This window comes from Berghia stephanieae, chromosome 14 (assembly GCF_034508935.2).
Source record: "Berghia stephanieae isolate SIO BIC M18660-M18661 chromosome 14, UCSD_Bste_1.3, whole genome shotgun sequence".
NCBI lineage: Eukaryota > Metazoa > Mollusca > Gastropoda > Nudibranchia > Aeolidiidae > Berghia > Berghia stephanieae.
In genome coordinates this window covers 24,908,312-24,980,400 of record NC_088373.1, presented here as the reverse complement: position 1 = coordinate 24,980,400, position 72,089 = coordinate 24,908,312, and the positions used below count along the sequence as shown (strand labels likewise).

At 37.3% G+C, this 72,089-nt stretch overlaps 1 protein-coding gene and 1 pseudogene across 1 annotated transcript; both read right to left on the bottom strand.

The window, feature by feature from the left end:
* Positions 1 to 27,469: 27,469 nt before the first annotated feature.
* LOC144960215 (5.8S ribosomal RNA) lies at positions 27,470 to 27,625 on the bottom strand (annotated as a pseudogene).
* A 2,415-nt stretch (positions 27,626 to 30,040) lies between these two features.
* LOC144960089 (procathepsin L-like) lies at positions 30,041 to 63,840 on the bottom strand. Its single transcript, XM_078893039.1, has 9 exons — positions 63,731 to 63,840; positions 61,792 to 61,919; positions 60,208 to 60,313; positions 58,806 to 58,967; positions 58,063 to 58,189; positions 47,150 to 47,247; positions 35,342 to 35,494; positions 32,360 to 32,478; positions 30,041 to 30,184 (listed from the first exon to the last, which is right to left on the bottom strand). Exons 2-9 carry the CDS (start codon positions 61,917 to 61,919, stop codon positions 30,085 to 30,087), a joined length of 993 nt encoding a protein of 330 aa, XP_078749165.1. The 5' UTR covers positions 63,731 to 63,840; the 3' UTR covers positions 30,041 to 30,084.
* Positions 63,841 to 72,089: the final 8,249 nt, after the last annotated feature.

Genomic DNA, 72,089 nt, shown 5'->3' with positions numbered 1-72,089 from the left:
ATCTGTAAACTCCTAAATTATTATTTTTGAACATTGTGAAACTCGAATCACGTTCAAAATCGACTCTTTCGTGCAAAAATTGAAGATTTCATCAGATTGTCGAAAACTCGGAAATTGAAAAAATCGTCAAAATTTCACCATAAAACGTGGAAAAATCGAAAATTTCAAAATCCAAAATTTTAATTTTTGATCATTGTAAAACTCTGAAGATGCTCAAAGTCGACTATTTCAAGCAAAAACTTGAAGATTTCATAGGATTGTCGAAAACTCGGAAATTTGAAAAAATCGTCAAAATCCCCCCCCCCTCCCAAAAAAAAAAAACGTGAGAAAAATGAAAAATCTGAAAACTCCAAAATTCTACTTTCTGAACATTGTAAATCTCGAAAGATGCTCAAAATTGACTCTTTCATGCAAAAGTGCGATGATTTATCATTCTGTTGAAACTCGGAAATTTGAAAAAATCGTCAAATTTCAACCAAATAAAACGTGAAAAAATCGAAAATTGTAAAATCCAAAATTTTAATTTTTGACATTGTAAAACTCGAAGATCTCAAATCGACTTTTCAAGCAAAAATTGAAGATTTCATCAGATTGTCGAAAACTCGAAATTTGAAAAATCGTCAAATTCCCACCCCCAAAAAACGTGGAAAAATCAAAATCAAATCCAAATTTTATTTTGATCATTGTAAACTCGAAGATGCTCAAATGACTCATTTCATGCAAAAGTTTGAGATTTTATCATACTGTGAAAACTCGGAAATTTGAAAAAAATCGTCAAATTTCACCCCAAAAAAAACGTGAAAAAATAAAAATCTGAAACTCTAAATTATATTTTGAACATTGTGAACTCGAAGAGTTCAAAATGGACTCTTCATGCAAAAATTGATAGATTTCATCATATGTTGAAAATTCGGAAATTTGAAAAAATCGTCAAAATTTCACCATAAAACGTGGAAAAATCGAAAATTTCAAAATCCAAAATTTTAATTTTTGATCATTGTAAAACTCTGAAGATGCTCAAAGTATTTCAAAGCAAAATTTGAAGATTTTATCAGATTGTTCGAAAACTCGGAAATTTGAAAAAATCGTCAAATTCCCCCCCCCCCCCCCCCCCCCAAAAAAAAAAAAACGTGAAAAAAAATGAAAAATCTGGAAACTCCAAAATTCTACTTTCTGAACATTGTGAATCTCGAAAGATGCTCAAAATGGACTCTTCATGCAAAAGTTCGATGATTTTAATCATACTGTTGAAAACTGGGAAATTTGAAAAAATCGTCAAATTTCACCCAAATAAAACGTGAAAAAAATCAAAAATCTGTAAAGTCCTAATTATTATTTTTGAACATTGTGAAACTCGAATGACGTTCAAAATCGAATCTTTCATGCAAAAAAAATGAAGATTTCATCAGATTGTCGAAAATTCGGAATTTGAAAAAATCGTCAAAATTTCACCATAAAACGTGGAAAAATCGAAAATTTCAAAAATCCAAAATTTTAATTTTTGATCATTGTAAAACTCTGAAGATGCTCAAAGTCGACTATTTCAAGCAAAAATTTGAAGATTTCATCAGATTGTCGAATACTCGGAAATTTGAAAAAATCGTCAAAATTCCCCCCCCCCCCCCCCCAAAAAAAAAAACGTGAAAAAAATGAAAAATCTGGAAACTCCAAAATTCTACTTTCTGAACATTGTGAACTCGAAAGAGCTCAAAATGGACTCTTCATGCAAAAATTCGATGATTTTATCAGACTGTTGAAAACTTCGGAAATTTGAAAAAATCGTCAAATTTCACACCAAAAAACGTGAAAAAAATCAAAAATCAAAAATCCTAAATTTTATTTTTGACATTGTAAACTCTGACGTTCAAATCGACTTTCAGCAAAAATTGAAGATTTCATCAGATTGTGAAATCGGAATTTGAAAAATCGTCAAATTTCACCAAAAAACGTGGAAAAATCGAAAATTTAAAATCCAAAATTTAATTTTGATCATTGTAAACTCGAGATGCTCAAAATCGACTCTTCAGCAAAATTGAAGATTTCATCAATTGTCGAAAACTCGGAAATTTGAAAAAATCGTCAAAATTTCACCCCAAAATAAAACGTGAAAAATCAAAAATCTGAAATCCAAAATTTCATTTTGAACATTGTGAAACTCGAAACGTTCAAAATCGATCTTTCATGCAAAAATGAAGATTTTCATCAATGTCGAAAATTCGAAATTTGAAAAAATCGTCAAAATTTCACCATAAAACGTGAAAAATCGAAAATTCAAAATCCAAAATTTTAATTTTGAATCATTGTAAAATCCTGAAGATGCTCAAAGTCGACTATTTCAAGCAAAAATTTGAAGAATTTCATCAATTGTCGAAAACTCGGAAATTTGAAAAAATCGTCAAAATTTCCACCCAAAAAAACGTGAAAAAAATAAAAATCTGAAATCCAAATTTTTTTGAACATTGTGAAACTCGAATGAGTCAAAATGGACTCTTCATGCAAAAATGATGATTTTATCAATGTCGAAAATCGGAAATTTGAAAAAATCGTCAAATTTCACCCAAATAAAACGTGAAAAAAATCAAAATCTGTAAATCCAAAATTTTATTTTTGAACATTGTAAACTCGAAGACTTCAAAATGGACTCTTTCATGCAAAAATATGAAGATTTCATCAGATTGTTGAAAATTCGGAAATTTGAAAAAATCGTCAAATTTCACCATAAAAACGTGAAAAATCGAAAATTAAAATCCAAAATTTTAATTTTTGACATTGTAAAACTCTGAAGATGCTCAAAGTCGACTTTTCAGCAAAATTGAAGTTTTCATCAATTGTCGAAAACTCGGAAATTTGAAAAAATCGTCAAAATTTCACCCCATAAAACGTGAAAAAATGAAAATCTGAAACTCCAAAATTTAATTTTTGAACATTGTGAAACTCGAAAGATGCTCAAATGACTATTCAAGCAAAATTGATGATTTATCAACTGTGAAAACTCGGAATTTGAAAAAATCGTCAAATTCCCCAAATAAAACGTGAAAAAAATAAAAATCTGAAACTCCTAAATTTATTTTTGAACATTGTGAAACTCGAAAGTTCAAAATGACTCTTTCATGCAAAATTGAAGATTTATCAGATGTTGAAAATTCGGAAATTTGAAAAAATCGTCAAAATTTCACCATAAAACGTGAAAAATCGAAAATTTCAAAATCCAAAATTTAATTTTTGATCATTGTAAACTCTGAAGAGCTCAAATCGACTATTTCAAGCAAAAATTTGAAGATTTCATCAGATTGTCGAAAATCGAAAATTTGAAAAAATCGCCAAAATTCCCCCCCCCCCCCCAAAAAAAACGTGAAAAAATGAAAATCTGGAAATCCAAAATTTACTTTCTGAACATTGTGAATCTCGAAAGATGCTCAAATGACTCTTTCAGCAAAAGTTATGATTTATCAACTGTTGAAACTCGGAATTTGAAAAAATCGTCAAATTTCACCCAAATAAAACGTGAAAAAAATCAAAAATCTGTAAAGTCCTAAATTATTATTTTTGAACATTGTGAAACTCGAATGACGTTCAAAATCGACTCTTTCATGCAAAAATATGAAGATTTCATCAGATTGTCGAAAATTCGGAATTTGAAAAATCGTCAAAATTTCACCATAAAACGAGGAAAAATTGAAAATTTCAAAAATCAAATTTACATTTTGATCATTGTAAAACTCTGGGAATGACTCAAATCGAACTTTCAATGCAAAAAATTTGAAGATTTCATCAGATTGTCGAAAACTCGGAAATTTGAAAAAATCGTCAAAATTTCCACCAAAAAAAAAACGTGAAAAATAAAATCTAAATCCAAAATTTTAATTTTTGACATTGTGAAACTCGAAGATGCTCAAATGACTCTTCATGCAAAAATTGATGATTACATCAATTGTGAAAATCGGAAATTGAAAAAATCGTCAAATTTCACCCAAATAAAACGTGAAAAAAATCAAAAATCTGTAAAGTCCTAAATATTATTTTTGAACATTGTGAAACTCGAATGACGTTCAAAATCGACTCTTTCATGCAAAAATATGAAGATTCATCAGATTGTCGAAAATTCGGAAATTTGAAAAAATCTCAAATTTCACCAAAAAACGTGGAAAAATCGAAAATTTCAAAAAGAAACTCCAAATTCTACTTTGAACATTGAAATGAAAGATGCTCAAAGGCTCTTCAATGCAAAATATGAAGATTTATCATTGGAAAACTCGGAAATTGAAAAATCGTCAAATTTCACCCAACACTGACAAAAAAAAAAAAGTTGAATAATTTAGACTGAAACTCGGAATATCAAAACTCGAAAATTATCCAATAAAACTGTGAAAAATCAAATTGTAAATCTAAATTATCTGAAACTGTAAACATCAAATCATTAGTGACTCTTTCATGCAAATAAAGATGTCGATTTTGAAAATTGAATTTATAGATGTGAAAACTCAGAAATTTGAAAAAATCGATCAAAATCCCATCTATTAAATTAAAAACTGAAAATAAATCAATTTTCAAAGAAAAATCGAAATTCATTATTTTGAAATCTGAAATCGAAAAATCGTCAAAATCCCCCTCTTTCAGCAAAATCCGAGATTATCAATGTGAATCGGATTTGAAAAAAACGAAATATCATCAAATAAAAATCTGGAAAAAAATAAAATTTCTGAACATTAATCTCAAAGATGCTAATTGATCTCATGTAAAATCGAATGTTCAAAATCGACTTTTGAAAACGAATTGAAAATTCAAATGTCCAAAACTCGGAAAATTAAAAAAATCTAAATCCCTAAATTCCCATCTCTGACCATCAAACTAAAAATACGTAAAATCGATCTTATGAAAAAATATGAAATTCATCAAATTTCAAATCTGAAATTTGAAAAATCGTCAAAATCTCAATCGACCTTAAATGAAAATCGATAATTTAAATCAAACTGTTGAAAATCTTGAATATTTAAAAAACTCGAAATTTCAACCAATTAAAAGAAAAAATTCAAAATTGTACAATCTAAATATTTTTAAATTTGAAAAACGTCAATGACTTCAAATCGACTCTTCATAAAAAAATGAAGATATCAATCAAATTTGAAATTCGGAAATTTAAAAATTCGACATATAATCCAAAAACGTGGAATCTTTCATGACAAACAAAATCCATAAATTTATCTTTTGAAAATTGAAAACTTGAAAATCGTCATTCACATAAAAGTGACATTCAAGCAAAATTTAAAATCTTCATCAGTTGTCGAAAACTCGAAATTGAAAAAATCGTCAAAATCCCCCCCCCCCCCCCCCCCCTAAAAAAAAAACGTGAATAAAAATGAAAAATCTGGAAACTCCAAAATTCTACTTACTGAACATTGTGAATCTCGAAAGATGCTCAAAATGGACTCTTTCATGCAAAAGTTCGATGATTTTATCATACTGTTGAAAACTCGGAAATTTGAAAAAATCGTCAAATTTCACCCAAATAAAACGTGAAAAAAATCACAAATCTGTAAAGTCCTAAATTATTATTTTTGAACATTGTGAAACTCGAATGACGTTCAAAATCGACTCTTTCATGCAAAAAAATGAAGATTTCATCAGATTGTCGAAAACTCGGAAATTTGAAAAAATAGTCAAAATTTCACCATAAAACGTGGAAATATCGAAAATTTCAAAAATCCAAAATATTAGTTTTTGATCATTGTAAAACTCTGAAGATGCTCAAAGTCGACTTTTTCAAGCAAAAATTTGAAGATTTCATCAGATTGTCGAAAACTCGGAAATTTGAAAAAATCGTCAAAATCCCCCCCCCCCCCCCCCCCCCCCCCCCCCCTAAAAAAAAAAAACGTGAATAAAATGAAATATCTGGAAACTCCAAAATTCTACTTTCTGAACATTGTGAATCTCGAAAGATGCTCAAAATGGACTCTTTCATGCAAAAATGCGATGATTTTATCATACTGTTGAAAACTCGGAAATTTGAAAAAATCATCAAATTTCACCCAAATAAAACGTGAAAAAAAATCAAAAATCTGTAAAGTCCTAAATTATTATTTTTGAACATTGTGAAACTCGAATGACGTTCAAAATCGAATCTTTCATGCAAAAAAATGAAGATTTCATCAGATTGTCGAAAACTCGGAAATTTGAAAAAATCGTCAAAATCCCCCCCCCCCCCCAAGAAAAAAAAAAACGTGAGGAAAATGAAAAATATGGAAACTCCAAAATTTACTTTCTGAACATTGTGAATCTCGAAAGATGCTCAAAATGGACTCTTTCATGCAAAAGTTCGATGATTTTATCATACTGTTGAAAACTCGGAAATTTGAAAAAATCGTCAAATTTCACCCAAATAAAACGTGAAAAAAATCAAAAATCTGTAAAGTCCTAAATTATTATTTTTGAACATTGCGAAACTCGAATGACGTTCAAAATCGAATCTTTCATGCAAAAAAATGAAGATTTCATCAGATTGTCGAAAATTCGGAAATTTGAAAAAATCGTCAAAATTTCACCATAAAACGTGGAAAAATCGAAAATTTCAAAAATCCAAAATTTTAATTTTTGATCATTGTAAAACTCTGAAGATGCTCAAAGTCGACTATTTCAAGCAAAAACTTGAAGATTTCATCAGATTGTCGAAAACTCGGAAATTAGAAAAAATCGTCAAAATTCCCCCCCCCCCCCCCCCCAAGAAAAAAAAAAACGTGAGGAAAAGTAAAAATCTGGAAACTCCAAAATTTTACTTTCTGAACATTGTGAATCTCGAAAATGCTCAAAATGGACTCTTTCATGCAAAAGTTCGATGATTTTGTCATACTGTTGAAAACTCGGAAATTTGATGAAATCTTCATATTTTTGCATGAAAGAGTCGATTTTGAACGTCATTCGAGTTTCACAATGTTCGAAAATAATAATTTAGGAGTTTACAGATTTTTGATTTTTTTCACATTTTATTTGGGTGAAATTTGACGTTTTTCAAATTTCCGAGTTTTCAACAGTATGATAATATCATCGCACTTTTGCATGAAAGAGTCCATTTTGAGCATTTTTCGAGATTCACAATTTTCAGAAAGTAGAATTTTGGAGTTTCCAGATTTTTCATTTTTTTCACGTTTTTTTTAATGGGGGGGGGGGGGGGGGAATTTTGGCGATTTTTTCAAATTTCCGAGTTTTCGACAATCTGATAAAATCTTCAAATTTTTGCTTGAAATAGTCGACTTTGAGCATCTTCAGAGTTTTACAATGATCAAAAAGTCAAATTTTGGATTTTTGAAATTTTCGATTTTTCCACGTTTTATGGTGAAATTTGACGATTTTTTCAAATTTCCGAGTTATCAACAGTATGATAAAATCATCGAACTTTTGCATGAAAGAGTCCATTTTGAGCATCTTTCGAGATTCACAATGTTCAGAAAGTAGAATTTTGGAGTTTCCAGATTTTTCATTTTCTTCACGTTTTTTTTTTTGGGGGGGGGGGGGGAGGATATTTGACGATTTTTTCAAATTTCCAGTTTTCGACAATCTGATGAAATCTTCAAATTTTGCTTGAAATAGCCGACTTTGAGCATCCTCAGTTTTACAATGATCAAAAATTAAAATTTTGGATTTTTGAAATTTTCGATTTTTCCACGTTTTATGGTGAAATTTGACGATTTTTTCAAATTGCCGAATTTTCAACAATCTGATGAAATCTTCATATTTTTGCATGAAAGAGTCGATTTTGAACGTCATTCGAGTTTCACAATGTTCAAAAATAATAAGGAGTTTACAGATTTTTGATTTTTTTCACGTTTTATTTGGGTTGAAATTTGACGATTTTTTCAAATTTCCGAGTTTTCAACAGTATGATAAAATCATCGAACTTTTGCATGAAAGAGTCCATTTTGAGCATCTTTCGAGATTCACAATGTTCAGAAAGTAGAATTTTGGAGTTTCCAGATTTTTCATTTTTATTCACGTTTTTTTTTTTAGGGGGGGGGGGGATTTTGACGATTTTTTCAAATTTCCGAGTTTTCGACAATCTGATGAAATCTTCAAATTTTTGCTTGAAATAGTCGACTTTGAGCCTTCAGAGTTTTACAATGATCAAAAATATAAATTTTGGATTTTTGAAATTTTTATTTTTTCCACGTTTTTTGGTGATTGAAATTTGACGATTTTTTCAAATTTCCGAGTTTTCAACAGTTGATAAAATCATCGAATTTTGCATGAAAGAGTCCATTTTGAGCATCTTTCGAGATTCACAATGTTCAGAAAGTAGAATTTTGGAGTTTCCAGATTTTTCATTTTTTTTCAGGTTTTTTTTTTGGGGGGGGGGGGGAATTTGACGATTTTTTCAAATTTCCGAGTTTTCGACAGTTAATCTCATTTTGCTGAAAAGTCCTTTGAGCATCTTGGTTACAATGTCAAATAATTTTGGATTTGATTTCATTTTTCACGTTTTTGGAATTTGACGTTTTTTAATTCGATTTCACATCTGATGAAATCTCATTTTGCTGAAGCATTGAGTCTTCGAGTTTACATGTCAAATAATTTGGATTTAAATTTTGATTTTTCACGTTTTGGTGAATTTGACGTTTTTTTCAATTTCCGTTTTCAACATTGATAAATCTCAATTTGCATGAAAGAGTCATTTTGAATCTTCGAGTTCACAATGTTAAATAAATTTTGGATTAGATTTTTATTTTTTTCACGTTTTTTTGGGGGGGAATTTGCGATTTTTCAAATTTCGATTTTCACATTGATAAATCTCAATTTTTGCTGAAAGCTTGAGTCTCGAGTTACAATGTCAAAAATAAATTTGGATTTAATTTTATTTTCACGTTTTTGGGAATTTGACGATTTTTTCAATTCGATTTTCACAATGATGAAATCTTCAATTTTGCTGAAAAGTCGATTGAGCATTCGAGTTTACAATGTCAAAATAATATTTGATTTTTGATTTTTTTCACGTTTTTGGGAAATTTGAGGATTTTTCAATTTCGAGTTTCACAGTATGATAAATCATCGAATTTTGCATGAAAGTCCATTTGAGCATCTTCGAGTTAATGTCAGAAAGTAGAATTTTGGAGTTTCAGATTTTCATTTTTTATTTTTTTTTGGGATTGACGATTTTTCAAATTTCCGAGTTTCGACAATCTGATGAAATCTTAATTTTGCTTGAAATAGTCGCTTTGAGCATCTTCGAGTTTTACAATGATCAAATTAAATTTGGATTTTTAAATTTTCATTTTTCACGTTTTGGGAAATTTTGACGATTTTCAAATTCCGAATTTTCACAATCTGATGAATCTTTATTTTGCTGAAAGAGTCGATTTGACGTCATTCGGTTTCACAATGTTCAAAATAATAATTGGATTTACAGATTTTGATTTTTTTCGTTTTATTTGGGTGAAATTTGACGATTTTTTCAAATTTCGAGTTTTCAACAGTTGATAAAATCATCGAACTTTTGCATGAAAGAGTCCATTTTGAGATCTTTCGAGATTCACATGTTAGAAAGTAGAATTTTGGAGTTTCCAGATTTTTTTTTTCACGTTTTTTTTGGGGGGGGGGGATTTGACGATTTTTTCAAATTTCGAGTTTTCGACAATCTGATGAAATCTTCAAATTTTGCTTGAAATAGTCGATTTGAGCATCTTCAGAGTTTACAAGATCAAATTAAAATTTTGGATTTTGAAATTTCGATTTTCCACGTTTTATGGTGAAATTTGGATTTTTTCAAATTCGATTTCAACAATTGATGAAATTTCATATTTTGCATGAAAGAGTCGATTTTGAATCATTCGAGTTTCACAATGTTCAAAAATAATTAGGAGATTTATCAGATTTTTGATTTTTTTGTTTTATTTGGGTTGAATTTTGACGATTTTTTCAAATTTCCGAGTTTTCAACAGTAGATTATACATCATGCATAAATATGAGCTTTGACATGTAAAGTTGATTTCCATTTTTTAGTTTATTTGAATGACGATTTTCAAATTTCCGATTTCGAACTATGAATTCAATTTCGAAAAGTCATTTGATTTTCAGAAATGTAAAGAATTTGGATGTTTCAGATTTTCATTTTTTCACGTTTTTTTTTTGGGTGGGGGGGAATTTTGGACGATTTTTTCAAATTTCCGAATTTTCGACAATCTGAAAATCTTCAAAATTTTGCTTGAATAAGTCGACTTTGAGCATCTCAGAGTTTTACAATGTCAAAAATTAAAATTTTGGATTTTGAAATTTTCGATTTTTTTTCCGTTTTATTGGTGAAATTTTGCAATATTTTTTCAAATTTCCGAGTTTTCAACAGTATGATAAAATCATCAACTTTTGCATGAAAGAGTCATTTTGAGCATCTTTCGAGATTCACAATGTGAAATAGATTTGGAGTTTCCAGATTTTTCATTTTTATCACGTTTTTTATTTAGGGGGGGTTTGCGATTTTTTCATTTTATTTCACAATTTATGTTAAATTTGAGTTTTAAATTGAGTTTCAGATGTTACAATGATCAAAAACTTATTTGGATTTTAAAATTTTCGATTTTCAGTTTTATGGTGAATTTTGAGATTTTTAATTCCAGATTTTTCCAATTTTTAATTTTCTTTTTTTTGGGGGGGGGGGAAATTTCACGATTTTTTCAAATTTCCGATTTTCGACAATCTGATTAAATCAAATATTTGCTTGAAATATTCGACTTTGAGCATCTTCAGAGTTTAAAAATGATCAAAAATTAAGATTTTGAATTTTTGAAATTTTCGATTTTTCCACGTTTTACTGTGAAATTTTGACGATTATTTCAAATTTCTGAATTTTCGACAGTCTGATGAAATCTTCGAACTTTTTCATGAAAGAGTCGATTTTAAACGTCTTTCGAATTTCACAATGTTCTTAAAGTATAATTTGGGAGTTTACAGTTTTTTTATTTTTTTCACGTTTTTTTTGGGGGGGAAATTTGACGATTTTTTCAAATTTCCGAGTTTTTGACAATCTGATTAAATCTTCAAATTTTTGCTTGAAATAGTCGACCTTGAGCATCTTCAGAGTTTTATAATCATCAAAAATTAAAATTTTGGATTTTTGAAATTTTCGATTCTTCCACGTTTTATGGTGAAATATTGACGATTTTTTTCAAATTTCCAATTTTTCGACAATCTGATGAAATCTTCAAACTTTTTCATGAAAGAGTCGATTTTAAACGTCTTTCGATTTTCACAATGTTTAAAAAGTATAATTTAGGAGTTTACAGATTTTTAATTTTTTTCACGTTTTTTTTGGGGGTGAAATTTGAAGATTTTTTCAAATTTCCGAGTTTTCAACAGTATGATAAATTCATCAAACTTTTGCATGAAAAAGTCCATTTTGAGCATCTTTCGAGATTCACAATGTTCAGAAAGTAGAATTTTGGAGTTTCCTGATTTTTTAATTATGTTCAGTTTTTTTTTGGGGGGGGGGGGGGGAATTGACGTTTTTTTCTAATTTCCGAGTTTTCAACAGTATGATAAAATCATCGAACTTTTGCATGAAAGAGTCCATTTTGAGCATCTTTCGAGATTCACAATGTTCATAAAGTAAAATTTTTAATTTCCAGATTATTTTTTTTCACGTTTTTTTGAGGAAGGGGACGATTATTTCAACATTCCTAGATTTCGACAGTTTGATGAAAATCTTCGAACTTTTTCATGAAAGTGTCGATTTTGAACGTATTTCGAGTTTCACAATGTTCAAAAAGTATAATTTAGGAGTTTGCAGATTTTTTATTTTTTCCACGTTTTTTATTTTTGGTCAAATTTGAGGATTTTTTCAAATTTCCAAGTTTTCAACAGTCTGATAAAATCATCGAATTTTTGCATGAAAGACTCTATTTTGAACATCTTTCGAGATTCATAATGTTCAAATATTAGAATTCTGGAGTTTCCAGATTTTTCATTTTTTTCACTTTTTTATTTTTTTGGGGGGGGGGGATTTGTTGATTTTTTCAAATTTCCGAGTTTTCAACAGTATGATAAAATCATCGAACTTTTGCATGAAAGCGTCCATTTTGAGCATCTTTCGAGATTCACAATGTTCAGAAAGTAGAATTTTGGATTTTCCATATTTTTCATTTTTTTCACTTTTTTTTTGGGGGGGGGGGGGGGGGGGGGGGGGGGTGATTTTGACGTTTTTTTCTAATTTCCGAGTATTCAACTTTGATAAAATCATAGAACTTTTGCATGAAAGAGTCCATTTTGAGCATCTTTTGAGATTCACAATGTTCAAAAAGTATAATTTAGGAGTTTACAGATGTATGATTTTTTTCACGTTATTGGGGGGAGTGAAATTTGACGATTTTTTTCCGAGTTTTCGACAATCTGATGAAATCTTCAAATTTTCTTTTGAAATAGTCGACTTTAAGCATATTCAGGGTTTTACAATGATCAAAAATTAAAATTTTGGATTTTTAAAATTTTTGACTTTTCCACGTTTTATGGTGAAATTTTGACGATTTTTTTCAAATTTCCGAATTTTCGACAATCTGATGAAATCTTCGAACTTTTTCATGAAAGAGTCGATTTTAAACGTCTTTCGATTTTCACAATGTTTAAAAAGTATGATTTAGAAGTTTACAGATTTTTAATTTTTTTCACGTTTTTTTTTGGGGTGAAATTTGAAGATTTTTTCAAATTTCCGAGTTTTCAACAGTATGATAAATTCATCAAACTTTTGCATGAAAGAGTCCATTTTGAGCATCTTTCGAGATTCACAATGTTCAGAAAGTAGAATTTTGGAGTTTCCTGATTTTTCATTTTGTTCACTTTTTTTTTTGGGGGGGGGGGGGGGGAATTGACGTTTTTTTCTAATTTCCGAGTTTTCAACAGTATGATAAAATCATCGAACTTTTGCATGAAAGAGTCCATTTTGAGCATCTTTCGAGATTCACAATGTTCATAAAATAAATTTTTAATTTCAGATTTTTTTTTTCACGTTTTTTTGAGGAAGGGGACGATTATTTCAACATTCCTAGTTTTCGACAGTTTGATGAAAATCTTCGAACTTTTTCATGAAAGTGTCGATTTTGACGTATTTCGAGTTTCACAATGTTCAAAAAGTATAATTTAGGAGTTTGCAGATTTTTTATTTTTTCCACGTTTTTTATTTTTGGTCAAATTTGAGGATTTTTTCAAATTTCCAAGTTTTCAACAGTTGATAAATCATCGAATTTTTGCATGAAAGACTCATTTTGACATCTTTCGAGATTCATAATGTTCAAATATTAGAATTTTGGAGTTTCAGATTTTTCATTTTTTCACTTTTTTATTTTGTGGGGGGGGGGGGGGATTTGTGATTTTTTTCAAATTTCCGAGTTTTCAACAGTATGATAAAATCATCGAACTTTTGCATGAAAGCGTCCATTTTGAGCATCTTTCGAGATTCACAATGTTCAGAAAGTAGAATTTTGGATTTTCCATATTTTTCATTTTTTTCACTTTTTTTGGGGGGGGGGGGGGGGGGGGGGGGGGATTTTGAGGTTTTTTTCAAATTTCCGAGTATTCAACTTTGATAAAATCATAGAACTTTTGCATGAAAGAGTCCATTTTGAGCATCTTTTGAGATTCACAATGTTCAAAAAGTATAATTTAGGAGTTTACAGATGTATGATTTTTTTCACGTTATTGGGGGGAGTGAAATTTGACGATTTTTTTCCGAGTTTTCGACAATCTGATGAAATCTTCAAATTTTCTTTTGAAATAGTCGACTTTAAGCATATTCAGGGTTTTACAATGATCAAAAATTAAAATTTTGGATTTTTAAAATTTTTGACTTTTCCACGTTTTATGGTGAAATTTTGACGATTTTTTTCAAATTTCCGAATTTTCGACAATCTGATGAAATCTTCGAACTTTTTCATGAAAGAGTCGATTTTAAACGTCTTTCGATTTTCACAATGTTTAAAAAGTATGATTTAGGAGTTTACAGATTTGTAATTTTTTTCACGTTTTTTTTTGGGGTGAAATTTGAAGATTTTTTCAAATTTCCGAGTTTTCAACAGTAGATAAATTCATCAAACTTTTGCATGAAAGAGTCCATTTTGAGCATCTTTCGAGATTCACAATGTTCAGAAAGTAGAATTTTGGAGTTTCCAGATTTTTCATTTTTTCATTTTTTTTTTGGGGGGGGGGGGGAGGGGGGAATTTGACGTTTTTTCAATTTCCGAGTTTCAACAGTTTGATAAAATCATCTCGAATTTTGCATGAAAGAGTCGATTTTGAACGTTTTCGAGTTTCACAATGTTTAAAAATTATAATTTAAAATTTTACAGATTTTCGATTTTTTTTTTCACGTTTTTGGGGGGAGGGGAGGTTTTAAATGTCGTATTTTTCAAATTTCTCGTTTTCGACATTGATAATAATTTCTGCTTGAAATGTCGATTTTGACATTTTCGAGTTTTACTAATGATCAAAATTATAAATTTTGAATTTTTGAAATTTTCGATTTTTCCACGTTTTTTACACTGTAAATTTGACGATTTTTTCAAATTTCCGAGTTTTCAACAGTTGATAAATTCATCGAATTTTGCATGAAAGAATCCATTTTGAGCATCTTTCGAGATTCAAATGTTCAGAAAGTAGAATTTTTGAATTTCAGATTTTTCATTTTGTTCATTTTTTTTTTGGTGGGGGGGGGGGATTTGAGTTTTTTTCAAATTTCGAGTATTCAACGTGATAAAATCATCGAATTTTTGCATGAAAGGTCTATTTTGAGCATCTTTCGAGATTCACAATGTTCAGAAACTAGATTTTGGAGTTTCCAGATTTTTTATTTTTTTCACTCTTTTTTTGTGGGGGGGGGGGGGGATTTGATGTTTTTTCAAATTTCCGAGTATTCAACTTTGATAAAATCATAGAACTTTTGCATGAAAGAGTCCATTTTGAGCATCTTTTGAGATTCACAATGTTCAAAAAGTATAATTTAGGAGTTTACAGATGTATGATTTTTTTCACGTTATTGGGGGGAGTGAAATTTGACGATTTTTTTCCGAGTTTTCGACAATCTGATGAAATCTTCAAATTTTCTTTTGAAATAGTCGACTTTAAGCATATTCAGGGTTTTACAATGATCAAAAATTAAAATTTTGGATTTTTAAAATTTTTGACTTTTCCACGTTTTATGGTGAAATTTTGACGATTTTTTCAAATTTCCGAATTTTCGACAATCTGATGAAATCTTCGAACTTTTTCATGAAAGAGTCGATTTTAAACGTCTTTCGATTTTCACAATGTTTAAAAAGTATGATTTAGGAGTTTACAGATTTTTAATTTTTTTCACGTTTTTTTTTGGGGTGAAATTTGAAGATTTTTTCAAATTTCCGAGTTTTCAACAGTATGATAAATTCATCAAACTTTTGCATGAAAGAGTCCATTTTGAGCATCTTTCGAGATTCACAATGTTCAGAAAGTAGAACTTTGGAGTTTCCAGATTTTTCATTTTATTCATTTTTTTTTTTGGGGGGGGGGGGGGGAGGGGGAATTTGACGTTTTTTCAAATTTCCGAGTTTCAACAGTTTGATAAAAATCTTCGAATTTTTGCATGAAAGAGTCGATTTTGAACGTTTTTCGAGTTTCACAATGTTTAAAAATTATAATTTAAAAGTTTACAGATTTTGAATTTTTTTTCACGTTTTGGGGGGGGGGGAGGGGTTAAATTGTCGATTTTTTCAAATTTCCTCGTTTTCGATAATCTGATAAAATCAAATTTCTGCTTGAAATAGTCGACTTTGACCATCTTCAGAGTTTTATAATGATCAAAAATTAAAATTTTGAATTTTTGAAATTTTCGATTTTTCCACGTTTTACACTGAAATTTTGACGATTTTTTCAAATTTCCGAGTTTTCAACAGTATGATAAATTCATCGAACTTTTGCATGAACGAATCCATTTTGAGCATCTTTCGAGATTCACAATGTTCAGAAAGTAGAATTTTTGAATTTCAAGATTTTTCATTTTGTTCATTTTTTTTTTGGTGGGGGGGGGGGGATTTGACGTTTTTTTCAAATTTCCGAGTATTCAACCGTGATAAAATCATCGAATTTTTGCATGAAAGAGTCTATTTTGAGCATCTTTCGAGATTCACAATGTTCAGAAACTAGAATTTTGGAGTTTCCAGATTTTTTATTTTTTTTCACTCTTTTTTTGTTGGGGGGGGGGGGGGAGGGATTTGATGTTTTTTCAAATTTCCGAGTTGTGAACAGTATGATAAAATCATAGAACTTTTGCATGAAAGAGTCCATTTTGAGCATCGTTCGAGATTCACAATGTTCAGAAAGTAGAATTATGGAATTTTCAGATTTTACATTTTTTTCACGTTTATTTTTTTTGGGGGGGGGGGGGGAATTTGACGATTTTTTCAAATTTCCGAATTTTCGACAGTCGGATGAAATCTTCGAACTTTTTCATGAAAGAGTCGATTTTAAACGTCTTTCGAGTTTCACAATGTTCAAAAAGTATAATTTAGGAGTTTACAGATTTTGATTTTTTTTCACTTTTTTTTTTGGGTGAAATTCTACGATTTTTTTCGAATTTCCGAGTTTTCAACAGTATGATAAATTCATCGAACTCTTGCATGAAAGACTCTATTTTGAGCATCATCACAATGTTTAGAAAGTATAATTTTGGCGTTTCCAGATTTTACATTTTTTAAAAGTTTTTTTTTTTTTTTTTTTTTTGTGGGGGGGGGGTGGGAAATTTGACAATTTCATCAAATTTCCGATTTTCGACATTCTGATTAAATCAAATATTTGCTTGAAATATTCGACTTTGAGCATTTTCAGAGTTTAATAATGATCAAAAATTAACATTTTGAATTTTTGAAATTTTCGATTTTTCCACGTTTTACTGTGAAATTTTGACTATTTTTCAAATTTCCGAATATTCGATAATCTGATGAAATCCTCAAATTTTTGCTGGAAATAGTTGACTATCGGAGAGTTTTATAATTATCAAAAATTAAAATTTTGGATTTTCAAAATTTTCGATTTCTCCATGTTTTATGGTGAAATTTTGACGATTTTTTCATATTTTTGAATTTTCGACAATCTGATGAAATCTTCGAACTTTTTCATGAAAGAGTCGATTTTTAAAGTTTTTGAGATTACACAATGTTCAAAAGTATAATTTAGGAGTTTACAGATTTTTTGTTTTTTTTCACGTTTTTTTTTTGGGTGAAATTTGAAGATTTTATTCAAATTTCCGAGTTTCAACGTTTGATAAAATCATCGAACTTTTGCATGCAAGAGTCCATTTTGAGCATCTTTCGAGATTCACAATGTTCAGAAAGTAGAATTTTGGAGTTTCATACTTTGTATTTTTCTGTTTTCTTTTTTGGGAGGGGGGGGGGGGTGGGGGAGGGAATTTGACAATTATTCAATTCCGAGTTTTCGACAATCTGATGAAATCTTCAAATTTTTGCTTGAAATAGTCGACTTTTAGCATCTTCAGAGTTTTACAATGATCAAAAATTAAAATTTTGGATTTTTGAAATTTTCGATTTTTCCACGTTTTATGGTGAAATTTTGACGATTTTTTCAAATTTCGAATTTTCGACAATCTGATGAAATTATCGAACTTTTTCATGAAAGAGTCGATTTTAAACGTCTTTTGAGTTACACAATGTTCAAAAAGTATAATTTAGGAGTTTACAGATTTTTGTTTTTTTTTCACGTTTTTTTTGGGTGAAATTTGAAGATTTTTTCAAATTTCCGAGTTTTCAACAGTATGATAAAATCATCGAACTTTTGCATGAAAGAGTCCATTTTGAGCATCTTTCGAGATTCACAATGTTCAGAAAGTAGAATTTTGGAGTTTCCAAATTTTTCATTTTTTTCACTTTTTTTTGGGGGGGGGGGGGCGGGGGGGGGGGGGGATTTTGACGTTTTTTTTCAAATTTCCGAGTATTCAACTTTGATAAAATCATAGAACTTTTGCATGAAAGAGTCCATTTTGAGCATCTTTTGAGATTCACAATGTTCAAAAAGTATAATTTAGGAGTTTACAGATGTTTGATTTTTTTCACGTTATTGGGGGGAGTGAAATTTGACGATTTTTTCCGAGTTTTCGACAATCTGATGAAATCTTCAAATTTTCTTTTGAAATAGTCGACTTTGAGCATATTCAGGGTTTTACAATGATCAATAATTAAAATTTTGGATTTTTAAAATTTTTGACTTTTCCACGTTTTTTGGTGAAATTTTGACGATTTTTTTCAAATTTCCGAATTTTCGACAATCTGATGAAATCATCGAACTTTTGCATGAAAAAGTCCATTTTGAGCATCTTTCGAGATTCACAATGTTCAGAAAGTAGAATTTTGGAGTTTCCAGATTTTTCATTTTATTAATTTTATTTTATTTTTTTTTTTGGGGGGGGGGGGAAATTTGACGTTTTTTCAAATTTCCGAGTTTCAACAGTATGATAAAATCATCGAACTTTTGCATGAAAGAGTCCATTTTGAGCATCTTTCGAGATTCACAATGTTCATAAAGTAGAATTTCTGAGTTTCCAGATTTTTCATTTTTTTCACGTTTTTTTTTAGGGGGGGAGGGGGAAATTTGACGATTTTTTCCAAATTCCGAGTTTTCGACAGTTTGATACAAATCTTCGAATTTTTGCATGAAAGCGTCGATTTTGAACGTTTTTCGAGATTCACAATGTCTAAAAATTATAATTTAAGAGTTTACAGATTTTGAATTTTTTTTCACGTCTTTTTTTTTGGGGGGGGGGGGGTTAAATTGTCGATTTTTTCAAATTTCCTCGTTTTCGATAATCTGATAAAATCAAATTTCTGCTTGAAATAGTCGACTTTGACCATCTTCAGAGTTTTATAATGATCAAAAAATTAAAATTTTGAATTTTTGAAATTTTCGATTTTTCCACGTTTTACTGTGAAATTTTGACGATTTTTTCAAATTTCCGAATTTTCGACAATCTCATGAAATCTTCGAACTTTTTCATGAACGAGTCGATTTTGAACGTCTTTCGAGATTCACAATGTTCAGAAATTAGAATTTTGGAGTTTCCAGATTTTTCATTTTTTTCACTTTTTTTAATTTGGTGGGGGGGGGGGGGGGGGGGGGAATTTGACGTTTTTTCAAATTTCCGAGTTTTCAACAGTACGATAAAATCATCGAACTTTTGCATGAAAGAGTCCATTTTGAGCATCTTTCGAGATTCACAATGTTCAGAAAGTAGAATTTTGGAGTTTCCATATTTTTCATTTTTTTCCTGTTTTTTTTTCGGGAGGGGGGTGGGGGGGGGGAATTTGACAATTTATTCAAATTTCCGAGTTTTCGACAATCTGATGAAATCTTCAAATTTTTGCTTGAAATAGTCGACTTTGAGCATCTTCAGAGTTTTACAATGATCAAAAATTAAAATTTTGGATTTTTGAAATTTTCGATTTTTCCACGTTTTATGGTGAAATTTTGACGATTTTTTCAAATTTCCGAATTTTCGACAATCTGATGAACTCTTCGAAGTTTTTCATGAAAGAGTCGATTTTGAACTTCTTTCGAGTTTCACAATGTTCGAAAAGTATAATTTAGGAGTTTACAGATTTTTTTTTTCACGTTTTTTTTGGGGTGAAATATGACGATTTTTTCAAATTTCCGAGTTTTCAACATTATGATAAAATCATCGAACTTTTGCATGAAAGAGTCCATTTTGAGCATCTTTCGAGATTCACAATGTTCATAAAGTAGAATTTTGGAGTTTCTATATTTTTCATTTTTTTCATCGCGCCTTTCGTAACGAGGTTGAGATCTGGAGTATACTTCTTATGGCGGGTACCCCTGAAGGTACCCTTGGCTGTAGGATCGTACACTAGGTGTAGATTGTTAGAGTCCATCCATGAGCGGAGTTGTCTTCCTGCCTCGTTGCAGTCGGTAGCCCCATTCGTGATGGTGGCTGTCTCCCAGACAGATGGAAGGATGGCTGACCACCGGTACCGGTGGTGTAGTCCAAGACGCTACAGGTGGTTTGTAAATATTATGCAAACACACAGTCCACCTACTTCCACGGAAATTCGGTTCACCCCATTGCTGTCCGTTACGCTCTCAATGACCCTTACCTTCGATGGCTCTTTAGCGTAAACGCTAGCCCCTCCATTGAGCCTCGAAGTGTCCTCGCGTTGGACCACCGTATAGCCTGGGATCTGGAATCGGGAAGATTGCGCGCCTGAATAAAGGTGGGTCTCCTTTTTCAAATTTCCGAGACCGACTTTTTGCATGAAATTATCGATTTTGAGTATTTTCCTGGTTTTATAATATTCAAAAAGTTTAATTTGGGTCACGAAATTTTCGAGTTTTCCCAGGTGTTTTACAGTCCATCCATGAGCGGAGTTGTCTTCCTGCCTCGTTGCAGTCTCGGTAGCCCCATTCGTGATGGTGGCTATTAAAGTCTCCCAGACAGATGGAAGGATGGCTGACCACCGGTACCGGTGGTGTAGTCAAAGTTGCTCCAGGTGGTTTGTAGATATTATGCAAACACTGTCCACCTACTTCCACGGAAATTAGGTTCAACCCATTGCTGTCCGTTACGCTCTCAATGAACCTTACCTTCGATGGCTCTTTAGCGTAAACGCTAAACCCTCCTTTGAGCCTCGTCCTCGCGTTGGACCACCGTATAGCCTGGGATCTGAAATCGGGATGATTACGCGCCTTGTAACAGTCTGCGCTATGGGCGGCCATTAGCTTTGGTAAAAGCTCATTTTTCGCTCTTGATATTCAGTAACAATATGTGCGACATCGCATATTTCGATCGGCAGGCCGCAAATCGATTGGGTAGAGGGACGCTTGCTTTTTTTCTCGAACGTGCCGACGACCCTGGCGACACGAACGCGGTATTATTTGTCAAGGCGGCAGACCGCTTCGCCACTGACTGAACTGATTTGGTATCTTCACGAAAATAGTATTGTGGCGCCAGGGATAGGGCTTTTCAGAGGCCTATTAAGGAACAAAATAAAATGCAGTTGGCGAATCCCACCGCAGATGCCTATTAAGGGACAAAATAAAATGCACTTGGTAATCTCGATTATATTTTTTGGAACAGTACTGCATTTTTAGTGGGTGACATTATAAGATGATTTCAAATTCTCCCAGTTTTTACAAAATTTGAGTTATCTAATGAAATCTTAAAATTTTTTCTTGAAACTGTCGATATTTTGTATTTTCCGAGATTTATAATGTATAAAAGCTAAAATTTGGTATTTGCGAAATTTTGGATTTTTTCACGGTTTTCTGTATGTTGACGATTTTTTTTAAATTTTCCGAACTTTCGAGAACTTGATGAAATCAAATTTTTGCATTGAAATTGTCAACATTTTGCATTTTCCGAGTTTTACAATGATCAAAATGTAAAATTTGAGATTTTCAAAAACTTCGATTTATTCTCGGTTTTGTGTAAAATTTGACAATGTTTTACAAACTTCCGAGAATCTGATGAAATATCTTACAGTTTCCGTGTTTTACAATGTTCAAAAAGTACAATTTGGGATTTTAGAAATTTTCGATTTTTTCCCTTTTTTTGTTGGTGAAATTTGACATTTCATTAAAATTTCCGGCTTTTCGAGAATTTGAAGAAATTTTAAATTTTTGCATGATTTTTATCATTATCACGTTTTTCGGGCTGAAATTCTATTTTTTTAACATTCCACGTTGATGAATTCTTCGACTTTTTGATTGAAATTGTCGAAATATTGCATTTTCCGAGTTTTATAAATTTGGGATTTTCAAAATTTTTACATTTTCTCACATTTATTTGTGAAATTTAAAGATTTAAAAAAATTTCCAAGTATTCGAGATTTTGATGAAATCTTCAAATTTTTGCCTGCAATTTTTTTGGGAAAATTACGAGATTTCGAGTATTTGTTATTTTCTAATTTTTGCATGAAATAGTAGATTTTGAGCTTTTAAAGTTTTACTATGTTAAAAGGTTAAAACTTGGGATTTTCGATATTTTCGATTTTTTCATCTTTTGTGGGTCAAATGTGACAATTCCGAGTAAAATTTGGGATATTCGAAATTTTACATTTTTTCCGCTTTTTGGTGAAATCGAACCTAATGAAATTTCAAAGTTTTGTTCATACAATTATTTGCATTTTCCGAGTTTAACAAAGAGGAATATTATTGATTTTATAAATTTTCCAATTTTTCCCGTTTTCTTGGTGAATATTGAAGATTTTTTCAAAGTTCCCAGTTTCCGATAGTTTGACGCATTCTCCGATTTTTTTTTTTTTTGCATGAATTATTCGATTTTAATCATTTTTCGAGTTTTAAAATGTTCAAAAAGAAATAATTGGGACTTTCGATATTTTCGAATTTTCCCATCTTTAGGGTGACATTTGACGATGTTTTTCAATTTTCAGCGTTTTCGAGATTTTGATGATATCTAATTGTTACACGATATTGTCGTCATTTTGCCTTTTTCGAGTTATACAATGTTCAAAAAAGTAAAATTTGGGATTTTCGAAATTTTTCATTTTATCCGTTATTTTTGTGAAACTACGTTTTCTTAAAATTTCCGAGATTTCGAGAATTTGATGAAATCTTCAAATTTTTGCCTGCATCTGTTTATATTTAGCATGTTCCGAAGCTTAAAATGTTCCAAAAAAAACAAAATTTTTGACTTTCTAAATTTTTTTTAAATTTTACTTCTCGGATAATTTGATGAAATCTTCAAATATTTGCATGAAATTTTCCATTTCGCATTTTCCGAGTTATTACAATGATCAAAATGTAAAATTTGGGATTTTCGAAAATTTCGATTTTTTCATGTGTTGTGGGTGAGATTTGAGTTTTTAAAATAAATTTCCAAGTATTCAGAAATCTGATGAAATCATCAAATTTTTGCATTTTCCCTGGTTTACAATGTTCAAAACATACAATTTTAGATTTTCGAAAGTTTTGATTTTTTCCCATTTATGTGGTGAAATTTGACGATTTTTTACAAAATTTCGAGTTTTCGAGATTCTAATGAAATCTTAAAATTTTTGCATCAAATTGTCGATATTTTCTATTTTCCGAAAAGTAGATTTTTGGGATTTTCGAAATTTTCGATCTTTTCAGAGCTTTTTTTTAACAGTACTACTTAATTAGTGGGTGACATTTTAAGATTTTTTCAAATTCTCTCTGATTTCGAGAATTTGATGAAATCTACAAATATTTGCATTGAAATTGTCCACATTTTGCATTTTCCGAGTTTCACAATGTTCAGAATATAAAATTTGGGATTTTCGACAATTTTTTATTATTTAGTGTTTAGTGAAATTTGACGATTTCTTTTCACATTTAGAGGGTGACATTTGACAATTTTTTTCAAAAATTTCCGAGTCTTCGAATTTTTGCGTGAAATTACCGATTTTGAGCATTTTCCTGATATTACAATATCCAAATAGTAAATTTGGGACCCCAAATTTTCGAAGTTTTTCCGTATTTTGGAGTGAAATTTCATGATTTCTTTTCACGTCTAGAGTGTGACATTGAACAATTCTGTCAAATTTCTCAGTCTTCAAATTTTTTTGCATTAAATTAAGGATTTTGAGCATTTTCCTAGTTATAAAATATTGAAAAAGTAAATTTGGGTTTTCCGAAATTTTTGAAGTTTCTCGTGATTTGGAGTGAAATTTAACGATTTTTACAAAATTTTAGTTTTCTAGATTCTGATATAATCTTTTAAAGTTCTCCCATGTTCAAAAAAGGTTAAACTTGCGATTTTTTTTCACGTTTTGTGGGTGAAATTTGACAATTTCGAGCATTACAATACTCAAATAGTAAAATTTGGGGTTTTCGAAATTTTCCATTTTTTCCCGCTTTTCGCTGAAATTTTAAAAATATTTCACGTTCGTCTGATGGTGACATTTGACAACTTTTTTAAATTTCCGAGTTTTCGACAGATTTAAAATTGTCGATTTTGATCATTTTCAGAGTATTACAATTTCAAATAAAATACTTCGATTTTTTCATGTTCTGTGGGTGAGATTTGACAGTTTTTAAAAGAAATTTCCAAGTATCCGAAAATCTGATGAAATCATCAAATTTTTGCATTTTCCCTGGTTTATAATGTTCAAAACATACAATTTTAGATTTTCGAAAGTTTTGATTTATTCCGTTTTTGTGGTGAAATTTAACGATTTTTCACAAAATTCCGAGTTTTCGAGATTCTGATGAAATCTTAAAATTTTTGCATGAAAATGTCGATATTTTGTATTTTCCGAATTTTACAATGTTCAAAAAGTAGATTTTTGGGACTTTCGGAATTTTTGATTTTTTCAGGCTTTTTTTTAACAGTCATACTTAATTAGTGGGTGACATTTGAAGATTTTTTAAAATTCTCCCTGATTTCGAGAATTTGATGAAATCTACAAATATTTGCATTGAAATTGTCCACATTTTGCATTTCCCGAGTTTCAAAATATAAAAATTTGGGAATTTCGACATTTTTTTATTATTTAGTGTTTAGTGAAATTTGACGATTTCTTTTCACGTTTAAAGGGTGACATTTGACAATTTTTCAAATTTCCGAGTCTTCGAATTTTTGCATGAAATTACCGATTTTGAGCATTTTCCTAATTTTATAATATTCAAAAAGTATATTTGGGACAGGAAATTTTCGGTTTTTCCGTATTTTGGAGTGAAATTTCACGATTTCTTTTTACGTCTAGGGTGACATTTGACTTTTTTATTCAAATTTCCCAGTCTTCAAATTTTTGCATTAAATTAAGGATTTTGAGCATTATCCTAGTTTTACAATATTCAAAAAGTAAATTTGAGACCCGAAATTTTCGAAGTTTTTCCGTGTTTTGGAGTGAAATTTGACGATGTTTACAAAATTTGAGTTTTCTAGATTCTGACACAATCTTAAAATTTTTGCATATTTTGTATTTTCCGATGTTCAAAACTAAAATTTGTTATTATATAAATTTTGGATTTTTTCACGGTCTTGTGTAGTGAAAAATGACGATTTTTTTTCAATTTTCCGAATTTTCGAGAATTTCATGAAATCTTCAAATTTTTGCATTGAAACCTGTCGACATTTTTGCATGGTCCGAGTTTTCTAGAATCTGATGAAATCTTAATTTATTTTGCATGAAATTGTTGATATTTCCCAGTTTCTCAGTTTTACAATGTTCAATTTGGGATTTTCGAAATTTTCGATTTTTTCCCGGTTTTGTGGTGAAATTTAAGGATTCTTCAAAATTTCTGTTTTCGAGAATTTGATAAATTTTTCGAAGCTTACAATGGTCAAATTGTCAGATGACGAATGTTTCACATTGTTTTGGGCTGAAAATTTACTTTCCCAGTTGTCGACGTTGATGAACTCTTCGTGTTTTTGCATGATATTGTCGATATTCCCAATTTTACTATGTTCAAAAAGTAACATTTGGAACTTTCGAGTAAAATTTGACGATTTTTTTCAAAGTTACGAGTATTTGTTAACATTTTCACAATTTGCATATAATAGCCGATTTTGAGCTTTTAACGTTTTACTATATTCAAAGGGTAAAATGGGATTTTCGAAATTTTCGATTTTTTCACATTTTCTGGGTGAAATTTGACAATTCAGAGCAATACAATGTTCAAAAAGTAAAATTTGGGGTTTTCGAAATTTTCCATTTTTTCCCGCTTTTTGGTAAAATTTAATAATTTTTTTTCACTCTGATGTCTGATGGTGACATTTGACAACTTTTTAAATTTCCGAGTTTTTGACAGATTTGAAATTTTTTGAGCATTTCAAGAGTATTACAATTTCAAACAAAACAATTTTGGGGATTTCGAAATTTTCGAATTTTCCCGTTTTTAAGGTAAAATTTAACAATTGCTACACATTTATTGACTGACATTTTACGATTTTTTTCAAATTTCCTGGTTTTTGGGAATACCTGGGACTTTCGAAATTTTCGAATTTTACCATTTTTAGGGTGACATTTGACGATGTTTTTCAATTTTCAGCGTTTTCGAGAATGTTATGATTTCTAATTTATACACGATATTGTCGACATTTTTCAAATTTTACTATGTTCAAAAAGTAAAATTATAAAATTTTCGAAATTTTCCATTTTCTCCCGTATTTTTGTCAAATTTTACGTTTTCTTAAAATTAGCGAGATTTCGAGAATTTGAATTTGGGATCTCATAAATTTTCCACTTTGTTCCCCGGTTTCTGGGTGACATTTGACAATTTATTCAAAGTTCCCAGTTTTCGACAGTTTGACGATTTCTTCGATTTTTTTTTTTTTTTTTTTTGCATGAAATAGTCAATTTTAATCATTTTCCGAGTTTTAAATTGTTCAAAAAGAAATACGATGTTTTTCAATTTTCATGGTTTTCGAGAATTCGACATCAAATTTTTACACGATATTGTTGGCATGTTTCGACTTTTACAATGTTCAAAAAATAAAATTTGGGATTTTCGAAATTTTCTTCCGTTTTTGTTTTTTTTTTGTGTGTGAAATTTTACGTTTTCCTAAAGTTTTCGAGATTTTGAGAATTGATGAAATCTTCAAATTTTTGCCTGCAATTGTCGACTTTTAGCATTTTTCGAAGTTTAAAATGGTGAAAAAGCAAAATTTGTGACTTTCGACAATTTCGATTATTTCAGGTGTTTAGGGTGACATTTGACGATTGCTATATATTAAAAATTTGACAATTTTTTTCAAATTTTCCGATTTCGATAATTTATATTTCTCACGTTTAGAGGTTGAAATTTGACTATTTTTTCAAATTTCCCATTTTTCGAGAATTTTCTAAGTTTACAATGTTCAAAAAGTAAAATTTGAGACTTTCGGAACTTTCGAATTTTCCCAATTTGACGATTTTTTCAAATTTCTGGGATTTATCGAGCCTGATGAAATTTCAATTTTGTGTATGAAATTGTCGATATTTTCAATTTGGGATTTTTATGAATTTTACATTTCTTTCTGGGTGAAATTTGATGATTTATTCAATGTTCCCAGTTTTCGACAGTTTGACGAATTCTTCGACTTTTTTTAGCATGAATTAGTCCATTTTAATCATTATTCGAGTTTTACAATGTTCAATAAGAAATAATTGGGACATTCGAAATTTTCGAATTTTACCATTTTTACGGTGACATTTGACGATGTTTTTCAATTTTCCTCCGTTTTCGGGTATTTGCTGAAATTTAATTTTTACACGATATTGTCGAAATTTTGCATTTTTCGACTTTTACAATATTCAAAAAATAAAATTTGGGATTTTCAAAATTTTCCATTTTCTCCCGTATTTTTTGTGAAATATTATGTTTTCTTAAAATTTCCGAGATTTCGAAAATTTGATGACATGTTCAAAATTTTGCCTGGAATTGTGGGGGGGGGGGCGTCTCCCGTGGTCAGGCAGGAGCCCTCGATATACGGCGCCAGTCGGGCCGAGACCCGACCGGTGCGGCACGTCGCGCCGCTCAGTCCGAGAAGACCTCATACGGACGTGGCCGGTGACTTACGCCCACGGCGCAATTTGCGTTCAAGGCGTCGATATTCAATGATGCAGCTGCAGTTCACACGACTCAATACGGCTGGCCGCACTCTTCATCGACGCGCGAGCCGAGTGATCCACGGCCAAAGGTTGTATTTTGTCGATTTTCAGCATTTTTTGGGCAAGCTCTGGGCAAGCCACGCTCCAGAAGACTCGCGCGGCGCTCCCGATCCCGCTCGACACCGAACGGAACGCTACAGGTCCCCGAGGGCACGGCCAAGGGGGTTTCAGCGCTGGGCTCTTCCCTCTTTACTCGCTGTTAGTGGGGGAGTCCCTGTTGGTTTCTTTTCCTCGGCTTACTGAAATGCTTTTAGTTGGGCGGGTACCCTCGTCCGATATGAGGTCGGCAGATCGCCCCATCCGTCGGGTTCGCCGCGTCAGCCTTGGATTATACTTCCCCGCACACCCACGAAGCCTGGCTCGCGTGTACATCGAAGAAACCGGTGCGCGTCCCCCCATCCCTGTCCGAGAATAGAGGCGGGGGGGGGGGGATGGACGTCTCCCGTGGTCAGACAGGAGCCCTCGATATACGGCCGCCAGTCGGGCCAAGACCCGACCGGTAGGGCACGTCGCGCCGCTCAGTCCGAGAAGACCACATACGGACGTGGCCGGTGATTACGCCCACGGCCGCAATTTGCGTTCAAGACGTCGATATTCAATGATGCAGCTGCAGTTCACACGACTCAATACGGCTGGCCGACGCGCAAGCCGAGTGATCCACCGCTAAAGGTTATATTTGCTTTTCTCTCAAATAGTCACTAGTATGTTGTTGGCGAGTTGGCGAAAGACAGTGGAGTTAAAATTTCTCAGTTTTATTTTTAATCAAATTATGCTGTTAATGATTTTTAAAAGATTGGTACGGTGCCTGGCACCATTCGATCCAATGGCCCCACGCCACTGGTCTGAGACAATTATTGAGTTATTCTCACTAAACTTTGTTAACCAGACTAAAAACGTTCAATGGTTACACATAGTTTTTGTGTTGATTCGGATGACAATGCCAAGCGCACAGCATCTATAGGGTGGTTATATGTGTATACTTCATCATATATTCAGTAAAGCAAAAAAGAAAATTAAAAAATTAAACATCCTGTTTCAAGTACAAAAGAATAAAATACAAGAAAAGATCAATCGAAATCTGTCGAGGAATGCGAAACTCTTATTTATATTTCTAATTTCATTCTACTCTGTCTGATGTTTTTGTTTGTTTGTTTTTAAGGGTTTGGCGGCGCTAAAAAAACAAACAAACAAAAACATCAGACAGATGTATTTTATTCTTTTGTACTTGAAACTGGATGTTTAATTTTTCTACTCTGTCTGATATTGAATTATGCGCATTTTATTTCATATTATTTCATTATTTCATATACGAATCAAGGCGTTTTTGTTTCCAATGATTATTGGTCTGTCTCATATTCTTCCTTTACACTGGCCCTGAAATGACCTAATAGTGTCACAATCGCCGTAAAACGCTTATAAACGAAAACAAAAACTAAATACGCCTCATATGTCTGTCTATAAATTACCTTTTCAGTGAAAATCATGACGACAAAATACCATCTTTTGGTTACATATGTCCATTTGCAATTGTGTGGATTGAAAAAGAATTTTACTAGTGGGGTTCCTGACCTCCCAAAGTGGGCAGGGATGCATATACTGTGTCCTGTATCCCCCTATATAACTTTTCCAACTTGCTTTCTGTCTTTGTCTTGGAATGATATTTCTTGGCGGATTCCCAAGCTGGGAGGGAAGATATATTTTTCTTGTAAATCTGTTATGTAATGCATTATGTTTTTTTAATATATTATATATGATTTGTAAATATTTGAGTGTATTCCTCTTAGTGGCGACCTGTCCTTGTGTCTGGATTAAACTTTTAGGTGATCTCAAACCAAGTACACTGACAGTGTGCTCTTGGAATCTACATCTGTTTCCTATTCGAACCGACTTCCCTTTCGTCTTACCTTTTCCTAGGTTGCTTTAATTGTAATTCTAGAATTTTTTACCTACTCATTTTCTTACTTTTACTGGCGCTGATCTGACCTTAATATATTGCAAACGTCTTAAAACCCTTAAAACTACGCTTCATATTTCTGTCTATGAATTACCTTTTCAGTGAAAATCATTCTGACCAAATACTCTTTTGAGGTCCATTTGCATTTTTTAGCTTTTATATAGTGCAATGTTAACTGAACGTGTTCAAAGCGCTTTATAACGGTCCCTGTCCAACAGCAACACTTAACATGTATGACGCCTGTCTGTTAGACGATATTACTTTTCTTTCGAAAAGAAATAACGCTCTGCCAACAGACGCGTAATCATTTTACACCCTAGTACGGTGAGAGAATGTGAGTAAAGAGGCTTTACCAAAGACACAACACCGAGCGAGTGTCTCACCACAAGACCACATTAGCCGCATAATTTTATGGGTTGAAAAAGAATATTAGACGAGAACTTGATAGTAATCAATTTGGTTTTTCTTTAATGAACCTGTTATCGTCCAACATTTTACGAGACGCAAAATTGTTCGTGCACAAAAGTGGCTTTCTGGTTAGACAATTGGATAGCTGGCCTGAGTGGCGATACCACAGTTGTTGTGTTTGTTCCTAGACATCATAATGTAGCCTTGAATACCCCAACTCGTGCCCCAGCTGCGGATAGAAAATCAGAGTACGTAAAAGACATAATTAATGAGACAAACCATATGAAAACTTCTCTACAAACATCTCATAATATGGAGAAAATCCAGCATTTATATAGAAAAGTCCTTCAGAGCCATTAGGCCGGAGATTATCCTGGTTTCCATATCGTGAAATGGACAATAGCAATGACTTGTTAGTCTTTGGTCTATAGCAAAGTACTTTCCGTCAGATCTAAGAGGCCCAGCAGCTACCCGATCACTTGATGGGTGAGTGGACAGGAGGTCAGAAAAAAATCTCGACCGCACCCGGGATCGATCTCGGCCCCTGTTTCGTGTGAAGCAAGTGCTCTACCAACTGAGCTACTGGAACCCTTTCATCTAGAGGGTTATCTTCTAAACGTGCTTTAAGTGCGGCTAGGTGGTCTTGTGGTATGGCACTCGCTTTAGGATCGGAAGGTCCTGGGTTCGAGCTTCGCTCGGCGCATAGTTGAGTCCTTGGAGAACGCTCTTTACTCACATTCTCTCACCGTACTCAGGTGAAAAATGACTACCTGGCCGTTAACAGTGTTAACAGAGAATCCGAAAAAATTGTAATATCACCTAACAGGCGTCATGTCTCGTTCCACATGTCATGTGTTGCTGTTCGCCAGGGACCCCTCGTAAAGCGCTTTCAGCACGTTTAGTGGATATTACTCTATACAAAAGCTCAATTTTTTAAAAAGTGCTTCACAAGGAGTCCTTGGCAAACATCAATCGTTAACATGTAAGACATGGAGAAATGGAGACAGAGACAACGCTGTTTATGCCAGGTACTTATTTTACACATGGGTGCCGTGAGAATATAATCTGTGTAACAAATCCGTTTCCAAGAACTCAACGACGCGCCGAACAGAATAGGACTCAAACATTGTTTCTTCCATTCCGAAAAGAGTCATACTTTATGACCACATAGCCATATGCATGGACAACTAGGTAGGGAGTGAATAGAGGAAACTGATTCCAACAGCATGAAATGAACAAGGCAGAAAAATCAGACTTTCGGAGAGCGCAATTTTATCAGTCGTCAAATGTGCTCAAAACGCTTTATGAGGTGTATGCGTGACTCTACCGTATGAGCTATCCACGAATCCGTGGATTCGTGGATTCGTGGATAGCTCACACGGTAGAGTCACGCTCTCACCGGCCAGGCGGAGTTGTCGTACCAATAAGGTCGCAGGTTCAAACCCCATCACCGCCGCCAAAATTGTTTATTCTCTATTGTCTTTCAGCACTTTTCTACTCACTTCATCTCTTGTTGTTACAAACATAAGAGCCTGCTCTACCCACTTTTCTGAATTAAAAATTTATGAGGCGTGCAGCTTTACTTGTAGAACGAAATAAATCGCCTTTGATAGAGACAACGCTTGTGACAAGATACTCATTCTACACCCGAGAACGGTGAAAGTATGTGAGCGAAGAGCCTTTATACAATAAATCAACATTTCACCCACAGTAGAATTAACTCGAACCCAGAAACTGAACTGAGTTTTACAACGATTAAACAATGAAGTCGCAAATACAATAAAAAATAGAAAATAAAAATAAAATTCCCTAAATTCATACCACAGGGGAAATTTTACTCTAGGGTCTATTCAAGCGAAGACTCGAAAATCGAGGCGTTAGCCGCAGTGCAGCGCCGCAACTTGAGTTAGGGCGAGGTGACTTGCTCAAGGCCACACAGCGCAGCGGCGGGTGATCGAACAGTACTTTCCGGGTACGAAGACCGTACCGCTGAGCCACCCTGCTCCTATGTGTATGTTTACTGACTTACTAACTAAATCCTCATGGAGCCATGGGGTGCATTAGGGCATCTACCAAGGACATCCATCTGACTGTCCACTTCATGGACACGGACGTTATCCCAGGAAAGATCGGTCTCTTTTAAGCTCTTTATCCTCTTTATCTCCTCCAGGCTTCTTTTGGTCTGACCTTTCGTATTTACTAGCGCATCATGATAGCCGAACGTATAAGTGTGAGAAAAGAAAACGCGGCAGACCCAAAACTCCCTGGCGGCGTAGTGCACTGTTGAAAGAGAAAGAAATGCCGCAGGTTGGACAATTTAGGTCCAGGAGAGGAATGAAAACGGCAAATCGAAGCCTTGTCAGGCACGAACAGATGTAAGAAGTAAATACAAGTAATATTTTACCTGTTCTTAACAAGCCAGTAGTCCTTGCCACTTTCATTGCCGTAACCGACAGCCAGCACACCGTGGTCCAACCTCTCCTCATTACAGAAGAAACTGTGGTAAACACCGCCACTGTACAACTGTACAAATATAAAGAATACATTTTCATCATCATCATTCATCGTGGCTTGTACTCTTGAGCACCTTGCCGGTCAACTGTTGTCTCCACGTATAACGATCCTCTGCGGTACGCATGGAGTCTGCGTTGCTTTTAAAATCACTATTGGCCATTCTTAGGTTTTATTCAAATATTATGTCATTCTCTGTCTTCCTCTACCTCTTTTTCCTTCGATCCTCCCGGATGTTACTAACATTTCTTTCCCACCTCTTCTCCACACAGGTCCCAGACACCGTTGCGGTTCTCTCTTTTTGATGGTTTCTCCCAATCTTCTTCCTTTTAACACATTCGCCTCGTTCGTATACTTCTCTGTCCGTGATAACCTCACCATGTGCGGCTATGTGGTCTAGGGGTATGACACTCGCATTCGGATCAGAAGGTCTTGGGTTCGAGCCTCGCGCTCGGCGCATAATTAAATCCTTGGAAAAGGCTCTTTACTCACATTCTCTCACCGTACTCAGGTGTAAATTGAGTGCCTGACCGTGAACAGCGGTGTCTTTGTCCGATAAATTGTAATATCGCCTAACAGGCGCATGTCCCGTCCGACATGTTAAATGTTGCTGTTGCTTGTAAAGCGCTTTCAGAACATCTAGTGAATATTGCGCTATATAAAGCTAAACGTAATTTATATTTCATTCTTTTATACATCCACATCTCAAATGCGTCTCATCTCCTATAACCAATATTAAGTTAAATGGAAAAAAAAAACAAGAAAAACATATTTTCGTCAGTTTCTCAGGGTTGAATTAAGAAAAACAAACCAAAAATAAGAATGATATAGCAACAAAAGAATTTTCAGACATGGTTTCTAAACAGTGTTCTTAAAAAAGGTGGAAAAAGTTGCTACTGTCGACACTTTTTTAAAATAGAAACTGAAGCGAGTAGAAAAGTGCCAGAAGACAATAGAGAATAAAAAATATATCGAGGTGATGGGTAATAACGGGAAATGTCACTTTGTGTCCCGGACTACCCCGGACTGCTCCAAAAATGTTGCTCATGTTCTGTTTATCATTGTTCTGGCTAGGGTTAGGACACCCTTAACTCTAATTTTCTTGCTATTGTAATGTTGATTGACCATTATTTTTAATATTGGCACAAAAGTATGTTGTAAACATCGGCTCTTCGCTCAGTCTATCCGTAGCAGACTAAACTCTACCTTTATTTCATGTTAAAATTTTCTCATTGTTCTGTTATTCAACTTGATTTTTCCTTGTCAGTTTGTGAACAAAATGAAGAACACACGGACAGCGAGGATTATGATCAGGAAATCAGGAAGAAAAACAGAACAATGAGCAACATTTTTGGAGCAGTCCAGGATAGTTCGGGGCAGTCCGAGGGCCGGTCCGGGTAGTAAGGGGCAGTCCAGGGCAGTCCTGGGCACAAAGTGACCTTTCCGGGCTCTAACCCACGACATTACTGATTAAAGGGACGCTATGCAGTTAACGCCATCCACCACTCTAAAACAAAAAGTCGTTTCAAACGTAATGTCAATCCTGGGTTCCTCTCCCTACATCTTGAGGTCACGGGTCCAAGACACACAACTCCGAAGTTTGTTTACAAGCCAGCAGTTCTAATGCTCTATTCTCAACACTAACATATAACATAGAGACGACAGTTTAAATAAAACTTTTGAGGAACCATTTCTTCCATTTTATTGGTGTTTTCACTTTCCAAACAGCAATAGCCATACACTCTTTCAAATTAATATTTTCTTCGATCGCTAAGAGTTACAACGACATATTAAACCGGAAACTATGAAGCGTGTTGCCAGTATTGTTTTCTTTTCAAGGGTTTTACGGCGCTTGCAACAACAGTAAGGTCATATCAGCGCCAGTAAAAAGGAAGAAAATGGGATAGTCAAAAGTTTGAGATTTAAAGCAGTCAAGAAAAGTCAGACAAAAGGGGAACTGGTTCAAATAGGAAACACGTAGATTCCAGGAGAATATATATATATATATATATATATATATATATATATATATATATAGCCACACTCTATATTGGCGTTTTGTTTCAGGGCCATACATAAAAATCCATGTGTCATCACTAGTCACGATGTTATTCACATTTCTAGATCGACCTCCATCGAACCGTTGAAGCGCAGTGGTGTAAAATTGAAGTATTTTATTTTATCAGTGAGTTTGTGAGGCACCATCGAGCGTCCGAATGTGGACATCAAGGCATTCGTGCAGACACTTCCAGACACTAGGGGATGAAATACTCAAAGAATGCTCTATCTCACGATATGCAATACGTGTATCATTGCCTTTAAGACAGACACTGACTTTTCCGGTACAACACATGCAGGTCGACCTTCACGGTCATCAACTTTGAACGCTTGCCTATCTCTTTTATATTCGTCAATCCAGAAATAAATTTGAGATTTTAACCCAAAAAGAGATGTGCAAGTTGTCATAATAAACTGATAAATTTAACCTCTTCAAAAACTCCTTATTAAATCATGGTGCAATTTATAGAGCTGCCATCTATTATGACTCGAAAATCACCTCCATTGAGCTCCATTGTTGTTTACACATTTAATTAGTAATGACGTCACATATTTGTTTATTGTCTTTAAATTGTGAATATAAATTAATGTTAATTTGCGGGAATTTCCACGAAAGGATGCCTTATGGTCTGCACAATCAATTATTGATCTTTCTTTACTGCTTCTACCCGTACCGGAAACGTATCTCGTGACCATCGTAGAAAGAGGGGAATATTTTGCATGTCTATTGCATTGATACCAAACAAGATAGTGATAATGATTAGTTTTACATCGAATATGTACTTGGTTTGCTAGTATATATGTAATGTTCTCATACCTGAAACGTGATATGGTTGGCGTCTATAGCAACGGAAATAGGTCCAACCGTAGCAACAGCAGATTGTAAGGCTGCCTCGTCCTTGGATTTGACGTCAACAAAGCCTGTGTCGTTAGCCCCAACATTGGCTGGATTGAATCGGCACTTGTCGTTCTGTATAAGAAAGGTTGTTGGTTTACGTCTATTTTCACCATCATCATCATCATCATCATCATCATCATCATCATCATCATCATCATCATCATCATCATCATCATCATCATTATCATTGTAATCATCATTATCACTATCATCATCATCATCATCATCATCATCATCATCATCATCATCATCATCATCATCATCATCATCATCATCATGATCATCATCATCATCATCATGATCATCATCATCATCATCATGATCATCATCATCATCATCATCATCATCATCATCGTCGTCGTCATTGTAATCATCATTATCACTGTCATCATGATAATGATCATCATCATCATGATCATCATCATCATCATCATCATCATCATCATCATCATCATCATCATCATCATCATCATCATCATCATCATTATCATCATCATCATCATCGCCATTAAATTATAGATTTACAATTGAAGGTTGATTTGCCAAAACTCGGGAAGTCAATTTTTTTCTACGTTTTCATCCATGAGATAAATTGAAACATAAAATTCATTATAAGCATCAAATGCCGCAAGAATTTTCTTAGATTTGTGTGATGTTGTAGTTTGAATTTGATAATATAATAGACCGAATAAGACTTTTCAAGGGTAATAATCCTCAATATCTTAAAATGGGAAAATCGGAGTTAGGGACTTTTGGAAAAACACTCTTCGATTGAAAAGTACACAAGGAACAATGTGAGATAAAATAATGCAGAGCATAACAGAAGATTTACAAGACAAAAATATCATCTCCCAGCAAAAACTAGCACTATATTTGACTGTTTCTCTCACAGCCAAAGACTCCCACAAATGAAAGGACAAAACCAAGTAAACTCATTGCAAGACAAAGACAAAAAGCAATTGAAAACGTATAATAATACAGGGGTAAAGAAGACACAGTAAGCGACCTCCCTGTCAAATATGGCAGGTCGGGAACCTCATCTAGAACAGATAAACAAAGATAAAAATAAACAAGTAAAACAAAAACTATGAAAATATACAAATAAAATACACCAGAGACAGCTATGATTTTCACACTACAAAAACAAACCGGCCCCACCCTGACTTCATAAGGATAGGATGCCTCGGTATCGATACCATTGTTTTCCTTGATGTATTTGAATGCGTTATCCATGAGTCCGCCCTCACAGCCATGGCGGTGTGTCTTTTTTACGAAACCCGCCGAAACCCGCCGAAACCCTGCGAAACCCGCCGAAACCCGCCGAAACCCGACGAAACCCGACGAATCCCGACAAAGTTATGGGAAGTAGGTGGCTGTGGGAGTGAACCTAGAAGTCAGGGAAGTGTACACCATTGGGGAGTGAACCTGGGACTGGGTTTCGGCGGGTTTCGTAAAAAAGAACCAGTGCTTTTTTACGAAACCCGCCGAAACCGCCGAAACCCGGCGAAACCCGACAATATCCAGCAAAGTTATGGGAAGTAGACAACTGTGGGGAGTGAACCCGAGACTCAGGGAAGTGTACACCAGTCGGGAGTGAACCTGAGACTAAGGTTATCGGCCGGTTTCGGCGGGTTTCGTAAAAAAGAATTAGTGCTTTATTACGAAACCCGCCGAAACCCGACAATATCCGGCAAAGTTATGGGAGTTTGGCAACAGTGGGGGGTGATCCTGGGAGTCAGGGAATTGCACACCAGTGGGGAGTTAACCTGGGACTGTGTAAAAAGGATATCAGTGGGAAAAAAACTGGGACTAAAGGGAGATGGATACCATTGAAAGTTGAAGCCGGATATGGGAGTTGAGTACCAGAGGAGAATGAACCTGACACTATAGAAGGTGGGCGCCAGTGGGGAGTGAACCAGGGGCTCAGGGAATTTCACACCAGTGGGGAGTTAACCTGGGACTGTGTAAAAAGGATATCAGTGGGAAATAAACCTGGGACTAAAGGGAGATGGATACCATTGAAAGTTGAAGCCGGATATGAGAGTTTGGTACCAGAGGAGAATGAACCTGACACTATAGGAGGTGGGCGCCAGTGGGGAGTGAACCTGGGACTATGTAAACAGGATATCAGTGGGAAATAAACCTGGGACTAAAGGGAGGTGGATACCATTGGGAGTTGAAGCCGGATTTGGGAGTTGGGTACCAGAGGAGAGAGAAACCTGACACTATAGGAGGTGGGCGCCAGTGGGGAGTGAACCTGTGACTATATAAAAAGGATATCAGTGGGAAATAAACCTGGGACTAAAGGGAGATGAATACCATTGAAAGTTGAAGCCGGATATGAGAGTTTGGTACCAGAGGAGAATGAACCTGACACTATAGGAGGTGGGCGCCAGTGGGGAGTGAACCTGGGACTATGTAAACAGGATATCAGTGGGAGATAAACCTGGGACTAAAGGGAGATGGATAAAATTGAAAGTTGAAGTCGGATATGAGAGCTTGGTACCAGAGGAGAATGAACCTGACACTATAGGAGGTGGGCGCCAGTGGGGAGTGAACCTAGGACTATGTAAACAGGATATCAGTGGGAAATAAACCTGGGACTAAAGAGAGATGGATAAAATTGAAAGTTGAAGTCGGATATGAGAGCTTGGTACCAGAGGAGAATGAACCTGAGACTATAGGGGGTGGGCGCCAATGGGGAGTGAACCTGGGACTATGTAAACAGGATATCAGTGGGAAATGAACCTGCGACTAAAGGGAGGTGGATACCATTGGGAGTTGAAGCCGGCTTTGGGAGTTGGGTACCAGAGAAGAGAGAAACCTGACACTATAGGAGGTGGGCGCCAGTGGGGAGTGAACCTGGGAGTATGTAAACAGGATATCAGTGGGAAATAAACCTGGGACTAAATGGAGATGAATACCATTGAAAGTTGAAGCCGGATATGAGAGTTTGGTACCAGAGGAGAATGAACCTGACACTATAGGAGTGGGCGCAGGGGAGTGAACCTGGGACTATGTAAAGGTACAGTGGGAAATAAACTGGGATATGGAGGGGTACCATTGGGGAGTGAAGCCGGATTTGGGAGTGGTACCAGAGGAGAGAGAACCTGACATATAGAGGTGGGCGCCAGTGGGGAGTGAACTGGGTATGTAAACAGGATATCAGTGGGAAATAAACCTGGGACTAAGGGAGATGAATACCATTGAAAGTTGAAGCCGGATATGAGAGTTTGGTACCAGAGGAGAATGAAACCTGACACTATAGGAGGTGGGCGCCAGTGGGGAGTGAACCTGGGACTATGTAAACAGGATATCAGTGGGAAATAAACCTGGGACTAAAGGGAGATGAATACCATTGAAAGTTGAAGTCGGATATGAGAGCTTGGTACCAGAGGAGAATGAACCTGACACTATAGGGGGTGGGCGCCAATGGGGAGTGAACCTGGGACTATGTAAACAGGATATCAGTGGGAAATAAACCTAAGACTAAAGGGAGGTGAATACCATTGGGAGTTGAAGCCGGATTTGGGAGTTGGGTACCAGAGGAGAGAGTAACCTGACACTATAGGAGGTGGGCGCCAGCGGGGAGTGAACCTGGGACTATGTAAAAAGGATATCAGTGGGAAATAAACCTGGGACTAAAGGGAGATGAATACCATTGAAAGTTGAAGCCGGATATGAGAGTTGGGTACCAGAGGAGAGAGAAAACTGACACTATAGGAGGTGGGCGCCAATGGGGAGTGAACCTGGGAGTATGTAAACAGGATATCAGTGGGAAATAAACCTGGGACTAAAGGGAGATGAATACCATTGAAAGTTGAAGCCGGATATGAGAGTTTGGTACCAGAGGAGAATGAACCTGACACTATAGGAGGTGGGCGCCAGTGGGGAGTGAACCTGGGACTCAGGGAATTGCACACCAGTGGGGAGTTAACCTGGGAATATGTATAAAGGATATCAGTAGGAAATAAATCTGGGACTAAAGGGAGATGGATACCATTGGGAGTTGAAGCCGAATTTATTTCCCACTGATATCCTTTTTTAGATATTCACAGGTTAACTCCCCACTGGTGTGCAATTCCCTGACTCCCAGGTTCACTCCCCACTGGCGCCCACCTTTTATAGTGTCAGGTTCATTCTCCTCTGGTACCCAACTACTATAGTTCGGCTCGGATACCCACAGTTATCCATCTCCCACAGTCCCAGGTAAACTCCAAATTGGTGTGCACTTCCCTGAGTCCCAGGTTCACTCCACACTGGCGCCCACCTCCTATAGTGTCAGGTTCATTCTCCTCTGGTACTCAACTCCCATATCCGGCTTCAACTTTCAATGGTGTCCATCTCCCTTTAGTCCCAGGTTTATTTCCCACTGATATCCTTTTTACATAGTCCCAGGTTCACTCCCCATTGGCGCCCACCCCCTATAGTGTCAGGTTCATTCTCCTCTGGTACTCCCCATATCCAGCTTCAACTTTCAATGGTGTCCATCTCCCTTTAGTCCCAGGTTTATTTCCACTGATATCCTGTTTACATAGTCCCAGGTTCACTCCCCACTGGCGCCCACCTCTTATAGTGTCAGGTTCATTCTCCTCTGGTACCAAGCTCTCATATCCGGCTTCAACTTTCAATGGTATCCATCTGCTATAGTCCCAGGTTTATTTCCCACTGATATCCTTTTTACATAGTCCCAGGTTCACTCCCCACTGGCGCCCACCTCCTATAGTGTCAGGTTTCTCTCTCCTCTGGTACCCAACTCCCAAATCCGGCTTCAACTCCCAATGGTATCCATCTCCCTTTAGTCCTAGATTTATTTCCTACTGATCTCCTTTTACATAGTCACAGGTTCACTCCCCACTGGCGCCAACCCCCTATAGTATCAGGTTCATTCTCCTCTGGTACCAAGCTCTCATATCCGGCTTTAACTTTTAATGGTATCCATCTCCCTTTAGTCCCAGGTTTATTTCCCACTGATATCCTTTTTACACAGTCCCAGGTTAACTCCCCACTGGTGTGCAATTCCCTGACTCCCAGGATCACCCCCCACTGTTGCCAAACTCCCATAACTTTGCCGGATATTGTCGGGTTTCGGCGGGTTTCGGCGGGCTTCGTAATAAAGCACTAATTCTTTTTTACGAAACCCGCCGAAACCGGCCGATAACCTTAGTCTCAGGTTCACTCCCGACTGGTGTACACTTCCCTGAGTCTCGGGTTCACTCCCCACAGTTGTCTACTTCCCATAACTTTGCTGGATATTGTCGGGTTTCGCCGGGTTTCGGCGGGTTTCGTAAAAAAAGCACTGGTTCTTTTTTACGAAACCCGCCGAAACCCAGTCCCAGGTTCACTCCCCAATGGTGTACACTTCCCTGAGTTCTAGGTTCACTCCCACAGCCACCTACTTCCCATAACTTTGTCGGGATTCGTCGGGTTTCGTCGGGTTTCGTCGGGTTTCGGCGGGTTTCGGCGGGTTTCGCAGGGTTTCGTAAAAAAGACAAACCGCCATGGTTGCCTGTCAGTATCGAATACACACAAAAAGATATCAATACTGTCAGATTAATCTTTGTTGAATAACTTCTCGTCTCCTTTTCGCCCCTCTCTTGTGTGATGTTGTAGTTTGAATTTGATAATATAATAGACCGAATAAGACATTTCAAGGGTAATAATCCTCAATATCTTAAAATGGGAAAATCGGAGTTAGGGACTTTTGGAAAAACACTCTTCGATTGAAAAGTACACAAGGAACAATGTGAGATAAAATAATGCAGAGCATAACAGAAGATTTACAAGACAAAAATATCATCTCCCAGCAAAAATTAACACTATATTTGACTGTTTCTCTCACAGCCAAAGACTCCCACAAATGAAAGGACAAAACCAAGTAAACTCATTGCAAGACAAAGACAAAAAGCAATTGAAAACGTATAATAATACAGGGGTAAAGAAGACACAGTAAGCGACCTCCCTGTCAACTATGGCAGGTCGGGAACCTCATCTAGAACAGATAAACAAAGATAAAAATAAACAAATAAAACAAAAACTATGAAAATATACAAATAAAATACACCAGAGACAGCTATGATTTTCACACTACAAAAACAAACCGGACCCACCCTGACTTCATAAGGATAGGATGCCTCGGTATCGATACCATTGTTTTCCTTGATGTATTTGAATGCGTTATCCATGAGTCCGCCCTCACAGCCATGGCGGTGTGTCTTTTTTACGAAACCCGCCGAAACCCTGCGAAACCCTGCGAAACCCGCCGAAACCCGCCGAAACCCGACGAAACCCGACGAATCCCGACAAAGTTATGGGAAGTAGGTGGCTGTGGGGAGTGAACCTAGAAGTCAGGGAAGTGTACACCATTGGGGAGTGAACCTGGGACTGGGTTTCGGCGGGTTTCGTAAAAAAGAACCAGTGCTTTTTTACGAAACCCGCCGAAACCCGCCGAAACCCGGCGAAACCCGACAATATCCAGCAAAGTTATGGGAAGTAGACAACTGTGGGGAGTGAACCCGAGACTCAGGGAAGTGTACACCAGTCGGGAGTGAACCTGAGACTAAGGTTATCGGCCGGTTTCGGCGGGTTTCGTAAAAAAGAATTAGTGCTTTATTACGAAACCCGCCGAAACCCGCCGAAACCCGACAATATCCGGCAAAGTTATGGGAGTTTGGCAACAGTGGGGGGTGATCCTGGGAGTCAGGGAATTGCACACCAGTGGGGAGTTAACCTGGGACTGTGTAAAAAGGATATCAGTGGGAAAAAAACTGGGACTAAAGGGAGATGGATACCATTGAAAGTTGAAGCCGGATATGGGAGTTGAGTACCAGAGGAGAATGAACCTGACACTATAGAAGGTGGGCGCCAGTGGGGAGTGAACCAGGGGCTCAGGGAATTTCACACCAGTGGGGAGTTAACCTGGGACTGTGTAAAAAGGATATCAGTGGGAAATAAACCTGGGACTAAAGGGAGATGGATACCATTGAAAGTTGAAGCCGGATATGAGAGTTTGGTACCAGAGGAGAGAGAAACCTGACACTATAGGAGGTGGGCGCCAGTGGGGAGTGAACCTGGGACTACGTAAACAGGATATCAGTGGGAAATAAACCTGGGACTAAAGGGAGGTGGATACCATTGGGAGTTGAAGCCGGATTTGGGAGTTGGGTACCAGAGGAGAGAGAGACCTGACACTATAGGAGGTGGGCGCCAGTGGGGAGTGAACCTGTGACTATATAAAAAGGATATCAGTGGGAAATAAACCTGGGACTAAAGGGAGATGAATACCATTGAAAGTTGAAGCCGGATATGAGAGTTTGGTACCAGAGGAGAATAAACCTGACACTATAGGAGGTGGGCGCCAGTGGGGAGTGAACCTGGGACTATGTAAACAGGATATCAGTGGGAAATAAACCTGGGACTAAAGAGAGATGGATAAAATTGAAAGTTGAAGTCGGATATGAGAGCTTGGAACCAGAGGAGAATGAACCTGACACTATAGGGGGTGGGCGCCAATGGGGAGTGAACCTGGGACTATGTAAACAGGATATCAGTGGGAAATGAACCTGCGACTAAAGGGAGGTGGATACCATTGGGAGTTGAAGCCGGCTTTGGGAGTTGGGTACCAGAGAAGAGAGAAACCTGACACTATAGGAGGTGGGCGCCAGTGGGGAGTGAACCTGGGAGTATGTAAACAGGATATCAGTGGGAAATAAACCTGGGACTAAAGGGAGATGAATACCATTGAAAGTTGAAGCCGGATATGAGAGTTTGGTACCAGAGGAGAATGAACGTGACACTATAGGAGGTGGGCGCCAGTGGGGAGTGAACCTGGGACTATGTAAACAGGATATCAGTGGGAAATAAACCTGGGACTAATGGGAGGTGGATACCATTGGGAGTTGAAGCCGGATTTGGGAGTTGGGTACCAGAGGAGAGAGAAACCTGACACTATAGGAGGTGGGCGCCAGTGGGGAGTGAACCTGGGAGTATGTAAACAGGATATCAGTGGGAAATAAACCTGGGACTAAAGGGAGATGAATACCATTGAAAGTTGAAGCCGGATATGAGAGTTTGGTACCAGAGGAGAATGAACCTGACACTATAGGAGGTGGACGCCAGTGGGGAGTGAACCTGGGACTATGTAAACAGGATATCAGTGGGAAATAAACCTGGGACTAAAGGGAGATGAATACCATGAAAGTTGAAGTCGGATATGAGAGCTTGGTACCAGAGGAGAATGAACCTGACACTATAGGGGGTGGGCGCCAATGGGGAGTGAACCTGGGACTATGTAAACAGGATATCAGTGTGAAATAAACCTAAGACTAAAGGGAGGTGAATACCATTGGGAGTTGAAGCCGGATTTGGGAGTTGGGTACCAGAGGAGAGAGTAACCTGACACTATAGGAGGTGGGCGCCAGCGGGGAGTGAACCTGGGACTATGTAAAAAGGATATCAGTGGGAAATAAACCTGGGACTAAAGGGAGATGAATACCATTGAAAGTTGAAGCCGGATATGAGAGTTGGGTACCAGAAGAGAGAGAAACCTGACACTATAGGAGGTGGGCGCCAATGGGGAGTGAACCTGGGAGTATGTAAACAGGATATCAGTGGGAAATAAACCTGGGACTAAAGGGAGATGAATACCATTGAAAATTGAAGCCGGATATGAGAGTTTGGTACCAGAGGAGAATGAACCTGACACTATAGGAGGTGGGCGCCAGTGGGGAGTGAACCTGGGACTATGTAAACAGGATATCAGTGGGAAATAAACCTGGGACTAATGGGAGGTGGATACCATTGGGAGTTGAAGCCGGATTTGGGAGTTGGGTACCAGAGGAGAGAGAAACCTGACACTATAGGAGGTGGGCGCCAGTGGGGAGTGAACCTGGGAGTATGTAAACAGGATATCAGTGGGAAATAAACCTGGGACTAAAGGGAGATGAATACCATTGAAAGTTGAAGCCGGATATGAGAGTTTGGTACCAGAGGAGAATGAACCTGACACTATAGGAGGTGGACGCCAGTGGGGAGTGAACCTGGGACTATGTAAACAGGATATCAGTGGGAAATAAACCTGGGACTAAAGGGAGATGAATACCATTGAAAGTTGAAGTCGGATATGAGAGCTTGGTACCAGAGGAGAATGAACCTGACACTATAGGGGGTGGGCGCCAATGGGGAGTGAACCTGGGACTATGTAAACAGGATATCAGTGTGAAATAAACCTAAGACTAAAGGGAGGTGAATACCATTGGGAGTTGAAGCCGGATTTGGGAGTTGGGTACCAGAGGAGAGAGTAACCTGACACTATAGGAGGTGGGCGCCAGCGGGGAGTGAACCTGGGACTATGTAAAAAGGATATCAGTGGGAAATAAACCTGGGACTAAAGGGAGATGAATACCATTGAAAGTTGAAGCCGGATATGAGAGTTGGGTACCAGAAGAGAGAGAAACCTGACACTATAGGAGGTGGGCGCCAATGGGGAGTGAACCTGGGAGTATGTAAACAGGATATCAGTGGGAAATAAACCTGGGACTAAAGGGAGATGAATACCATTGAAAATTGAAGCCGGATATGAGAGTTTGGTACCAGAGGAGAATGAACCTGACACTATAGGAGGTGGGCGCCAGTGGGGAGTGAACCTGGGACTCAGGGAATTGCACACCAGTGGGGAGTTAACCTGGGAATATGTATAAAGGATATCAGTAGGAAATAAATCTGGGACTAAAGGGAGATGGATACCATTGGGAGTTGAAGCCGAATTTATTTCCCACTGATATCCTTTTTTAGATATTCACAGGTTAACTCCCCACTGGTGTGGAATTCCCTGACTCCCAGGTTCACTCCCCACTGGCGCCCACCTTTTATAGTGTCAGTTTCATTCTCCTCTGGTACCCAACTACTATAGTTCGGCTCGGATACCCACAGTTATCCATCTCCCACAGTCCCAGGTAAACTCCAAATTGGTGTGCACTTCCCTGAGTCCCAGGTTCACTCCACACTGGCGCCCACCTCCTATAGTGTCAGGTTCATTCTCCTCTGGTACTCAACTCCCATATCCAGCTTCAACTTTCAATGGTGTCCATCTCCCTTTAGTCCCAGGTTTATTTCCCACTGATATCCTGTTTACATAGTCCCAGGTTCACTCCCCACTGGCGCCCACCTCTTATAGTGTCAGGTTCATTCTCCTCTGGTACCAAGCTCTCATATCCGGCTTCAACTTTCAATGGTATCCATCTGCTTTAGTCCCAGGTTTATTTCCCACTGATATCCTTTTTACATAGTCCCAGGTTCACTCCCCACTGGCGCCCACCTCCTATAGTGTCAGGTTTCTCTCTCCTCTGGTACCCAACTCCCAAATCCGGCTTCAACTCCCAATGGTATCCATCTCCCTTTAGTCCTAGATTTATTTCCTACTGATCTCCTTTTACATAGTCACAGGTTCACTCCCCACTGGCGCCAACCCCTATAGTATCAGGTTCATTCTCCTCTGGTACCAAGCTCTCATATCCGGCTTTAACTTTTAATGGTATCCATCTCCCTTTAGTCCCAGGTTTATTTCCCACTGATATCCTTTTTACACAGTCCCAGGTTAACTCCCCACTGGTGTGCAATTCCCTGACTCCCAGGATCACCCCCACTGTTGCCAAACTCCCATAACTTTGCCGGATATTGTCGGGTTTCGGCGGGTTTCGGCGGGTTTCGTAATAAAGCACTAATTCTTTTTTACGAAACCCGCCGAAACCGGCCGATAACCTTAGTCTCAGGTTCACTCCCGACTGGTGTACACTTCCCTGAGTCTCGGGTTCACTCCCCACAGTTGTCTACTTCCCATAACTTTGCTGGATATTGTCGGATTTCGCCGGGTTTCGGCGGGTTTCGTAAAAAAAGCACTGGTTCTTTTTTACGAAACCCGCCGAAACCCAGTCCCAGGTTCACTCCCCAATGGTGTACACTTCCCTGAGTTCTAGGTTCACTCCCCACAGCCACCTACTTCCCATAACTTTGTCGGGATTCGTCGGGTTTCGTCGGGTTTCGGCGGGTTTCGGCGGGTTTCGGCGGGTTTCGCAGGGTTTCGGCGGGTTTCGGCGGGTTTCGTAAAAAAGACACACCGCCATGGTTGCCTGTCAGTATCGAATACACACAAAAAGATATCAATACTGTCAGATTAATCTTTGTTCAATAACTTCTCGTCTCCTTTTCGCCCCTCTCTTGTGTGATGTTGTAGTTTGAATTTGATAATATAATAGACCGAATAAGACTTTTCAAGGGTAATAATCCTCAATATCTTAAAATGGGAAAATCGGAGTTAGGGACTTTTGGAAAAACACTCTTCGATTGAAAAGTACACAAGGAACAATGTGAGATAAAATAATGCAGAGCATAACAGAAGATTTACAAGACAAAAATATCATCTCCCAGCAAAAACTAACACTATATTTGACTGTTTCTCTCACAGCCAAAGACTCCCACAAATGAAAGGACAAAACCAAGTAAACTCATTGCAAGACAAAGACAAAAAGCAATTGAAAACGTATAATAATACAGGGGTAAAGAAGACACAGTAAGCGACCTCCCTGTCAACTATGGCAGGTCGGGAACCTCATCTAGAACAGATAAACAAAGATAAAAATAAACAAATAAAACAAAAACTATGAAAATATACAAATAAAATACACCAGAGACAGCTATAATTTTCACACTACAAAAACAAACCGGACCCACCCTGACTTCATAAGGATAGGATGCCTCGGTATCGATACCATTGTTTTCCTTGATGTATTTGAATGCGTTATCCATGAGTCCACCCTCACAGCCATGGCGGTGTGTCTTTTTTACGAAACCCGCCGAAACCCGCCGAAACCCTGCGAAACCCGCCGAAACCCGCCGAAACCCGACGAAACCCGACGAATCCCGACAAAGTTATGGGAAGTAGGTGGCTGTGGGGAGTGAACCTAGAAGTCAGGGAAGTGTACACCATTGGGGAGTGAACCTGGGACTGGGTTTCGGCGGGTTTCGTAAAAAAGAACCAGTGCTTTTTTACGAAACCCGCCGAAACCCGCCGAAACCCGGCGAAACCCGACAATATCCAGCAAAGTTATGGGAAGTAGACAACTGTGGGGAGTGAACCCGAGACTCAGGGAAGTGTACACCAGTCGGGAGTGAACCTGAGACTAAGGTGATCGGCCGGTTTCGGCGGGTTTCGTAAAAAAGAATTAGTGCTTTATTACGAAACCCGCCGAAACCCGCCGAAACCCGACAATATCCGGCAAAGTTATGGGAGTTTGGCAACAGTGGGGGGTGATCCTGGGAGTCAGGGAATTGCACACCAGTGGGGAGTTAACCTGGGACTGTGTAAAAAGGATATCAGTGGGAAAAAAACTGGGACTAAAGGGAGATGGATACCATTGAAAGTTGAAGCCGGATATGGGAGTTGAGTACCAGAGGAGAATGAACCTGACACTATAGAAGGTGGGCGCCAGTGGGAAGTGAACCAGGGGCTCAGGGAATTTCACACCAGTGGGGAGTTAACCTGGGACTGTGTAAAAAGGATATCAGTGGGAAATAAACCTGGGACTAAAGGGAGATGGATACCATTGAAAGTTGAAGCCGGATATGAGAGTTTGGTACCAGAGGAGAATGAAACTGACACTATAGGAGGTGGGCGCCAGTGGGGAGTGAACCTGGGACTATGTAAACAGGATATCAGTGGGAAATAAACCTGGGACTAAAGGGAGGTGGATACCATTGGGAGTTGAAGCCGGATTTGGGAGTTGGGTACCAGAGGAGAGAGAAACCTGACACTATAGGAGGTGGGCGACAGTGGGGAGTGAACCTGTGACTATATAAAAAGGATATCAGTGGGAAATAAACCTGGGACTAAAGGGAGATGAATACCATTGAAAGTTGAAGCCGGATATGAGAGTTTGGTACCAGAGGAGAATGAACCTGACACTATAGGAGGTGGGCGCCAGTGGGGAGTGAACCTGGGACTATGTAAACAGGATATCAGTGGGAAATAAACCTGGGACTAAAGGGAGATGGATAAAATTGAAAGTTGAAGTCGGATATGAGAGCTTGGTACCAGAGGAGAATGAACCTGACACTATAGGGGGTGGGCGCCAATGGGGAGTGAACCTGGGACTATGTAAACAGGATATCAGTGGGAAATAAACCTGGGACTAAAGGGAGGTGGATACCATTGGGAGTTGAAGCCGGATTTGGGAGTTGGGTACCAGAGGAGAGAGAAACCTGACACTATAGGAGGTGGGCGACAGTGGGGAGTGAACCTGGGAGTATGTAAACAGGATATCAGTGGGAAATAAACCTGGGACTAAAGGGAGATGAATACCATTGAAAGTTGAAGCCGGATATGAGAGTTTGGTACCAGAGGAGAATGAACCTGACACTATATGAGGTGGGCGCCAGTGGGGAGTGAACCTGGGACTATGTAAACAGGATATCAGTGGGAAATAAACCTGGGACTAAAGAGAGATGGATAAAATTGAAAGTTGAAGTCGGATATGAGAGCTTGGTACCAGAGGAGAATGAACCTGACACTATAGGGGGTGGGCGCCAATGGGGAGTGAACATGGGACTATGTAAACAGGATATCAGTGGGAAATGAACCTGCGACTAAAGGGAGGTGGATACCATTGGGAGTTGAAGCCGGCTTTGGGAGTTGGGTACCAGAGAAGAGAGAAACCTGACACTATAGGAGGTGGGCGCCAGTGGGGAGTGAACCTGGGAGTATGTAAACAGGATATCAGTGGGAAATAAACCTGGGACTAAAGGAGATGAATACCATTGAAAGTTGAAGCCGGATATGAGAGTTTGGTACCAGAGGAGAATGAACCTGACACTATAGGAGGTGGGCGCCAGTGGGGAGTGAACCTGGGACTATGTAAACAGGATATCAGTGGGAAATAAACCTGGGACTAAAGGGAGGTGGATACCATTGGGAGTTGAAGCCGGATTTGGGAGTTGGGTACCAGAGGAGAGAGAAACCTGACACTATAGGAGGTGGGCGCCAGTGGGGAGTGAACCTGGGAGTATGTAAACAGGATATCAGTGGGAAATAAACCTGGGACTAAAGGGAGATGAATACCATTGAAAGTTGAAGCCGGATATGAGAGTTTGGTACCAGAGGAGAATGAACCTGACACTATAGGAGGTGGGCGCCAGTGGGGAGTGAACCTGGGACTATGTAAACAGGATATCAGTGGGAAATAAACCTGGGACTAAAGGGAGATGAATACCATTGAAAGTTGAAGTCGGATATGAGAGCTTGGTACCAGAGGAGAATGAACCTGACACTATAGGGGGTGGGCGCCAATGGGGAGTGAACCTGGGACTATGTAAACAGGATATCAGTGGGAAATAAACCTAAGACTAAAGGGAGGTGGATACCATTGGGAGTTGAAGCCGGATTTGGGAGTTGGGTACCAGAGGAGAGAGTAACCTGACACTATAGGAGGTGGGCGCCAGCGGGGAGTGAACCTGGGACTATGTAAAAAGGATATCAGTGGGAAATAAACCTGGGACTAAAGGGAGATGAATACCATTGAAAGTTGAAGCCGGATATGAGAGTTGGGTACCAGAGGAGAGAGAAACCTGACACTATAGGAGGTGGGCGCCAATGGGGAGTGAACCTGGGAGTATGTAAACAGGATATCAGTGGGAAATAAACCTGGGACTAAAGGGAGATGAATACCATTGAAAGTTGAAGCCGGATATGAGAGTTTGGTACCAGAGGAGAATGAACCTGACACTATAGGAGGTGGGCGCCAGTGGGGAGTGAACCTGGGACTCAGGGAATTGCACACCAGTGGGGAGTTAACCTGGGAATATGTATAAAGGATATCAGTAGGAAATAAATCTGGGACTAAAGGGAGATGGATACCATTGGGAGTTGAAGCCGAATTTATTTCCCACTGATATCCTTTTTTAGATATTCACAGGTTAACTCCCCACTGGTGTGCAATTCCCTGACTCCCAGGTTCACTCCCCACTGGCGCCCACCTTTTATAGTGTCAGGTTCATTCTCCTCTGGTACCCAACTACTATAGTTCGGCTCGGATACCCACAGTTATCCATCTCCCACAGTCCCAGGTAAACTCCAAATTGGTGTGCACTTCCCTGAGTCCCAGGTTCACTCCACACTGGCGCCCACCTCCTATAGTGTCAGGTTCATTCTCCTCCGGTACTCAACTCCCATATCCGGCTTCAACTTTCAATGGTGTCCATCTCCCTTTAGTCCCAGGTTTATTTCCCACTGATATCCTTTTTACATAGTCCCAGGTTCACTCCCCACTGGCGCCCACCTCCTATAGTGTCAGGTTTCTCTCTCCTCTGGTACCCAACTCCCAAATCCGGCTTCAACTCCCAATGGTATCCATCTCCCTTTAGTTCTAGATTTATTTCCTACTGATCTCCTTTTACATAGTCACAGGTTCACTCCCCACTGGCGCCAACCCCCTATAGTATCAGGTTCATTCTCCTCTGGTACCAAGCTCTCATATCCGGCTTTAACTTTTAATGGTATCCATCTCCCTTTAGTCCCAGGTTTATTTCCCACTGATATCCTTTTTACACAGTCCCAGGTTAACTCCCCACTGGTGTGCAATTCCCTGACTCCCAGGATCACCCCCACTGTTGCCAAACTCCCATAACTTTGCCGGATATTGTCGGGTTTCGGCGGGTTTCGGCGGGTTTCGTAATAAAGCACTAATTCTTTTTTACGAAACCCGCCGAAACCGGCCGATAACCTTAGTCTCAGGTTCACTCCCGACTGGTGTACACTTCCCTGAGTCTCGGGTTCACTCCCCACAGTTGTCTACTTCCCATAACTTTGCTGGATATTGTCGGGTTTCGCCGGGTTTCGGCGGGTTTCGTAAAAAAAGCACTGGTTCTTTTTTACGAAACCCGCCGAAACCCAGTCCCAGGTTCACTCCCCAATGGTGTACACTTCCTGAGTTCTAGGTTCACTCCCCACAGCCACCTACTTCCCATAACTTTGTCGGGATTCGTCGGGTTTCGTCGGGTTTCGGCGGGTTTCGGCGGGTTTCGGCGGGTTTCGCAGGGTTTCGGCGGGTTTCGGCGGGTTTCGTAAAAAAGACACACCGCCATGGTTGCCTGTCAGTATCGAATACACACAAAAAGATATCAATACTGTCAGATTAATCTTTGTTCAATAACTTCTCGTCTCCTTTTCGCCCCTCTCCCCATTCCCCTCCGTGAGTTAGAAATGTGGCTATTGTGGCCTAATGGTATGGTACTCGCCTTCGAACTGGAAAGATCCAGGGTTCTAGTTCTGCTCTGAGTTGCGCATTGTTGAGTCCTTGGAAAAGGCTCTTTACTCACATTTTCTCATCGAACTCAGATGTAAAATGAGTACATGGTCGTTAACAGCGTATTCTTTGTCGATAATCAAATGTAATATCGCCAAACAGGCCTCGTATCTTGTGGGTTAAGTTTTGCTATTGATCAGGGACTCATTGAAATGCCCTTTAAACACGTTTAGTGGATATTGCGCTATACAAGTGCTCATATTAAAGTAACAATCAAATGTAATTCAAAATTAATCTGCTGTATGTAAGTGGATCAGGAATTGCATTGACATCTTAAGGGTCCAGGTTCCAGTCTTGCTTTTGAGATACTCACGCTTTGTGCGGCGATGTGGTCTTGTGGTATGACACTCGCTTTCGGATCGGAAGGTCCTGGGTTCGAGCCTCGCGCTCAACGTATAGGTGAGTCATTGGAAAAGGCTCTTTACTCACATTCTCTCACCGTACTCAGGTGTAAAATGAGTACCTGGCCGTTAACAGCGTTGTCTTTGTCCGAAAATTTGTAATATCGCCTGACAGGCGTCATGTCCCGTCCTATATGTTAAATGTTGCTGTTGACCAGGGACCATTGTAATGCGCTTTGAGCACATTTAGTGGATATTGCGCTATATAAAGCTCAATATTTTCAAAAATGTAATTGAGCAAGACAAATATTCGGGGATTCCGATAGCTTCATTGATAGACCACTCGCCCCACAAGCAAAGGAACTGAGAATGAGATCGATCCCGGGTGAAGTCGAGATTTTTTCTGACCTCCTGTCCATTCAGCAGTCATTGGGTAGCTGGGTCTGATAGATCTGACAAAAAGTACTTTGCGATAGACCTATACAAAGGGTAGCAAGCAATTGCTATTGTCCGTTTCACGATACAGAAACCGGGATAAACGCCGGCTCCATGGGCCTATGTCTCTATAGGAAGACAAATATTCGCAGAATTAATGACGTGTCGCCTTGACAAAAGAACAAATTAGGGATCAGGCACCGATGTAGGATAAAAATCTGAAAAGTTGTGTATGATACAGTGCTAGACAAAGCATAGAGAAAAATATAAGGGATATAAACATCATTAAAAAATAAGTCGAGGCAGGTTGATTTTTTGTTGGAGGCGGGGGGGGGGGCGGGATTGTCTGTTTAAAAAAAAATTCCATATATATTTCTCTCTCTTTTATCTGGCACTGTTTCATACACACTGCCACTCTGTTTACCTCTACTGGTTTCAATTCTTTCCTTGTTTATTATTTTGTTTCATTAGATTTTCTGATTCTTGTTTTTTTTAAATTCCTTTTTTTGTTTTGTTTTGTTTTACTTTTGTTATTTAAGTTTCTAATCTTGTTTTATTTTATTAAACTATTTGTTTTAAAAATTTAAAAATAAAACTCTCTTTATTTCTAAGGTGCATTTTTTATTTAATGTCTGTTCCAAGGGCTATGTGGTCTAGGGGTATGACACTCACTTTTGGATCAGAAAGTCATGGTTTCGAACCTCGCTCGACGCATTGTTGAGTCCTTGGTAAAGGCTCTTTATCCAGGTTTAAAATGAGTAACTGGTCATTAACAGTGTATTATCGCCTAATTGGCGTCAGGTCACGCCCATCTTAGATATTTACTTTTCGGTAGTTGTTTTTGTTTTTGTTTTTATTTTGTTTTTAAGGGTTTTACGGCACTTACAGCATATTAAGGTTGTAAAATATTGCATTTCGAACTAACAAAGATTTCACAATTATCAAAGTTCTTAAATAGTACTGCTCTAAAACTCTTGTTTTTGTTTTAAAGAGTTTTACGGCGCTTGCAACACATTTAGGTCTTATCAGCACCGGGAAAAAGGACGAAATTTGGATAGTAAAAACATTCTAGATGTACAATTAAAATGGCTTGAGGAAAAAAGCGGAAAGGGGAAAGAGTTTAAATAGGGAACATGTGTAGATACCAAGAGCACACGATCAGTGTGCTTAGTTTGAGATTTCCTAGAAGTCTAATCTAGACACCAGATCAAGATTCCCACTAAGAGAAATACACTCTAATGTTTACAAATCATATGTTGAAAATTTAAAAAATATAACAATACATGACAGAAAGATGATTTACAAGGAAAAAAATATAATCTCCCAAAACTATAACTATACATTCGACCGTTTCCCTCCCAGCCAAGGACTCCAGCCATGTTCAGGACAAAACTAAATGATCTCATTCCAAGACAAAGACAGAAAGCAATTGGAAAACAGATACAGGAAAGAAGACATAGCAAGTACCTCTTTCGGAGGTCAGGAACCCCACCCAGAAAACTTGTTTCATCATTCATATTTTCTAGGATAGATTACTGTAATTCGCTCCTTCATTACATTCCCATCTCCTTCACAAATTGCATCGCATCCAAAGTCATTCTGCTAGGATCATTCTAAGAAAAAGGGTAAGAAATCATATGACACCCGTGTTATTGTCACTTCACTGACATCATCTGTTGAATTAAGACTCAAATACAAAATTGCTGTTCTTTGCTTTAAATGTATCAACAAAACTGCCCCTTCATATCTATGCAACCTTATTTCATTTTACTCTCTTTCCAGACCTTTAAGATCTAGTGATCTCCTTTGATTAACTGTTCCCAAAAAAGGCTCTTATAGTTTTCTGGTAGTTTTTATCTCATGCTGACCCTTCTATTTGGAACTCTCTTCCAATTTCCTTAAGAAAAATGCAATACAGAAGAAAAAAATTAAGACATATTTTGTTAGGAAATATTGGATAGATTAAAACCAGTTTCCGTTTATGGATTATTTTTCGTGATTTGAACGTCTTCAGCATGTTTTGTGTATGAACTAGATATTATTGTATCTTTGATGTTTGTATTGAAAAGGCCTAGAGCTGTTTGTATATGGAATAGGCGCGGTATAAATGATGATTATTATTATTATTATTATTATTATTATTATTATTATTATTATTATTATTATTATTATTATTATTATTATTATTATTAAGTCATATAATCGCCAGTATAAAGGAAGTGGATAGTCAAAAGCTCTAGAATTACAATTAAAGCACCCAAGAAGAAGTATGACAAAGGTCAGAGTTCAAATAGGGAACAGATGTAAATTCCAAGAACACACACACTATCATGCATTTAGTTGATGATCACTTTAAAGTCTCATACAGACACAAGCACAAGTCCCCGCCAAGAGGAACACACTCAAATGTTTACAAATCATATAGCTGTAAAACAAAACAAAAATAACACAGTGCACAACAGACAGGTGATTTACACGACAAAAAAATATCATCTCCCAAAACTCTAATTATACATTTGACTGTTTACCTCCCAGTCAGAATATCCGGCCAGGGCCAGGACAAAACCAAGTAATCTCATTCCAGGACAAAGACAGAAAACATGTTGGAAAACAGATGATATAGGGCGATAGAAGACACAGTAAGTGCCTCCCTGCCCACTATGGGAGGTCACGAACCCCACCTATAGGAGAGAGTGACATCACACGGAAACGATGTAGGGGTAGAATAAGAGTAAATAATTATGGGTCAAAGGTTAAATAAAACGCTTCAACAGTCATGACGTCACTTCCCTCGTAATGACTCATGGTTATTTAGTTACTGACTCTAAACTATCGGAACAATGGTGGAAGCCCTTGTTAAATATTTCTCCGACGAGCATAAAAGTGTATCCAGAGGACAAAAACATTATCAATCTGATTATGTTTTGACTTTTATTCATTTTGATCACATGACATATGAAAAGTTCTAGCCAGCATGGAGAATAAAAAGTACCCATTTCTGTGTTTAGAACCAGGCTGCTCGCCGTTGCTGGACGATGTGACATCAGACTAGTGAATCCAATTTCAGGCAATTTGCCATTCGAATGTATTATTATGATAAAATTAACTACGTACATTCCATTGGCTCTCAGTAAGTGTCCATCTCTCCCACATCATTTTGCTTACATAACATGATATAGCCTGGCACACAGATATGGCCCATTTGTGCCGTACACCCACAAAACGCTTTTATAGGTAAAACGCATCCTAAAATCGGTTATGATGTCAGGGTGGATATTGTAATGGTATGTTATCAACGTATACTAATTTGCAGGTCTGATGGCCCAATTTATTAAGGGCTGTTTGTTGTAACGGAAACACTCTCTAGAAACCGATGAAAAATGTTAATTGTTCATTACAACTATGTTAATTCAAGCCCACGACTTTGCTCGCTTATCAGACCTGCATATAGAATGTGCACTACATACGCGTGTATGAAATAGTATAAGACAAAATACTAGAAAGCAAACATTGAGATTTTGAGCTTTTACATAGCTTTTACATAGCGCATATCCACTAAACGTACTCAAAGCGCTTTACAGGGGGCCCTGGCCAACAGCAACATTTAACATTGAGGATGGGGCATGACGCTTGTTAGGCGATATTATATTACAATTTCTTCGACAGAGACAACGCTGTAAACGGCCAGGTACTCATTTTCACCTGAGTACGGTGAGAGAATTGAGTAAAGAGCTTTCTCCAAGGACTCAACTATACGGCGAAAGAGAGTGTCATACCACAAGACCACATAGCCGCACAAAAATTAAAAAATCTAAAAAAAAAATAAGTTGGTTTTGGAATTGCTTTAAGGTGATTCTTGCAATTTTCTTTCTGATTTGTCATGTAGATTTCTAAATGTTGCTTCTCGAAGCTCGAAGAAATAAATAATAATGTGAAATTGAATGTAAGCTTCAATTTAATTATGAAAACAGATCAAATGAACGTTAACTACGCCACTACCACATTATCTCTTTCATCTGTGGTGTTTCATTCACCTGTTTTGTTGATAAAGGGGAAGCCCGAAACGTTCATTTGATCGGTTTTTGTAATTACATTGAAGCTTACATTCAATTTCACATTATTATTTATTTCTGATCTGTCTGTCACTGATTCATACACAAAGTCCCAGATCTCTCAGATGTCCTTCATCCTACAACAGTGCCTGCCCCCTAAAAGGCTCCAACAGTCTTGACGTCACTTCCCTTGTAATGACGCACAGTAACTTAGTAACTTTAGGACGGGACACGACCCCTATTAGGCGATATTACACTGTTAACGGCCAGGTACTCATTTTACACCTGAATACGGTGAGAGAATGTGAGTAAAGAGCCTTTTCCAATGACTCAACTATGCGCCGAGCGCGAGGCTCGAACCCAGGACCTTCCGAACCGAAAGCGAGTGCCATACCACAAGACCACAAAGCCGACGAGAGCTATATTGTATCGGACAGGCGCTGTAATTTCGCAGATATCGATGCAATTCATCTCTTCTACTTATCCATTTTAAAATATTTTGAAATATAAAGATACAACATACACAAAATGCTTTTGAGAATTGGAAACTAATAAATGGCTAAACTATCGTTTTTTAAAGAAATTTCATTTTGGCCACAAAATGATGTTTTTACCTTTATTATAACCTTCTAGCTCGAATCCGGCTTCAGTGACATTTGTTATTATTTCCAAGGCCAACACACACACACACACGCACGCACACACACACACACACACACACACACACACACACACACACACATTCAATGTCTTCAGAAAAGCACAGAGGTATGAACAACGTAACCAAACTTTAAAAATTTATATTATATACTTTCCACCACTGATTATCTCGACAAGAGATGCCGAGAACTTTTCTCCGAATTTTTCTTGAAGTAACACGAGTTTTTTTTTATTAGCTGATGAACGGGTTTGAGCCCAAAACATCCTTTGTTAATTGTTTCTCATCCTTTTATTTCAAGCTGTCGTATTTTCATTTACATAAAATAAAAATATTATACCTATTGTTAAGGAATTATGCGGCTATGTGTTCTAGTGGTTTGGCACTCGCTTTTGGATAGGAAGGTCCTGGGTTGGACCCTCACTCGGCGTATAGTTGAGTCCTTTAAAAATGCTCTTTACTCACATTATCTCACCATACCTAGGTATACAATGAGGACCTGATCATTAACATCGTTGTCTCTGTCGAAAAATATATGTAATATCACCTAACAGACGTCATGTCTCATACTACACGTTACGTGTTGCTGTTGGTCAGAGACCCTTTGTGAAGCTCTTTGAGCACGTTTAGTGGATATTGTCTTTTTTTTCTATCTTTTAAAGAAACACACCACAAGATGATATTGAAGTCTCAGGTAGTTCAAGCTGTTTATGATATGAAATATTCTAGGCCATCTCATTCTGTTCATTCTTTTTGTTTTACTAATCAGAGGCAGATCAGAAATGCTGATATTCTGTGATCCTACCTTGTTTTTGGGAGCAATCGACCAGATTCTGTTCGGACAATGAAGGCAGTTTTCCGGTCTTCTTGAAGGTTTGACCCTCTAGAGAACCAGTTGTAGAGAATGCCCAGCAGGATCCACATTGTCCCTAAGGAAAAAGGAAACAAGATCAATCCAATATCTTTTTACGCAAATCTACTAAACGTGCTCAAAGCGCTTCACAAGGAGTCATGAGCCATAAGCAACACTAGATAAGGAAGACAAGACAACGCATGTCAAGCGATAGTTCTTTTTATTTAAAGAGATAATGCTGTGGTACTCATTTTACACCTGAAACAGTGAGAGAATGGGAGCAAAAAGCATTTTAAAGGACCCAACTATGCGCCGTTCAGATCGGTTCGAAGGCGAGTATCACATCACCAAACCATAAACCCGGTCGCATGTTTATTATATTGTTTTGAACAAAAAATTTAGCCCTTATTGCCACTTTTGCAGCGATGCACTGCGTCTTACGCCTGCAGATTCTCAGCGTTATTGCTTTGTTTTATTGGGGGAGTGGTGGAGGGGGAGGTTGCTGTTGTTTTGCATTTATTCAGATTGTCCCTAATTTACTAATCTGTAAATCCTATCAGATTAATAAACCGATTTTTATCTATACACGTACTTAACTATTTATCAATCTATTTATTTATTTTTTCATTGTTTTAAATTTATTAATTTATTTATTTATTCATTCATATATATTAATATCAAAATGAACAAACCTGGTTCTTAATTGGGGTGACATAACCTTTAGGTCTCCAGTCAACTGTTGTCGGAAGGTCAAGGACATCGCCGTCAAATTCGTACACCACACGACCTCCTGACCTCCCAGTGTTAAGGCCCATTTTGTAACCGTTCATCACGGAGACAAACTCCTCGTTAGGCTGCAAAGAAATAGAAATATGGCGAAAAATGAGCTTTTTATATAGCGCAATATCCACTTAATGTGCTCAAAGCGCTTTACAAGGGTCCCTGATCAACAGCAACATTAAACATTTAGGACGGGACATGACGCCTGTTAGGCGATGTTACAATTTTTAAGGACAGAGACAACGCTGTTAAAGGCCAGCTACTCGTTTTACACCTGAGTATGGTGAAAGAATGTGAGTAAAGGACTCAATTATGCGAACCAGGAATTTCCGATCGGAAAGCGAGTGTCATACCACTAGACCACATAGCCGCACGTAAAGATAAACATTTCAAACATAAACAAGTAGTCCTTCAGAGCTATTGGGCACAACGGTTTCTATAGCGTGAAAAAGACAACAGCAATTGCTTGCTATCCTTTGGATAGGACGCTAGTCAATCGCAAAGCACTTTCCGCCAAATCTAACAGACTCAGCTACCCATTCGCTGCTAGGGGGACAGCGGGGAGGGGGGAGGGCAGAAAAAATCTCGACTGCACCCGGTATCGATCTCTGTTCCTTTGCGTGTGAAGTTGAGTGCTCTACCAACTGAGCTATAGGGACCCCCACATTACAAACATAGTGGAATACAATAGGTGTATCATCTCTTTCACGTTTTTTATTGGTTGATAGAATTAACAAAGAGAAAGAAAAATTCATACTATAAAAAGATGAAGACGATGAGAAAGAAGAATAAGTAGTAGTAGTAGTAGTAGTAGTAGTAGTAGTAGTAGTAGTAGTAGTAGTAGTAGTAGTAGTAGTAGTAGTAGTAGTAGTAGTAGTAGTAGTAGTTGTTGTTGTTGTTGTTGTTGTTGTTGTTGTTGCTGTTGTTGTTGTTATTGTTGTTGTAATAGTAGTAGTAGTAGTAGTAGTAGTAGTAGTAGTAGTAGTAGTAGTAGTAGTAGTAGTAGTAGTAGTAGTAGTAGTAGTAGTAGTAGTAGTAGTAGTAGTAGTAGTAGTAGTAGTAGTAGTAGTAGCAGAAGAAGAAGAAGAAGAAGAAGAAGAAGAAGAAGAAGAAGAAGAAGAAAAACAACAACAACAAGACCAAGAAGGAGAGCAAGAAGAAGAATTATAGTGACAGTGGTGGTGGTGATGCTGATGATGATGATCAGGATGGTGATGATGATTCTGATGATGATGATCAGGATGGTGATGATGATTCTGATGATGATGATGATGATGATGATGATGATGATGATGAACCATGACGATGATTTACCATGTCTGCAAATTCATTTTCTCCAAGGTGGAATGAGAACTGGCCTTGTTCATATGCTTGGTTGTGGACGTTGATGTATTCGCGGTGCTTGGTCCATACCTGACGACTAAAAGAAGCAAGGGTTTAATTTATCCTAATATGGGGTAACCTAGGCCACAAGAGGTTACTTGGTCCACCAGAGGTTACTTGGGCCATCAGAGGTTACCTGGGCCAGCAGGGGTAACTTGGGCAACTCGAGGTTACTTGGGACACAAGAGGTTACTTGGGTTACCAGCGGTAACTTGGGCCGCCAGCGGTTACTTGGGTCACCTGAGGTTACTTGGGCCACAAGTGGTTACTTGGGCCACTAGCGGTTACTTAGGCCACAAGAGGCTACTTGGGCCACTAGAGGTTACTTGGGCCACAAGAGGTTATTTGGGCCCCCAGAGGTTACTTAGGCCACTTTTATTTAACAGATTAGTGCACACAAAAACATTTTTTTCTTTTTCAAAATCAAACAATAGTAAAAAATCTTTCCACTCATTATAAGATTTTGAAAGAAAAAAAGTGTTTTGGTGAACTAGTCTTTTTAAATAAAGGTGGCCCAAGTAAAAAAAATAATTAAAACTTTAGCTTTTATATAGCACAAAATCCACTGAACGTGCTCAAAGCGCTTCACATGAGATCCCTGGTCAACAGCAACACTTAACATGTAAGACGTATTACATTTTTTTTTTGTCAGATACAACGCTGTTAACAGCCAGGTACTCATTTTACACCTGAGTACTGTGTGAGAATGTGAGTAAAGAGCATTTTCAAAGGACTCAACTATGCGCCGAGCGAGGCTCGAACCCAGAAACTTCCGATCCGAAAGCAAGTGTCATACCGCTAGACCCCATAGCCGCACAATTTAATTATTTCTTTGAAATATTGGCCAAAACAGGTCACGAGGAAATATTTGGTGATTAAAGTTGCAAAATATTTTTGATTTTCTGTACCTGCCAGCAAGCTCTGAAGATAGTTGTTTTGTCGTAATTATTCTTTTAAGCATTGTTTGTTGTCTTTACCATTGTTGTATTGTCGTTGTCATTGGTATTATTTTTACAACTATCATTAGTGTTACCGTCCTGTTGCTGTTTTGTTTTGTTAGTGCTGTTTTTTGTTTGTTTGTTTGTTGTTTTTTGTTTTTTTTGGAGGGGGGGGGGATGTGGTTTTTGTTGATTTTTTTGTTGTTGTTGTTGTTGTTATTTACTATATTGTTTTTTCAATTTTGTTCTATTTCCGGTACGTTGTCATCCTATCTTGTAAATTAATATCTAAATCCGGCGTGCACTTGTTTGCAGGTCTGATAATCCATTTCCTTATGGGCTCATTGTTGTAATGGAAATCTATAACAAAATGACTCAAAATATTGGCCATTACAACAATGTTGAGCTTGGCCCATAAGTGAGTTCGGGTATCAGACCTGCTTATATCTACGCGTCGTCTATAGCCAATTGGATTTAATTGAACCAATTTTCAAAAAATCAATCAGATGTTTTTGTTTGTTTGGTTTTTGTTTGTTTTGTTTTTTTTTTTTTTTTTTTTTTTTTGTTTTTCTTTTACCGGAAACTCTCTTCTTTGGCGTTTGCGTATTGGTTGTTGTGGGTGGCCTTGAACCTTGACCATTCGGCGTCAAGGTCAACTGCTGACGTCACAGCAACGAAAACGAGCACTGCCAAAAGTTTCATCATCTGAAAATAAACATTATTAAACATGAATAGAAAAAAAGAGATGGTCATTAGCGTATCAAAATTTGAAGAAAAGTAAAAATTTACATTGGAAGAAAACTTCACGAGTTATATAATGAGAGGTTTCCCCTCTAATGTCTTGAATAGTGAGTCGATCCCACGAATTTTGTTCTTTTAATTCTGTATGTGTGTAAAACTCTATAGTAGTAGTAGTAGTAGTAGTAGTAGTAGTAGTAGTAGTAGTAGTAGTAGTAGTAGTAGTAGTAGTAGTAGTAGTAGTAGTAGTAGTAGTAGTAGTAGTAGTAGTAGTAGTAGTAGCTGTAGTAGTAGTAATGGTCGATGAGTATAGCTGCTCTCTCCATCCATGTTGTTAATTGTTTCCATTGGTCACGGTCCTGGGCGAAAGTTTTGAGACTGTCAAGATCTTGTTGTGACTTTAGTACTGAGCGCACTGCAGTATTTCTTAGTTCTACAGGGATTAATACGGCCTCATCTTAATCTAGAAATTTATGATATGTCGAGAGATCCTGGTTCAGGGTAGTTACTATTGATGTCGGTGGTTTTCCTACATAATTGTTGCCATGAAATATTCTGTCATTGCAGTTTGGGCACGGATGTTATCTTCTCGACGTAAGATGTGACCAAATAGTCCCCATCGCTGTTCTATTATTATTGTATTCAGGCGTTGGACCCTGTTTTTTTCATAGAGATCAGTATTTGTAATTGTCTCTGGCCAATAGATTCCGATTACGCGACGTAATTGTTTGCGGTGGTATGAATCGAGACTTTCTGTTATTTTTTTGTGAGGCTCCAGGTTCCTCAATTATATGTCAATATCGGAATAATTAGTGCCTCGTAAATCTGCATTCGTTTATTCTCACTGATTATGTTATTTCTATTCCATAAATTGTGGAGTTGGCTGAATGCAGTGGTGGCCAGATGCGTTCGTTTTCTGGTGTCTTCATTTTCGTTAATCAAATTGCCTAGTTTACGGACACTTTTCCATTCATTTAAATTTCTGTTGATTTTTGTATATTCTGTTTTGGATTGATTCCCTTTCAGATTCCATGCTTCTAGGGTAGTTGATATTATTGGCATGTATATCTATAACACCCTGATAAACCATCAATGACCAAATACTGTAGTCCACGGGATTCAAGTCATGGTAAACTGGATATTATTCATCTTTGGAAATAAATCGAATATCATTTCTGCTCGAAATGACAAATATGTTACATTGTCAGAAGCTAAAAACTTCGACCAGACTTTGTCCCGATCGGTCATTTGTTTTTCAACCAGACGTGGCATTATCAAACTATAGATAGTATGCGCTTGGCTAAGAAGCTCACAACATTCCCATCCGAAAGTATAATGGAAGAACACACAAAACTCTGTGTAACCATGAACGTTTATAGTCTGGTTAATACAGTTAAGTGAGAATTACTCATAAACGTGGATTGCAAAGACCCGAGTGACGTCAACTTCATTCTATCTATAACTATAACACTGCACTGCGAAAGAAAGACACACATTTGAAACTATCGATATCATGATTTTAATACGAGTTTGCTATAACCGGCACAGTTTCCAAATCAACATAGCAATATTTATTAAACTTGGCGAGAATTAACCTAATGATTTGTTCTTGTTCCTTGTAAATTTTCGAATATTTTTGGTTCTTACTTCATACTGAAATAGGGTCGTAATTTTTTCTGTTATTTTTTCTCTCACACCTTATATTTAATATAAACGGTCATATTTATTCTCTTGATTCTATATTAAAAGTGAATAATAATGTAAGAACCACTTCTTACCTTGTCGTGGGTATAATAATATAGGTGATAATGAAATGCTAGTTTAGAAGGCCGTCGTCAGCAGGGTATATATCACGACAAGCCAACCGTTTATCTCAACACGCAGTAGCTACAGGTTACTCGTGATCTGTGATCTGTGTCCGGTCAACAACAAATTTAAATTGTTATCAGCTGTTTTCACATTTCTGGTAAAAGGCAGTTAATGATGAAAGATCCTTTATATCCATATTCTTCCTTTTATCTCACCTTCTCCAACTCTTCTTCGTTCGTATACCTGTCTGTCCATGATAACCTCAACATTCTTCTATATTATATACATCCACATCTCAAATACCTCTAACCTCCGACTACATTCTTTCTTAAAAGGACGAGTCATGTCTTGTTCTATTTGCTACGTGCTGCTGTTAGTCAGGGACCCTTTGTAAAGCGCTTGGAGCAAGTTTAGTAGATATTGCGCTACATAAAAGATAAATTTTTGTTTGTTTTTGTTTTGCTTTTGTTTTATTATTTAAATCTTTAGATGATTTTACAGTATTATCATCACCATTATAATTATCATTATTATTATTATTATTATTATTATTATTATTATTATTATTATTATTATTATTATTATTATTATTATTATTATTATTATTATTATTATTATTATTATCATTATTATTATTACTATTATTTTGTTGTTGTTTATTTTTTATTTTTTTATCATTATTTTCATTGTTTGCCTTGATTTATTATTGATTCTAATTACCTGATTTGTTGATGAAAATATTATATTCTTGTATGAGTTATATTAGCACTTGCCTATGAATATACCTTTGAACATTGTTTTAATTTCTAAAAGGCATATTTTCAGTGTAAGTCAGGATCGGTCCTTTTGTCATTGTGAATGACAGGGTCAGATCTACCCGCGTTCAGCGACACACCTCAATATCATATATGTTGTACTCTGACGAAGCATATATTTGAAATTTTGGCCAGAAAACTCGTCCTTCTTCAAATTATCAATCGATTGAAATGAGACTCATAATTTGTCAAAAACTCAAACCTGGGACTACATTGAAGGCTTCCCCTAAAGTCCCATTATCGAACGCTTCTGACAAGACGAGGGTCATTTTAAATGATAAATAAATATTTGAAGGGCGAGTTTTCTGACGAAATTTTTTTAATGTGTGTTTTGTCGAGTACGACAAGCTTACCGTGACCTCCGTTTAGATATTGTGTTATGTAAATAAGTGAGTCTCGCGTTTATCACAAGACTGGACGTTATCAACTATCTACGCGTTGTATCATGACTCTCCCCCCCCCCCAACCCCCTTTTCCTTCTTTAACACCTGTTGATTTTTGACCAATCAAAACACGTGATGTTTGACACACACCAAGTCTCAGCCATCATTAACTTATAGCCTGAAACTAGAACCGTAGCCATCGTTAACTAATAGCCTGACACTAGAACCGTAGCCATCATTATCTTATAGCCTGACACTAGAACCGTAGCCATCGTTAACTAATAGCCTGACACTAGAACCGTAGCCATCATTAACTTATAGCCTGACACTAGAACCGTAGCCATCATTAACTTATAGCCTGACACTAGAACCGTAGCCATCATTAACTTATAGCCTGACACTAGAACCGTAGCCATCATTAACTTATAGCCTGACACTAGAACCGTAGCCATCATTAACTTATAGCCTGACACTAGAACCGTAGCCATCATTAACTTATAGCCTGACACTAGAACCGTAGCCATCATTAACTTATAGCCTGACACTAGAACCGTAGCCATCATTAACTTATAGCCTGACACTAGAACCGTAGCCATCATTAACTTATAGCCTGACCCTAGACCCGTAGCCATCATTAACTTATAGCCTGACACTAGAACCGTAGCCATCGTTAACTTATAGCCTGACACTAGAACCGTAGCCATCGTTAACTTATAGCCTGAAACTAGAACCGTAGCCATCATTAACTTATAGCCTGACACTAGAACCGTAGCCATCATTAACTTATAGCCTGACACTAGAACCGTAGCCATCATTAACTTATAGCCTGACACTAGAACCGTAGCCATCATTAACTTATAGCCTGACACTAGAACCGTAGCCATCGTTAACTTATAGCCTGACACTAGAACCGTAGCCATCATTAACTTATAGCCTGACACTAGAACCGTAGCCATCATTAACTTATAGCCTGACACTAGAACTGTAGCCATCATTAACTTATAGCCTGACACTAGAACCGTAGCCATCATTAACTTATAGCCTGACACTAGAACCGTAGCCATCGTTAACTTATAGCCTGACACTAGAACCGTAGCCATCATTAACTTATAGCCTGACACTAGAACCGTAGCCATCATTAACTTATAGCCTGACACTAGAACCGTAGCCATCATTAACTTATAGCCTGACACTAGAACCGTAGCCATCGTTAACTTATAGCCTGACACTAGAACCGTCGCCATCATTAACTTATAGCCTGACACTAGAACCGTAGCCATCGTTAACTTATAGCCTGACACTAGAACCGTAGCCATCATTAACTTATAGCCTGACACTAGAACCGTAGCCATCGTTAACTTATAGCCTGACACTAGAACCGTAGCCATCATTATCTTATAGCCTGACACTAGAACCGTAGCCATCATTAACTTATAGCCTGACACTGACCAAAAAATGACGTCAAACGACTAGTCTTTGGCCACAATAGAAAACAAATCGTGAGTTGTATTCAACAGTTCAACCAATGAGACCTCTTGTTTCCATGAACACCACTAACAACTCACGAGGCGGTGCAAAAACGAAATAATGACGTCAAAAAACAAGTCCTTTTGGGTCAGTGTCAGGCTATAACTTAACGATGGCTACGCTAGAACCCTCCTAGGACTTATAGTTTGACGTCATTTTAAAGGTTTGTGCACCGTCTATTGATAGTTCGAAGATGACGTCATTCAGGCCTTTGTTACTGTTTTTGCCATCCGCGTTTGTGAGTTGTTCTCACTAAACTGTATTAACCAGACTATAAAAGTTGATGGTTACACAGCGTTTGTGTGTTGGTCCGTTATAGATAGAATGCGTTTGGCCGAGGAGTTCACAACATTGCCATCCGGAAGTATAACGGACCAACACACAAACTCTGTGTAACCATGAACTTTTATAGTCTGGTTAATACAGTGTAGTGAGAACAACTCACAAACGCGGATGGCAAAAACAATAATAAAGGCCTGAGTGACGTCATCTGTATACTATCTATACTTCCGGATGGCAATGTTGTGAATGCCTTGGCCAAGCGCATTCTATCTATAGTGAGTTTTCGTTAGTAGAGCTCTAGGAAACAAGTTTTTCCATTTGTTGAACTCTAGTTAGTTCGAAGATGACGTCACTCAGGTCTTTGTGATTGTTTTATACCATCCGTGTTTATGAGTAATGCTCACTGAACTGTATTAACCCGACTATAAACGTTCATGGATACACACAGTTTTGTGTGGTGGTCCGCTATACTTCCGGATGGCAATGTTATGAGCTTCCTAGCTAAGCGAAAACTATCTATTGAATACACTTCACGATTTGTATTCTTTTGCGGCCAAAGACTTGTCTTTTGACGTTATTTTTTGGGCAGTGTCGGGCTATAAGCTGCTATGTTGCTATATTGTGCGACTATGTGGTCTTGTGGTATAACATTCACTTTCGAATCGGAAGGTCCTGGGTTCGAGCCTTACTCAGCGCGTAGTTGAGTCCTTGGAAAAGACTCTTTACTCACATTCTCTTACCTTACTCAGGTGTAAAATGAGTACCTGGCCGTTAACAACGTTGTCCGAAAAAAATGTAATATCGCCTAACAGGCGCCATGTCCCGTCCTGAATGTTAAGTGTTGCTGTCAGGGACCCATTGTAAAGCGCTTAGAGCACATTTAGTGCTCCCCTTCTCCCTATCTCTTTATCTATCTATCTATTTATCTACGGCGATTGCCATACCACTAGACCACATAGTTTTATGCAAATACTTTCACATCATTCTGTCACGATTTTCCATGTTTATCTAATATGGTTTCTAACTTTGCTTGTGACTCTTGTACTTGTGACACGAATCACCACCATTTCTTGTCAACGGGTGGTCATCGTTTCTTCCTTTTCCAAACGTTGACATATACAGAAAAATATCATAAAGATGAAAATAGTCAATGAATTAATTTGGAATTTATATTTCGGCCTTTATCCAGTTTTGATAATACGTAATTATTTATAATATTTTATATTTTAGAATCACCTTTTGATATTGAAAGAAATATGGAACAAAATATGAGCCGAGCGAGGCACGAACCCAGGACCTTCTGATCCGAAAGTGAGTGACATACCACTAGACTACTAACCATAACCATAACAGAATATGTAATCCACCGTCTCAAAACGGTGTTATTCACGGCGATTCCAATACACTGCATAGTAACACGTTTTTATACATTTGGACAGGAAACTGGATCGATTCAAATGACCCTCATCTTGGAAGAACTTTCAAAGTTGGGATTTTGTGCAACATAAACTGTCATCATCATCATCATTGCCTTTTTCACCCTGGGTCAGGGTATAGGCCACATACAAACAGTTTCCATCCTTCTCTATCCTGAGCTAACTTTTTTCATAAATTCTGTCATTCCAGGAACTCTTCGGTCGCTCAAGCTAAGAAAAAAGGATTTGGTTTGTCCGTCTGCGTTTCTGTAACGGTTTGTGTTTTACGGAAAGGGGTGTTAACCCTTTGCCAACCCCCAACCTGGAGGACCAGGTGACTCAAAGATGGGGGAATCACACACCATTAGTCGCTTTTATCGACACGCTGGCTTGGCGTTGGGCTATTCTTGACCCTCTCAGTTAGTTGAGGGACCCCGGACACTGTGGATAATAAAAATGTTGCTGCTTAAATCTCAAAGACATAAATCACAATAGGGAATTATGGAATGACAGCTTCAATTTGATAAACGAAAACATTTGGGTATCAACAAAACACGGAATGACAGCTTCAATTTGATATACATTTGAGTTATGATCGCTTTCCTATTTAAAACTGGAAAACGCCCTGTGGCGTGATCAAAACAATAACAATAGATAGCAGACGACAACAGACGGTAACCACGCCATCAAAACAAGTCTGGCAGCTTGTGGTAAAACACGTGCTCCTCCCTTTCATCTTCCATAGCAAATAATAGGGAGAAAGCCCATTAAAATGTGTTTGCGATTGTGGCCAAATAAACAAAGGGACCGTGATCGATCCCGGGTGCAGTCGAGATTTTTTCTGATCCCCCTGTCCACTCTGCAGTGCTTGGGTAGCTGGGTCTGTTAGATCTAGCGGAAAGTACTTTGTGATATACTAGTCCTTGTTGTTGTCCGTTTGACATTATAGAAACCACACCTAGCCCGGATGAAAAAGGAGGACGGTTGGCGACCAACGCCACCCCATGAAAAGTAACAACGCTACAAAAACGTCGACAGCTGTTTTGGTTTGTTTTTAAGGGTTTTACGGTCCTTGCAACACATTAAGGTCATTTCAGCGCCAGTAAAAAGGAAGAAAACGGGATGTCAAAAGTTCTAGAATTACAATCAAAGCAGCCAAGAATAAGGCAGACAATGGTGAATTGGTTCAAATAGGGAACGGATGTAGACTCCAAGAACACACTATCAGTGTATTTAGTTTGAGATCACTAAATGTCTCATGCAAACATAAGCACAGGTCCCTGCCAAGAGACACACACTGAATTGTTAATAAATCATAAATATGTAAAAGGAAAAATAATACAGTGCATAACAGAGAGATGATTTATAAGGGAAAAAATATCATCTCCCAAAACTAACTATACATTTGACTGTTTTCCTCCACAACCAGGGCCCGGACAAAACCAAGTAATCTCATTCCAAGACAAAGACAGAAAGCATGTTGGAAAACAGATATTGGGGGATAGAAGTCACAGTATGTACCTGCCTGCCCACTATGGGAGGTCAGGAACCCCACCCAGAAGTCGACAGCGAAATAGGCAAATACAAGAAAACAAAAGAGATAGCAGGTTGACCGTTGTATAGAATACACCAGCCACGGATGCAAATGTCATCACCCGTCCCCAGAGGAATTGAACGAAAGAATGAATGCGCGAATGAATGAATAAATGGATGATGAATGAATGAATGGATGAACAATCAACAAGAGACGAGCCTAAGAATGAAGACAAAAAACACAGTTTTCTACACGTCTTTTATTGTATGATATAATAATAATTGTAGTACAAACAATGGTAATTCTTTATCAACATTGTAAGAAGCAGGATGATAATAAATATGTCTATAGTAAATCGTCTTATGATATCATCAAAAACTACCGCCCCCCCCCCCCTTCTCAGAATAACGGTTATTTGTAATGACCTTTTAAACACACGATGATGACCAAGTACAAGACGAGATGGTGTCTCACTTTGGGTGAAAGCTTCCCCCCCCCCCCCCCCATCCGCCCTCCCCACTTTCCCAACAACTTAAAATAATTCTTGTGACAATTAAGAAAACCCAAATGAATTTGTTCAGGTTATAACCAGCAAAAATAAAACAAACAAAAAATAAACCAAACATTTAATTATGTTTCCTCCTTTAAAATAAAACAAAGGTAACAATTGGGGTATAACAGTATACGCAGGTATGTATAACATCCAACTTTCTTCTCGTATCAGTCGCCTATTAATACATTTAATGAAACTGTAGTTCAGTGTTTAAATAAAATTAGCGAGACTTACTTTTAAAGCTTCTTCTTCTTCTTCCTTTAAAGTCTGTAACGTCAATTTTGAATATTCTACAGACTACAGTATTTTTCTTTTATTGGAGATGTGAGACTATTCCAGTGTCTCACTGTCGATGGTATGAACGAGTACAAGTGGGCATGCACTCTTGATGTTTGTTAAGTTAATTTCGAGACACACCATTGTTTTAAAAATCTCATCTTTGTTTTTGTTTTAAAGGGTTTTACGGCGTTGCAACACAATAAGTGCAAATCAGTGCCAGTAAAAAGGAAAGAAATTGAATAGTGAAAAGATTCTAGGTGTACAATTAAAAGGACATGTAAGACAAAGGGGAACAGATGTAGATTCCAAGAGCGTACTATCAATGTACGTAGTTTGAGATCACCTAAATGACTTACCCAGAGACCAACACAAGATCGCACTAAGAGGATTACATTAAAATGCTTACATTATTTATAATTTAAAAAAAAAATACACAACAGAGAGATGTTTTACAAGGAAAAAAGTATCATCTCCCAAAACATTAATTATGCATTTGACTGTTTCCCTCCCAGCCAAGCACTACGGCAAGGGCCAGGGCAAAACCAAGTAATCTCATTCCAAGACAAAGACAGAAAGCAAGTTGGAAAACATATATAAGGAAATAGAAAACACAGTAAGTGCCACCCTTGTCCACGATGGGAGGCCAGAAACCCCAACGAGCAACTTTGACATCAAAACTGCATATGTCAATCGTGTGTGTAAGTTTAGTTCAAGATGTTTTTAAATTAAAATTGGTGACACAGTAGGCCGTATCCAATGCATGGGAGAGATTTTTGAGTTCTTTATGTTTATTTTTAAAAGATTTAAACAAATGTCCTCCCAGCAATGACAATACCAAGAAATCTCATTCCACAGAAATAAAACCAGAAAAGGATATGGGGGGGGGGGGGGGTGAGACAGCAATAGTGACCTCAATGTCCAAACAAAAAGCACCTAGCACATTTTTAGAAAAGAAGACAAATGGGACAAGTTTCAACAGATTATCACACAAACTTCAGTATAGGTCTCGTACCTTCAGCACAGAGATATTTGATAAAAAATGGACAATTGCAATTATAAATACGTATGCTCGTAGTATTTCATAATAATAGTAATATTTTAATCATTAACATTTTTATTTATATATATACATGCAAGAGCTTACATAGTTTTTATACATAAATCATCGTAATGCAAATTGTAATTAATTATAAATATAAAAACAATGACAACATAATGGTAAAGATAACAACAAAAAAAACCCCAGTAACAACAACAATAATAATAATAATAATAATAATAATAATAATAATAATAATAATAATAATAATAATAATAATAATAATAATAATAATAATAATAATAATAATAATAATAATAATAATAATAATAATAATAATAATAATAATGTTCTCTTTAAAACAAGCAAACAAAAAACAAAAATATTTATTAAAATTTCTTCTCAACAATGACTTAACTTGCATGAAATTCTTGTCAACCACCACTATGCTCCTACTTCCCACTGCCTAAAAGTTGAGTGGGGAGGGGTGGGTGGGGGGTG

Coding starts and splice junctions, on each gene's coding strand:
- LOC144960089 (XM_078893039.1), bottom strand. CDS start 61,919: ATGATGAAACTTTTGGCAGTGCTCGTTTTCGTTGCTGTGACGTCAGCA. Junction 58,968..60,207: donor AAAATGAATTTGCAGACATG/GTAAATCATCGT, acceptor ATTTCTTTGCAG/CCTAACGAGGAGTTTGTCTC. Junction 58,190..58,805: donor TCACCCCAATTAAGAACCAG/GTTTGTTCATTT, acceptor CTTTTTCCTTAG/GGACAATGTGGATCCTGCTG.